Raw genomic sequence first — 55332 nt, 5'->3', positions numbered from 1 at the left:
TCCTGAAGTTCCCACAAAATAGGCCATTGTGGCCTACTTTAGCACTAAGTCCGAATACAAAGCATGGCCAATGCTGCAGCAAAGTTAACTTGGGTCCAATCTAAATTATGGGAACTCAATATTTAACTTCATCATGCCCCCACACTATGGTGTGACAACATTGGTGCTGCTTATTTTACTATTAATCTTGTTTTTCATGCTCGTACAAATCATGTCGAGATCAACTTTTTACTTTATTGGTGATAAGGTTGTACGTAAGTATCTAGATGTCAAATTTTTATCAAGTAATTAAGGATCAGGTGGTTTATAAATTCACAAAGGTTCTTCCTCACCAGCATTTTATAGTCTTACTCAACAACCTCAAGGTGTTAAGGACTAGTCTTCAAAAAAATATTAGCAAGTATTGCTTGTGCAAAGCCCTAAACCTAATGGACTCTCATCGCATTGAGTGTTGGCATAGGATAGGAGTTCAAACTCCGATCAATCGCATGTGATAACAATTTATCAACCAGAAGGATTCCTCTCACATACGATAATAGCTTAAGATGAATCTTACCTGAACTAAAACTTTTGTACATTTCAAAATAATTTGATTTCAAATATTTGTAAACCTTATCAGAGGTCGTGTAATTAACTCAAGTTTCCAAAAATTCTAAAACACATAGGGTTCCTTCTATAAGAAGTGGTGTAGTACATTGTTTTAAAACAAAGTAGAAACCCTAAGCTATAGTGGGCGTAGGTTGTTTACAACTTGAACTGCTCTAAACTCTCTCTCTCTCTCTTGGCAATGTATTTAAACCCACCCCATCTCTACCCTCTTTTTTTGATCTAACAACTTCATTAGGCCTCCATGAAATACTTGCCTACGGTGCTTACCTCACTTGGTTTAATAAGCAAAAACCTCCACACCTCGCCAAAGAAAGGATTGACCATCTTTTCGGGTGCCCGTTGTGGTTAGCTACACGAATGCTACCCTGAAAACTCCCCCTACTTTCGGATCTGATCATAACCCTATTCTTCTTACCACTAATCCCTCAGTGATAACTGGAATAAAGTTATTCCACTTCCAAAATGCATGGTATCAACATTTGGATTTTAGTGATGTTGTTCAAAAAGCATGGGACGAAATGGGACCAATCCCTATGGAAATCATTCTTGCCAACCTTTCCCATATTGTTACAGCATTGGAACAAAATTACTTTTGGTAGTATCGACAACCTTTTTGGCAACCTCTAAACTGAAATTGAATCTGGAATCCTATCCTATCCTAATGGAGACCTAATTGCATCTAAATTCATTTCCTAAAATGGGCTTTGAAGGTTGACAAATTGTTTTGGATCCAGAAATCTAGGCAAAAGTATATTTCGGACAAAGATGGAAACACAAGAACCACCTTGCTTCAAGAATTTATTGTTAGAAGAGCAAAATTGATGCCTTAGAACACAACAGGTCTGTAATCCATAACCCTAGAGAGATTGCCAATGTCTTTGCAATGTTTATGAAGGATCTCTACACCTCTAGGGAACCCTTATATCCACTTTTTGTTGAGGAAATCTTTCCATCCCTTAGCCCAAATTGTTTTCCCATGGGAATGTCTGCTCCCCTGTCTTTGGATGAGATTAGGACATCTCTTTTCTTCATGGGACCACATAAAGCTTCTAGTATAGATGGCTTTAATGTTTTCTTCTATCAGAAATACTAGAATTTGGTCAATGGTGAGTTGTATGATTTTGTGAACAACTTTTTCACCAGCCTTTCACTACCTTTTGGAGTCAACCATACCCTACTTTGCTTTATTCTTAAAAAGAACCAACCCAAAATTGTGTCTGACTTCTAACCAATTAGCCTTTGTAATGTCGGTGACAAGATTCTAGCTAAAATTTTGGCCAATCGTCTCAAACCACTTCTTTCAAGTGTAATGTCCCCTTGTCAAGGAGCCTTTGTGTCTAATAGGCAAATTAGCGACAATGTCATGATGGCTTAAGAAAATTTTCACTTTATGAACAAGACAAAGGAAAAGGTTGGCTATGTAGCCCTAAAGCTCGACATGTTGGCATAAGATATGTGGTTGAATGGGGGCATCATCACCAAGCTGTCTAAGCTATGGGGCTTTTTTGCACATTTGTGCAACATGATCCATAAAATAATATCTTTTGCCTCTTTCTCAATAAAGTTAAATGGAAGTCCTCATTTGTGCTTTATTGGAAGTAAATGGCTAAGGTAGGAGTGTCCCCTAAGTCCCTACCTTTTTCTTATTGTAATGGAGGTTCTCTCTAGACTTCTAACGGAATATAGGAGGTTGGATCTGTTTCATGGTATTAAAATTGCTAGAAAAGCCCAAGAAATCATTCATCTATTATTTGCAGATGATACATTTTTTTTTTGTCATGCTGAAAAAGAAAATGTGCTGACAATAAAAGTTGTTGTTGAGCTTTTCTCGGATATCACAGGACAACAAATCATTTTTGAGAAGAGTGAAGCTTTTTTCTAAAAATGTTGAACAAGGAAATAGAAATGTTGTCTTGTCAATTCTGGGTATGGTAAAAATGAATAAAAGTGCAATCTATCTTGGTATAAATTTATTCCATTAAAGAAACAAACAAACAAACAATTTGTAGTTTCTTCTCACCAAGATGAATAACAGATTGTCTACTTGGAAGACTATAACTTTATCATATGCAGGAAGAACAGTACTGATGAAAGTTGTGTTTCAACCACAATCCCTATACCACATGCAATGTTTTCGATTCCCTAAAATCTTCTGCATAAAACTGGACTCACTTTGCCAACGGTTTTAGCTAAGCAAGCCCTCAAAGTCAAACCCATTAACCCTCATCTCTTGGAATAAATGTTGCAAACTGAAAGAATATGGAGGATTGGATTTCAAAAGAATTGAAAGATATAAATTGTGCTCAACTGCTTAAACAGGGATGGAGGATGATTAATAATTCAGAGTCTGTATGGGTGCAACTCTTGAAAGCTAGATACTTTCCTAACACTTCACCCTTTGATCCTAAACCTAAAAAAAAAAGGAAAAAAGAAAGGGTCATGGACTAGGATAGTATATGAAGCATTTTACCAGTGCTCTAGACTATGATCCTACAAAAAATTGGAAATGACAAAACTACATCTTTCTGGTTTGATCGTTGGGTAAAAACAATTGTTGATCATAGAGTAGGTCAACCAAATATTCAGATTTGGCCTACTAAAGCAACATTGGAAGAAGTAATTAATTCCGAAAGGCAACAAAACATGGAGTATCTTCTCAATTCTAATTTCTCTAATCTTGATAATCAGTCTACCATTTTCAATTCTTTCACAACTACAGTTCAATTATTCCAAGCCTAAGATGAATAGCAATCTTTAATCTCGACAAATGACAAATTCTCTGTAAAAAAAAGCAAGGAAAGCTTTGGCGAAATTAAAGAACCAGAACCCACATTATAATTTACTTAAGATGGTGGAATGTTTTTTAGAAATTGTCACTTCATCCTAAGATTAAAAGTTTTTTTTTGGTGTCTCATGAATGCAAGGCTTCTTGTTAAGACAATCATTTCCAAATGGATGGCAATCAATCCAATCTGCGAGTCATGTGGCACTTCTGATGAATCAGCTTGGCATATCTTCCTTTCTTGTGAATGGACAAGAGGATTTGGGCGGTGGGACCATTAGGACTTTGAACGGAGTTCATTTCCAATTACTCTTTCCTTCAATTATGCAACTCTTTCTTTCTAAACTCAAACTTGGAAACCCAATTCAAGAAATGGGTTTTTTTTTTTTTTTTCTTTTCATAATAACCTATTACTCCATATGGAATGAAAGGAACTCTAAGGTATATAATAATAAAGAACACAACCCCATCAAAGTGATGAACAATGTAGACAAATGGATAATTGATTTATATCTACACCATGAGGTTATCATACAATGTACGAATCTTGATGACAACCACATACAAAGCACACAACCATGCATTTGTGACTATTTAAAAATTTCAATTTTTTTTACTTGCCTACTTTATTTGCAAGGGTACATAATGAATTTCTAAACAAGATAAATTGGAATGTGGGACTCTTTTGGGATGACAAAATCCATTTTGTAAGCACAGGCTAGTCATGCTCAAAGACAATGACAACAACACATGGCCTCTAAATTTGATACCCATTCTGGTAGAAGTTACTAGTATTACTTAGAAATCTTAAGCTGTGTGAACTCCTACCCCACACCCTGAAAAAATGGTTATTAGACTTAAGTCCACCTAGTTCTATCGAAAGTGATAATATAGGACTCTCTACTTTAAATTGTAAATGTATGCACTATTTCAACTGAATGAATTTGTTTTCTTGTGAAACAAGAAATTTTCCACAATGAGAAAAGGGTAGATGGGAAATTGGGAATATCCAAGCATTTTCTTTTTTGGCTTGGTAAACGACAAATGTAAACGTGTTATCTCATTTAACTACAGAAAGGAGGATAAGACCAACCATGTGATTTTTCAACCCTCAATAAATTAGTCCGAATTGAAGCCTGAAGTCAAGACATCAAAATAATTCCTCAACGATAACTTTATTGAGAAATCCGACGGGTACAAGAGGCTTTAAGCACTAAGAAAAATCTTTTCTATGTAGAGAAATTCGATGATACGTGTTGGACTCGGAAGCCGGAACCTTACGAACTGTCAACTGAAGAATAAAATTATTGAACCTCAATTGTCAAACAAGTGGGCATTGCTGCATCTGCATTCCCATCACACTTCCAGTATGTGGGGTGTCTGAAGTTTTACCAATCTGCTACACGAGAAGTAAGAGACCCGTATGGAATTTTCTTCACAAACGATCAATGATGGGTTAGGACCACCATCAATTATTGACTGTGGGTTTTGTTGCTATCTGTTTACTTGGAATTCTTTTTTGGGTTTTCTGGTAAGGATTTACATAGTTAATCTGGTAAGCTTATCAGTAACACCAAGAACACACGCACAGGTATGCGAATTGTTTGATTTGGTGGGAGACAAGGGGTAGAGGCCAAAGGTTCCTAACATAAGAGATACTATAAACTAATAAATAAAAGCTCATCGCCATCGAAAGTCCATGGTCGACCCATCTCTGCAAGCGAAGTAACTCTGGGGAAAACCTTGAGCTCCAAAACCACAAAGTCGCTGTTGGAAAATTCAAAACAGAAGAATAGTTTTTTTTTTTTCTTTTTCTACTTCTTTGTGTTGGATTTAACGATAGCCGACAGAATAACGCGTTCAATTATGACAACCAGAACCATCAAAGGCATTGTGCTCTGCTCTGACCAAACCTCTCTATCCCTATCCTTCCCTCTCTCCTTCAGTCGTTTTAAGTGTCAGCGTTCAACGCCGAGCCAGCCATTTTGGTCCGTCACAGATCGAACCCACGAGGTAATATCAAGTTAACAACCACCCCATCTATTCTCTCTGTCTCATGGGTGTGCTTCTTCTTGATCACATCCAATGAGATTTCCAGTGTTTTCATGGGGCCTTCTCCTCTACCCTGTTTTAGTTGTGTTCTCCATTGATGAAATTTTGGTTGGCGGCCAATGCCCCGAGGATCAGAAATCTCTGTTGATTCAGCTAAATCAAAGCCTCTCTGTCAATTCGTTTGCTTCAAAGCTTGCGTCTTGGAACACAAGCACCCATTACTGTAGCTGGAAGGGCGTCACCTGCGACAAGGATTCAGGTCATGTTAAAGATCTCGACCTCAGCAGCCAACATATATCCGGAGGAATTGACGATTCAAACAGCAGTCTCTTCAATCTTCGATGTCTCCAGAGTTTGAATCTGGCTAACAACTCCTTCAATTCTACGATTCCATCTGGGCTTGGCAAACTCTTCAATTTGAGCAACCTCAATCTGTCCAACGCGGGCTTTACAGGCCAAGTTCCAGCTGAGATCTCCACCCTGACGAGGTTAGTCTCTCTTGATCTCTCAGCTACTTCTTTGGGACAGGCGTCGTTCAGAATCTTGAGACTCATAAAGCCGGATCTCGGAACTCTTGTTCGGAATCTATCAGGATTAAGGGTTCTCCGTCTTGATGGAGTAAATATATCAGCGAATGGCAGTCAATGGTGTCAGGCCTTGTCCTCTGCACTTCCCAAATTGCAAGTGTTGAGCTTGTCCAATTGTAATCTATCTGGGCCGCTGGATTCTTCACTGGCAAAACTAAATTTTCTCTCACAGTTTCGTCTCAGCCAGAACAATATATCTACTCAAGTGCCAAGATTCTTCGAGGATTTCAGAAACTTGACTGCCCTGCATCTCACTTCCTGTGGGTTGCAAGGGAAATTCCCGGAGAGAATTCTTCAGCGAGCTACGCTCCTAAGCCTCGATGTGTCGCAGAACCCACGCCTGCATGGTTTTCTGCCGGAATTTCCTTCCAACGGAAGTCTTCAGAACTTGATACTCTCTAAGACTAGCTTCTCAGGTTCGTTACCAGCATCTATCGGCAATCTTAGTCTTCTATCCAAATTAGAGCTTACGAGTTGCAGCTTCAATAGATCGATTCCATCCTCTATTACAGAACTTAACCAACTTGACTCTTTGGACTTGTCGTTTAACGGCTTCACCGGCCTCGTGCCTCCATTGCCTGGAAGTCTAACCCAGGTAAACCTTGCCCACAATTATCTAACTGGTCCAATTACGGACACTCGTTGGGAGAAGTTCTCGAAGCTTGAGACTCTTGATTTAAGAAACAATTCATTTAATGGAACGATACCGTCGTCCCTGTTCTCCTTGCCAGCACTGAAACAGTTGCAACTAAACCAAAACCAATTTGCAGGCCAACTCAAGGAGAAAAACGGTACGTTTTCAGCACCACTGGACACTCTTGATTTGAGTAGCAATAATCTGCGGGGACCAATACCATTATCAATATTTGAACTCCGAAATCTAAGTGTGGTTACGCTATCTTCCAACAGTTTCAATGGCACTATAAAGCTTGAGATGATTGGGAAACTGCAGAACCTCGCCAATCTTGATCTTTCCTACAATAGCTTGCAAGTCGAAAATGCTGTTCGTGATTCTAACCATGCGTTCCCCCAGCTCCGCACACTGAAATTGGCTTCCTGCAAGCTGCAAGGCTTCCCTGATTTCTTATTACAAAACCAATCATTATTGAGTACTGTAGATCTGTCCAACAATCAAATCCATGGGCAAATACCCACTTGGGTTTGGAAAATTGGTAATGGGTCTCTTAATTATTTGAACCTTTCTTTGAACTTCCTCGATAGTCTGGAACGACCTCTGTCGGATCTGAGTTATGCTCCATCTTTGTCTGTTCTTGACCTCCACTCCAACTTGCTCCAAGGACCAATGCCAGCTCTGTCATCAGACCTCATATATTTGGATTTCTCGAACAACAACTTTCAATCCATCATCCAGTCTAATATCATTGCTCACCTTGTGTACACCATCTACTTTTCTCTCTCAAGCACTAATCTGATTGGCGAGATCCCTGAATCACTGTGCAATGCTGGTTACCTTCAAGTTCTTGATCTGTCTAATAACAGCTTGAGTGGCACAATCCCCTCATGTTTGGCTAACATGAGTACTACTACACTGACGGTACTGAACCTTCGGCGTAATAAGTTTGTTGGCCATATTCCTCAAGAATTTCCGGATGGGTGTAATCTAAGGACATTGGATCTCAGTGGGAATGGCTTAGAGGGACCATTGCCTTCGGCGCTGGCTAAATGCAAAGAACTGCAGGTTCTCAATCTTGGGAATAACCAAATTAATGGTTCATTTCCATTATGGTTGGGAAGCTCCACTGAGTTAAGCGTCCTTGTTCTGCGCCACAATAGATTCAGTGGACACATTCAAGGTGAAGATTCAAATGTTACTTTCTCAAAGCTACAGATTATTGACCTCTCTTCCAACAAATTCACGGGCATTCTTCCCACTCAATTCTTCAAAAAATGGGCAGCAATGATGGTTGTTGAGGACGGAAAACAGTCGAAGATTAAGCATGGAACGTTGAAAGTCAAGTTCCTGAAGTACAGTCCTCAAATGTACTATCAGGATACAGTGACAGTCACGGTCAAAGGACAAGAGATGGAGTTGACAAAGATTCTAACTGTGTATACCTCCATTGACTTGTCAAACAATGCATTTGAAGGGAAGATTCCAGATATGATAGGAAACCTCACTGCTCTGTATTTTCTGAATTTGTCACAAAATGCTCTAACAGGTGGAATACCTTCATCCCTGGGGAGCCTGAAACAACTGGAGTCACTAGACCTCTCAAGAAACAAGTTAGGAGGGAATATCCCTCAGCAGCTCACAAAGCTAACATTCCTTTCGGTCCTGAACCTCTCGTGGAACAACCTTACAGGGATGATACCAGTGGCAAATCAGTTTTCGACATTTACACCAGCTTCCTATGAAGGTAATGAAGGCTTATGTGGTTTACCTTTACAAAGAACCTGCACAGGTATTAAAGTATCACCGCCAACATTCAGTTCTGAAAACGGAGGTTCACAATTAGATTGGAAGTTCATATTTAGTGGAGTGGGTTTTGGTGGAGGAATTGCAATGGTTGTTGCACCACTGATGTTTTGGAAGAAAGGAAGGAAATGGTATTACAAACAACTGGAAACATTTGTTTTCTTGATTATCCCCTGGACCAGGGATGGAGGGGAGACAGATGACAATACAGAAGTACATGATTCAGAGACACGAGGAGATTTCGATGATGATGATGAGGAGGAGGAGGAGGAGGAGGAAGAGGAGGCAGGAAACAAAAATGAAGAAAGATGGAGGAAATTTTGTGTCTTTTGTTCCAAATTTGACGGTACTAGGAAGAAGATTGTACATAATCCCAATTGCTCTTGCCATAGTACGTCTCCAATCATTTATTTTGAAGATTTCGAGTTCGCAAATTTTCCAAGTCTTTGATGTTCTGTATATAAACAAAGAAAAATAACCTATTAAAAGAATCATAGATTTGTCACCATATGTCTAGTTTTCTGTTATTTAATAGTTACATAAATAATATCAAGCTTGTTTTGGTCATTCATGAAACGGATTTTTTTGGTTTGCCATAGAAAATTTTCTTTGAGGAATTCCATCAAAGTCGCCTAACAATAATGTGGGAGGAATGGGAAACCAAATATGAAACTTGCATCAAATTTAAAATCTGCAGCCTTTAAACAACAGAGACTACTACCTCAGGCCAAGCACGCATTCATCAAAGTCTTAGAATCAGAAACACATTCACAAGAATTGATCTGTCGGCCAAGATAAACATATTTTAACGTTATTCAACAACAAAAAAAAAAAAGGAAACCCAGTTTCACCTTTCTCTCAAGTTTCTAAAGTGCCCAGCATTGCGCAACTACCTGGGAGTTTCTTGAATGATGCAGCCTGATTGCAATGCAAAACAGCAGCTCGCCAAGAGCTTGAAGAAAGTCATGATAGAAAAACAGCTCGGACGACATAAGGGTGTTCTAGATGATCAAAGGAAAAGCAATTAAACAAGTAAATATGAATACCAAACCTTACCACAACTCTACAGAACGACGTCAGACGCTTCATCCTCAAACGTGTAGCAATGGCTATACAACGGTTATCATTACTGTCTCCACTAATTCATTGTGCTATACGGCCTCAAACTGAGAGAGAAACGAAAAGACCGAAACAAAAGAACACAGATTTTGCTACAAAGTACCAATTGGAAACGATTTAAGAGGTATAAACAGCTTCGTAGAGGAATTGAACAGGACAAGAAAGAGAGAAAAGATTTGCGATCAATTGGGCAATAGTTTTAAGGACAGAAAGATTTACAATTTGAAAATTATTAGAACGTACAAATACCTGCACAGACGAACAGAAAGGGTTTTGTTAACGTCTCTGGTGGGCAAGGAGCCACTCAAGCGAGACGATATCCTTGATTGTTGGAAAGAGAATTCATGGGATAACTGAGTCAGAGGTGAAGTTGATTCGGAGAGAGAGTCTCGACAGAGTGGACAACTCGACTGGGTAGCGAGCCACTTGTCGACGCAATCGGGATGAAAAGCATGACGACATTGAGGCAAAACTTTAACTTTCTCTTGGTCTTCGAATGTAGTGATACATATAGAGCACTGGGTTTCGTCCGCCGGAGAAGTAGAGGAGAAGCGGTGCAAGAAGATTGGCAAGCTATTGATGGTGGCCAGGTCGAGTCCCACTGATCGACTCAGTGGTGCCGCCGGGTGGAGAGTGGAGGCGGATAAAGCAGCGGCGGTGGCGTTGGAGGTGGCAGAGCGTTCGTGATCGAGGTAGATCCATCTAGCGTAGAAGCAGAGGAGGGTGAAGAGGAGGAAGAAAGAGAAGATGATGACTGCGAAGAGGAGGGGTTGGCCGTGGATTTGGAAGTTCTTGTCTTCGAGCTCGTTGTAGTGCCAGTGAAATGACTGGCTTTGAGCTGCCATAGGATGCAGAGGTCGTAAGATCGGCAATGAGGCGCATGGTCACGGCCACAGGGCGGTGATGGTAGTGGAAAGGGTGGTTGTGGTTGAACTTGAGAGGTGCATCCTTGCCGTTGTCATGCCCCGCCCGGTGCCAATTGAGCTGCTCCCAATGCTGTGTGTCCAAGCAACCCTCTCTGCAATTTTTATCATCTCAATGTTCTCTTTCCCTCTCACCCTCCTTCTCTACAGTTTTGATCATCTCAATGTTCTCATCGAAGGGGACAAGCGTTGTTCGTTCTGTGGCACAAACACATTATATGCTACTTACTGCAAGCAACCAAGCAACCAACCTGGAAACATTGGTTGGTGTTCTTTTCCTGGATATCCGATTATAGCATAATCAACAATTCTTTCTCTCCATGTACCACCCAAAAAACAGAGGGGTCAAGATGGGCCAAGGGGGACCAGGATGGGGTGTGAGCCTGTGACTCTGTTTAACCAAAAAAAAAAGCCTGTGACTCTGTGGGGGCTAGGTACAAGGAAAGGAGAGTCTAGATTCTCTCTACCCTCTCTACCCTCTCTACCCTCTCTACCCCATGGGTTATTCATCTATTCTTTTCACATTTATAATGTGTTTCACATAAGGTTATCGATGGTACCCGGCAGACCCATATATATATAAAGTTTGGTGGAAAGAAGTCTTTTTTTTTTGGGTCAAGTTGAAAGAAGTCAAGAACATGTACAAAGGAAAGCATCTGGTGATGCTAATTGACAACCCCAACCTCACACCAAGAGCCTTCAGCAGTTTTTTTGTTTTGGCCAAAAACAAGAGAGCCTTTCAGCTGAATATTATTTGAATGCGGGGTTTCAAATGCCAACCCAGACCTACATTCGCAGCCATGAATTTAAATTGAATTGTAAATAGATTTTGAATTTAGAAAAATCAAATCGAATCACAAGTGTATTCGTTTTGGATTTGAATTATCTAAATTGAGAACGAGAGTATAAACTAAACACATTTGTACCCTTAAGTGCTATTCCCATCAGAAAGAATTGTTATCCGAAACCTCAAGGAGTTGTCTCAATCGATAAAGATTTATAATTCTTAGTATGAACATTTAATTAAATGAAAAAAATTATATAAATTGGTATTATAAAAAATATAAATTGGAAAAAAAAAATAAAAAAATAAAAGAAAAAGAGGAAGATTCCGCTTTGACCACAGGTGAACTGTTGTGCCGACTGCCGGGAGCCGAAGTAAGGAGATGGCAGAAACTGTTGAACTTCCGGTCATCGACTTGTGCTCACCGGATCGCATATCGACTGCTAACTCAATTCGCAGAGTACGACCTTGGCGCCCTACACTTTTCGTTTTGTTCTTTAACTGTTTAGTAGAGAGTTCTTTATTCCAGCACTGAAGATAGTTTTGATTATCTTGCTCCTCAGTAGATGTAATCTTTGTTTATAATTTGATTACTTTCGTAGATCATAGCACTTCAAAAGACTTTTCTTGGTCCTATTAAGGTCGACGTTACTGAAATGGGTATTTTCAGGCTTGCGTGGACTTTGGTTTCTTTTATCTTGTAAATCATGGGGTTGAAGAGGAGCTTCTTAAGAGAGTGTTTGAAGAGAGTAAAAACTTCTTCTCACTTCCCCTGGAACAGAAGATGAAGCTGGCACGGAAAGAACACAGAGGTTACACCCCCTTTTATGTTGAGAAGCTGGATACTTCGTTGAATTCCAGAGGTTTGTTCCCTTTTATCAGTATTCCATTCTTGGTACCCGTACTCCATTTCTGGGCTTTCTGATGTGTGCTAACTTGATAAGTCTTTCCTAGTTTTCTCATGGCCTGCTATATAGGTGATAGGATCAATGGCCAATCCTGGAGATAAAACATTGGATGGGGACGTAATACCCATCAGCTTAATGGTGTGAATTGGGCCCACGATTGAGTCATTCACTGGATTCAGTGTGAATGATAAAATGAAAGACATAAACTTGGGTGCCAAGGTGTCAAATGAATTCAGTGCTAGTTTAAATGGTTCTAAACTAGTCTATAATGCTGAGATATGTGTTAAGCATGTGGTCTGAATTGTGTTAATTAGGAACTGGCGGCTCACAGTTTTGGGTGGAGCATGGGGCAGATTCTATGGCCATGACTAACAAGATATACATCATCCCACTTAGGAGAGTGGGCACAAATTGCATTCATATGAAATAGTTTACAGTAGGATAAAAACTAGAGTTCACCTAGAAGCACTATTCTTCTCTCAGGCAGCTTAGCTTTGGATCAACTATAAAGCCATTCAAGGTCTCTGATAACTAGTTGGATCACAATGGAAAACTTATAAACCATCAAAAAATGGATTTCTTCCTCTGTTTCTTGTGGGTTGATGATCCTGCAAAGAAACTACACCATTTTGTGATCTCTTAGTTGGGAGAAGTGGGAGAAGTATTCTCGTTGGGTTGTTGAGGCAACCTGCCATATAGAAGCTGATTTGTGTGTTCACATTGTGGGATGGTAGGCAGCTCCTCTGATCAGCCATTGGCAAGTTTTATGGTCTATCATAACCATATATTGCTCCATGTTGAACTGTTTCCCATTGCTAGTGGACACAAATTTTCAAGAAGCTTTATTTTTATTTTTTATTTGTATAATCATTTTCAAACCCATATTTATCAAGTGAAATGTTATGTTGGACCAAAACTTGATAGAGGTAGATGGTGATGTGGACAACTCATACACAAAATTTGATTCCCAACATAATTGCCATGTCACATAAAAGAAACAATCTGTCTCCATGTCTCCGTGGCCCATGTAGAAAACCCTTTCCTTTGTTTATAACTTAAAACTATACCCTGCTGGGAATAGATCAGGCCCAACTTCTCTCAACCCAGATTTCTTCAATCTGGTGCAATGAGCAAGCAGTACTTGATCCTATACCTAAACAACTAAATCGGCCTGGCCAATAGGGCTTGTTGAATCTCTGTTATGTATCATCTGTAAGGCAGGTAAGCTCAAACCTTTTCCGGAGCAAGTGATGTAACCCAGGATCTAGGGCTAAGGGTAAGTTGGTAATTTCCCTAGATTTAAGGGTTGCCCAGTAAATCCAGCAACTAGGAAGGCTGAACTAGGAGGTTTAGGATATGCTGAGGCCCTAAAAACCCTGCTGTACTTGATAACTCAGATCTGAAAATTCAACTGAAGTCAAATTAGGATTTGTAAAGGATTCGGCTAGGGTTAGGGAAGGGAAGCAACCTTGCTGTCCTGCAGTTTTGGAACAGTAGATGTGATATTCTACAAGTGCAGAACTGGTGTCTAAATTATAAAGTACGGCCAGAAGTGTGAACAGGTCCAGATTTTAGGGTTTTAAAAATTCTGCAGAATTCCCAAGGAAGATGATGGAGTACAGATATTTTCTGGATTAAAGGGAATTAGGTTTAATTGGGAAATTAATGATAGGGCTATGTTCTAGGATTAGGTGTGATCCTAGGGGAAGGGGAAAGGGGTCTAAAGGGGCTGAGGAGGTAGACGTAGATCTAAAAGGGGATGGGGCTGCTGCTATCGCAGGAAGAAGGGGAAACGGGGAGGAGCCTATGGTTGCCAGGGGAAGGGGTAGAGCTTGGCTGTAACTGAAGGGGAAGGAAGAGGGAGTACTTGTGATGGGATGGGGGTGGTTTTCTAGGGTTGTGCAAGAGGGGAGGCAGGGGAGTCTTACAGTGGAAGGGGGAAGAGTTTCTAGGGTTGCGCAGGAGAGGGGAAGGGCTGTGGACAAGGGGAAAGGTGGGGGGTGGGGAGCGGGGAAGCTACTGTACTTGGCTGCTGTGAATGTATGCTTGAATGCTTTCTGAAAGCTTGAAGGATGTTCTTGAAGATTGAATGCAAAAAATCAGAATGCTCAACTTGACAACCGCAAGGTCCCCCTCAAAGGAACCTTGCCACACCTTGGCAATAAACACTCAATGACTCAACTTCTTTAATCAATCAAACTAATGGGCTATTTATAGCCTTCAAAAAAGACTTTAACTTGGGTTTGGATTCCCAAATGGATAAGGATCCCCACCACTTGACCAAAACACTTATTCTGGGGGGTATTTGAGCATTTCGACTCAACTCATTCTTTTAAGCTGTACTTTTGGTTTTACATTTTCTGGTGTATTGTGTAGAATGTTAGGCTAGCCTGTTTGTCCTATAAATTTGACCGGTCTTAATCAAACCATGGTAGCGGGGAAACAGAGCCCTTCCCAACGACCATTCCACTTTCTATGCTCATTTTTCATTGTTTTCTTGGATTTTATCATGATGCAGAATTGAATAGTTGATGTGGATCTCTTTTGCCCATTAAAGTTGCCTTTAGTTTCTCATCAAAAGAAAAATAACGTGGTCGATAAACTGCTCTCCCCTCCCTGCCCGCCCCCACATTCCCCCCCCCCCTTCAAAAAAAAAAAAAAGGCTAGTTGCTACCCTAGCATCCTGTAGATTCCTTGTTTCACTTACCAAGTTGAATGGCTTGTGGAAATGACACTGGACTTAATCATCCTTAATGAATGAAAACAGGTGATCTAAAGGAGACTTTCTACATTGGTCCTATAGAAGGCACTGAGACACTAACTAATTTGAACCAGTGGCCTTCAGAAGGTATTTGTGTTTTTATCTTAATTATTTTGGTGATCATTGAGGTTTTAAATTGTATATTTTTAAAAGCTACTAGTGGATTAACAAGAATAGATGTCCACTGATTTCTCCATCTCATCTGAATCCTTAACCTAATAAAATCTGTATGACTACACTTCCTTCAGTGCCTGTGAGAACATTTTTTTGTAAAACGGAAATTTTCTTGTGCAGAATTCTCATTGCTTTTTTGCCTAGGTGAGTGTAGAAGCTCTGCCATCTTGGAAACTCACAATGGATTCTTATTATCGGACAATTATGTAAGTTATGATAGCTTGCATTTTCCATCTAATGTGAAGACTTAAATATTTTGAGTGACTGATTGAGTGAGTGAGTTGAAAGCAATCTGATAAGAACCTTCAAGTTGACTATGAAATTCAATCTCAAACAGCTCTTTTTTTCCCCCCCCCCCCCCCCCCCCCCCCCCCCCCCCCCCCCCCCCCCCAACCCCCCCCCCCCCCCCCCCCCCCCCCCCTTCCTACCCCCCCCCCCCCCCCCCCCCCCCCCCCCCCCCCCCCCCCCCCCCCCCCCCCCCCCCCCCCCCCCCCCCCCCCCCCCTTTTGGCCCTTCCCCCCCCTCCTTCTTCGTGTCGTTCAAAATTCCTCAGCCCAATTGCTTCCACCGTAAAAAACTTACTCCCCTCTCTGCTCTTTCCTCCCTTTTGGGTTTCCCCCTTCTTCCTCTCGTTCTCATCTTGGTCCCTTGTTTTCTCGCCCTCTCTTTCATCACCACCCAACTCCTTCGTCCGCCGCCTCAAACCTCGAGCTTCGAACCCTCAGCACCAAAATCAGAAAGATGAGTTGCATAACTCGTGCACCAAACCCCAGCCCTAATATAATAAGGCATGAACCATACGAACCAAAACCGGTTCGGTTCAACACTAACACATACAAGATTACCAGATTACCCCAACATTCTCCCCCTTAATCTGATCCCCAAAGAACTAACTATAGTGAATTGGATGCACCGTCATCATCCACTATACCCGCACACACAGACAAAGAAAAACATAGTACAGCATAAATATGCAAAAATACCTGACACACTAACCATGCAACACTAATGACTCCATGCGATATACCATCCTCCACTGTAGAGAAAACCTACTAACTCTCTCTCTCACTCATACAACATAGACACACATGCACACACCGCATATATCCCAGCCGAGATACATAAAGTTATAAATTTGGCACATCTCCCCTAACCCACAAATGCAAAACCCGATAAACAAACAAATAACCACAGACACACCCACATCTAAACAAGTATATACAACTCAAACTTCCATATTACTAAGCACATCACCAATTCCCACAAATCAACAATGTAAATTTAAACATGCTTTCCCTCATTATCTCTTTCCTTTTCACTAGTGAACCATCATTATTTTATCCCCAGAGAGTATTTATGTCTATATGTTTGTTCTATCTTACGATTCTTACATGAGATAGCACTCTTATCACAAACAACTTTATCTTCAAATCCAGTTCACTAACAAACCATTCAACCATATACTTTCTTTAACACTTCGATCCAGCTCCTCCAGTCCACTATGCTTTGTTGCCCTTCCCCATCATTCCATACAAGAATAAAGATAATATTTCTTTATCTACTTACTAGCATATCTATCTATCCTTCAATAAATCCCTGTGGACTTGAACACTAAACCTTTATCGTACCTTTCAATACCTTAAACCACTTAGACACCAATGTTCTTTACCGTTAGACTAAACCTACTCATACACTACGATACATATCTCTGTACTATCATAGATACATAAAGACCTAAAACTATAGGATCTTTCATTTTATCTTTTTCAAAGTTATTCTTGGACAATGATCATTTAGAGTTTAAAATTAGCTAAACATTTACATGTTTACATCCATGTTAAACTTCTCAACACTTTCAATAAATATAACCTCACCAATGAACATAGTATCCTCCCCCTTATCCCTATGAATCTCATCCCTAAAATTTTCTTGGCTGTCCCAAGTTCCTTCATCTCAAATTCAGATTTCAGCTTGTTCTTAACATCTTGAATAAGACTAGAATCACCAGCAATCATATATCATCACATAAGTATAAGATATAACCCAGAATCAATAATATACTCTCTCCTTTTCTTAAACCCTACACTCACACAATGAATCACTTTATTCCTTGCCTAGAGCCTTTTGTCCTGAGATTTCTTCCAGCGCTTTATTCTCTCCCTCCAGATGCCTAAGGTAGTTCATATATATCCTTTCTTCTAAATTGCCATAAGCTTTTCCTCCATTGCTCTATTGTCATTTTGTTCACCGACACAACAACCTTATAGTCTTATACTTGCAACCAAAAATTTCATCATAATCCACCCCTTCTCTTTAACAAAACCCTTTCACAATCCTGGCCTTATATCTTTTGGAATTATCAATTCCATCATCTTTGATTTTAAATATCCACTTACACCTTTGATCCTTGGGCTTCAACTAATTCCCAAACATGGTTCTTATTTAATGAATCTAATTCATCTATTTATGCTTAACCCATAACTCTTTATCTTTGGAACCCAAAGCTTCTTCATAGGAACTAGGTTCTTCTAACCCATATCGAGACAGATATCGGTCTCATGTCAAGTTGGCTACAGACCTTCTAGGTGGCCTAATCATTCTCCTAACTCTTCCCCCGCCATTGGTAACTACTCATCGAACTTCTTCCACCTCCCTGGAAGACTCGAAGGCAATGGCCCACTCTCTCTCAACTACACCTCGCTCTTTTTCCCTATTAGGGGTCTCTTTTGGTTCTAATCGTCCACTTAAACATCCCTCCCTATCAATTTAAGTCTTCATTCTTTGATCAGTGATTCTTGGTATTTCTGAAGACGGGAACACACTCTCCCTAACATCCCTCTTAGTCTTACACCCCTCCTTCCCTCTTTTCCTTTCCCCCTCGTAACCTAATGCTCTTTTTACTCCGGTTCTATTTTCCTCTCTCATTCCCCCATCCCCGGTACTAAACTGAGTTTCCCCCCCTTTCCTCGGGTTTTCCCTGTACGGGACTCCTTTGTTGTCTTTTCCTTCACCCCCCCTTAGTACCCCCTGAGCTACATCTAGTCTTGTTTAAAATTGTCCTATTCATTCTTTCAGCAAGACCATTTTCTGGGGGTGTATTTAACATCCTATGCCTTTGAATCCCTTTATCATTACAAAATCCATTAAACATTTCATTAACAAATTCTAATCCATTTCTCCTTATGTTTTCTTTCCTTTCCTCTTTTCTCCGCCCCTACTTACTTTTCGTTTCTCCTTGGTCTTCTGATCCCCTTTCCTTGTCTCCGATAAATTTTCTCCTCCTCTCCCCACATCCTGTCATATTCTTTTCCCCATAGTAGACCCCTCCGCTTCCGTCTCTTCCTCCTACTCACACTCATTATCTACTCCTTCCCCCTTTTTCTTCTTCTTCCTTTTTCTTTTTCCTCCTCTCCCCCTTATATTTTTCACTTCCCAGTATTGGAGATATTATTAGGAATTACTACCATCCTCCCTCGATGCCCTTTACATCTTCCCTTGATATACTCCCCGATCGTTCCCCCGTCCTCTTTTCTTTCTCTTTGTCGTTGTTCTCTCTTAGTAACATTTATTGTATTTAACATTCCACCAATACCACTACATCCTATCTCTTCCCTCTCTTTGCATTATTCAACTCCCGTGTCCGGTAAGTGTGCCTTTATTCCCTTCTAATCCTCCTTCTTGCCTACTAACCTCATGGTGCACCTCCCGATGTCTTCTCATTCTTCCTTCTTGGGTCCCTATCTGTTTCTCCTTCCTTCTTTTTCTCTTTATCCTTTTTCTTAATTCCTCTTTCTCGGCATCTCTGTTTGTTCCTTGTTTTCCCTTATTATTCTTTTTTCTCTCTTTCTTCTTTTCCCTTTCCTTTTGGTCTCCCTTTTTTCCCTTCCCTTTCCTTTTCCCCCGCCCTTTCTTCCCCTTTCCTCCCTTTCTTTGCATCTCTTGTTCGGATGTTTTCTCTTTTTTTTCTTCCCGGTATCATTTGTATGATTCATGATATCAGTCCCGATTTTCCAATTTATCTTTTCCGTATTGGCTAAGTCTTAATAAGCTTCTTAAATATATCTAGGTTCTTGTCGGTAGTTGTAGGGTCCATCTTAACCCATCAACTTCTCCTTCATAAATTTTTTACCTAGTTCTTTTCTCTTATCTTCCCTTTTCCAACTTTTCTGGGGGTGTTTCTTCATCATCAAACACCCGATGACCCCATCTCGTGATGTTCCACTCCCAATTCTTCTCCATCCTTCTCCTCACTATCTCTTTCGAGCATCCGGTCTCTTATCTTCTTCTTCCTTGCTCCCTTCCTCTTCCAATCCCAGTCCCCCCTCCTTCTCTTTTTCCCCGCCCCCTGGGTTCCACTTGGTACTGGGTCCCTCCCTGTCCTACCTCTCTCCTGTTTCCTCCCCCGGGTGTTCCTCCCCCGTCTTCCCTTTCTTGGCTCCCTTTGACCCGTCCCTTCGTTTCCTTCCTGTTTCTTTTTTTCTCGTGTTTTCTTTTTTCCTTCTCTTTCGTTTCCTTTCTTTCCCTCTCTCCTTTTCTCTCTTTCCTTTTTTTCTTTTTAATTACCTATCATATCGATCATCTACCTTACTCGTTGTCCCCCGTTATAATCCTTACGGCATACCCGTTATTACAATCTCGTTTATGGACCATCTGTCTTCCTCTATCTTAGATGATCTTTCATACGTTATACTTTTTGAATGGAACTATAAAAACAAATCATCTTCTACAGATATTAGCGATATTGGTACCCGGCACCTTAACCGATGCAATCTTCAATTTGGTTTATTGTTTTCACATACCACGCGGGACCATCCGATGGCTCATCCAATCGGATCGTAAATCTTCCTCTCCCTATTGCTCGGACCGATCATCGGGTAAATTGGAATAACGGAGACAAGCACTGTACGGTTCGCGCCTACTCTCCGGACTCGTATGAATCCATCCACTATAGGTATGGGTGATTCTTGAGAGCGAGGAACATATACCGTATACACTCTCCGTTCTCAAGATCATCGGGTCGCCTTGCTCTGCGATCGGCCCTCTCTTTCATCCCAACACCCTAACCTGTCGTGACCGCGCGCCTGACCCTCGCTTCGCCCGGCGAGAGCACCAAATCGAAATGGTTGCATAACTCGTCGCCCCCCCCCTAAAGGCATGAACCATACGAACCAAAACGGGGGCGCGGGGGATTTTGGTGGGGGGTCTTTTTTGTTTTGTTTGGGTGGGTTTTTTTTTGTTGGGGGGGGTTGGGGGGGGGGTTTTTTTTGGGGGGGGGGGGGGGGGGGGGGGGGGGGGGGGGGGGGGGGGGGGGGGGGGGGGGGGGGGGGGGGGGGGGGGGGGGGGGGGGGTTTTTTGGGTGGGGGGGGGGGGGGTGGGGGGGGGGGGGGGCAGGGGGGGGGGGGGGGGGGGGCACCCCCCCCCCACCCCGGGTGAATTTATCATAGGTCAATTTCCTTCAACCCAGCTCCATCTGCCTCCTTATTGCATTTTGAATATTAATTTTCTAAAGTAACCAGTAGGGTCTGATATTTCTCTTGTAACCATGAAGCCTGGAGCTGCAGGGCCAAAGTCCCTGCTTGGGAAGAAAATAATCTCTTTCTTGGCATGCCACATGTTGTATCATAATTTATAATTGTCAAACTGGTTCTTGGTTTCAGCACAGATCATATCATTGTGTTTTTGTCAGGACCGCTGGGAAAAGTCTGATCTCTTTGATTGCTCTAGCTTTGAACTTGGAAGAGAACTTCTTTGTGAAAACAGGAGCATTGGATGCGCCAATGGGATTTGTTCGTCTGTTACACTATCCAGGTTTGATTTTGGTTATTGATTCCTGTGTTTGTTTTTATTACTTAAACGGTTGGTTGTTTGAGCTGCATGTTTTAAGTATTTGTTATAAGTTACTGTTGAGAAACACGATATTGGTAGAATGGCTTATCGATCAAATGATCTCAAGCCCTCTATTTATAATTAAGTGGAAAGTACACTATTACAAGGAATAGAATTTTACATGAATACAAACTCTAATTGAACTCCTAGTAGAATCCAACACTCCCCCTCAAGTTGAGGCATAGATATTAGTCATGCCCAACTTGCCTACAATAGGAAGGAAATCTCTTTCTTTCAAACCCTTAGTGAAAACATCTGCTACTTGGTCTTCGGATCTTACAAAAGGCATGCAGATAAGACCTTGTTCCAACTTTCCTTTGACAAAAAACCTGTCAATTTCAATGTGTTTAGTTCGATCATGTTGGACCGGATTATTAGCAATACTAATAGCAGCTTTGTTGTCAAAATATAATATTGTAGGGTTTGGAACTTGGACTCCAATATCTTGCAACAAGCCTTTCAACCATAGTAGCTCACAAACTCCACGAACCATAGCTCTATATTCAGCTTCGATACTTGATAAAGCTACCACATTCTGTTTTTTACTTCTCCAAGTAACTAGAGTAACTCCAATAAAAGTACAATAACCTAAAATTGACTTCCTGTCTGGATATCCAGCCCAGTCCGCATCAGTGTATGCTTCTACTTGTAGATTATCAGTGGGTGACAACAGTATTCATTTTCCAGGAGTTTCCTTCAAATACTGTAGTATTTTGGTAACAACCTTCATATGAGCTAAATATGGATCATGCATGAATTGGCTCACTATCCCTACAGCATAAGCGATGTCTGGCCTGGTGTGGGACAAGTAAATAAGCTTCCCTACCAGCCTTTGGTATCTTCCTTTGTCCACTAGTTCTCCCTCTTTTTCTTTAAGTTTAGCTCAAGCTTCAATAGAGGTATCAACTGTTTTACACCCCAGCATTCCCACTTCTGATAATAAATCTAGGACATACTTTCTTTAGGATAGGAATATACCCTTCTTCAAGCCACCTCAATCTCTAAGAAATACTGTAACTTCCCTAGATCTTTAATTTCAAACTCTCTGCCAAAAAAGTCCTTCAACTTTTGAATTTCTTCACCATCATTCTCTGTGATGACAATATCTTCTACATATACAATGAGAAGTGTGATGTTAGTACCTGACTTCTTGACAAATAGTGTATGATCAACATTGCTTTTTTGTACCCAATAGAAGTCATTGCCTTCAAGAGATGTCCAAATTAGCATCTAGGAGACTGTTTTAATCCATAAATTGACCTCTTCAACCGACAAACTTTCCTTGCAGTATTGTCATCGGAGAAACCATGTGGGATTTTCATATAGACTTCTTTCGCTAACTCCCCACGTAAGAAGGCATTCTTTACGCCTAGTTGGTGCAAGTTCCAGTCTTTGTTCACAACTACAGACAACAGAACTCTGACAATGTTTAGTTTCACAACAGGGGCAAAAGTCTCCTGATAATCATTCCTATAAGTCTGGGTAAACCCCTTTGCAACTAGTCTAGCTTTCAACTTGTTGACTGATCCATCCATATTTTGTTTAACCACAAATACCCATTTGCAGCCCACTGGTTTTTTTCTTGGAGGAAGTGTAACCAGCTCCCAAGTGTCATTTTTCTTTATTGCTTGCATTTCCTCTACCATAACTGCCTTCCATCTCTTATCAACATAGGCTTCCTGCCAACTTTTAGGAACAGATACAGATGACAGAGAGGATATAAAAGCACGGTAGGAGTCAGACAAAGAGTTATAAGAAACATATTTAGCTATGGGATGTTGAGTACAAGATCTGACTCTTTTTCTAATAGCAATAGGAAGATCAGAAGAAGATACCTTAAGGGAATAGTAGAATTTGATTCTGGAGCAGGAGACTAAAGTGGTAACATATCACCTTTCTCCACCTGCTTTAGCCGGTTGTAATTCTTCCTCTGATAAGTCTGCACCTCCTTATTTTGGTCAATCTGGTTTTGAAAGACCTCAACAGTTTGTCTCATAAGAGTGGTCTCCCCCTGACTAGGTTCTTCACATGGTTCAGAAAACAAAGAGGGTGGATTAGAGTCCTCAGGTATACAGGCCGAAGTCTCCCCCCGGTCAGGAAACTCTTCTGGGACTCTTAAGTTGTGTTGGTGTGTGATTGGAAGATCTAGAGTCGGAAAGAACACCTCTCCTTTAGGACTCTCCCCTTGGAGAGGTGTATAGTAAAGGCAAGACTCATTAAAACTTACATCCCTGGATACAATGGTTTTCCTGGAAGGAGGATGATAACATTTGTACCCATTATGAGTAGCAAAATACCCCAAAAATATGCAGCGTAGGCCGTGGGGAGCCAGCTTACTTTGGTGGCAGTGATTTTGGCATTAACACACACATCCAAAAATCTTTGGGAGAATAATAAAAAAGAAGGCTCCTTGTAGAATCTCATTAGGACATTTAAAACTAAATATTCTACTGGGCATCCTATTCATAAGGTAAGAAGCAGTGAGTATAGCATCACTCCAGTATTGATCAGGTACATTCATAGCGATCATAATAGAACGGGCTATCTCTAAGAGATGTCGATTCTTCATTTCGGTGACCCCCATTTTGGGCAGCCGTATCAACGCAACTGGTCTGGTGTATTATGCCAGAGTCAGAGAGATATCTCTGAAATTCACCATCAATATACTCTGTGCCATATAACAAAATTCCATCGAAACTTGCAAAATTTCCTCCTAAATTTCCCATTTTGGAAAATGCGAAACGAAATTCATGAGGACTAAAAAAAAGTCCTCAGTTTCGATCGAAACTGTCAAAACCTCGAAAGCTGTCGAAACTTGGTTCAACCCAATTGGACCAACTGGTTCATGAGGAAAAAAATTCCCAAATTGTGTGGAAACTTGGAAAATTTTGTGGAAACTTAGTACTTTTTCTTGTAAATTTTGTAGCTTTCCTAAATTTTCAATTTTTTTTGTTTATTTCATGTTTCCCCAAATACCACGACAAATACCCCCTCCATCAGGACTTCCCTATCCAAAGTGCGTATTCCCTCAGGTTGGTTATCTTAAGCATATTGATGACCAGACTTATAAAGTTATAGTTGTCGATTAACTTGACAACCATAGGCATAAAATGTCATGGGATGTCTATGTTCGTTGGTTGGAGGAGAGGATGTTACATGCATAGTACTACTCAACTCACAAGATGAATCTACTCTTGGCTCTCCTCTTAGCACTAAGTTGTATTTTCCTTTTATTGTCAACTATTTTGAAGTTAGAAATTATATATTGAATGTTATGTGCTTAAGTAGTTAAGTTTATAATGTACTTTTTGGACAACTCTACATTGATGGTATGTACATTGAATGACATATTTACATTGATTTTTTTAGCAAAATAAAACAAATGTATTCTTTATACTCTAATTAGCTTAAATATAGGATCCCACCCCAAAATACTCTCTAAAACCTGTCGAAACTTGTACGGAAAAGTCCTCGATTTCTTCGAAATTTCCCCATCTAAGTTTCCCATTTTCACCCGGTCAAAACTTGAGTTTCCCTTGAATTTTTTACCATGCTCTGTGCCATTGTCATTGCGAAGGATCTTCACAATAGCATTGAACTGAGTTTTAATCATATTATGAAAATCACGAAAACATCAGAAAACCTCATTTTTTTTGTTTTAAAAGATAAATCCATGTAGAACAAAAGTGATAATCAATAAAAGTAACAAAGTACCTATGGTCAGTAATAGACACACGTCGGTAGGGACCCCACACATCAGTATGAATTAGTATAAAAGGAATAGTTTTTCTATTATGAAGAGAAGGTAAATAAGTAGAATGAGTCTGCTTCGCAAAAATGCAGGCTTCACAAAAAAAATCATCCTCATTACAAGAAGAAACTAAATCAGGAAATATTTTCTTAAGAGTTATCTAGAGGGGGTGACTTAGCTTACGGTGCCACTGATAAATGTCTAATATGACCAAATGGACTTGATTGGAAGATGTTGTCAGAGCAGAATTAGATCCTTCAATCGGCTCGAGCAAATAAAGTCCATTGTCTAGTTTACCACGTCCAATCTCCTTCCCCGTTACCAGATCCTGGAAGACACAGTAAGATGGGAAAAATGTCTCTTTACAAGTCAAGTCATGTGTAAGATTACTGATAGAGAGCAAGTTAGTAAAGAAATATGTTAGAAAACAAGCATTAAATAATCAAAACAGCAGCTGAACTTGAACAAAGAAAAGAGAGAAGAAGAAGAAGAGAAGAGAGATGAAGAACTAGTAGAAGAGGCTTGTGATTCTTGCTTGAAGAGTCTAGAATCATAGAGCCCTTTTATTTATAGCTTCTAATGAATCTAATACAACTTGAGAGATAAGTAATTGTCCTCTAGAAAAAAGGAAACAAAAAATTACAGCTTTAGTAACTTCCTAGCTCCTAAAATAGAAAGTTATGAAAATATAAACTACCACCCAAATAGAAACTATGCTTTTTAGAAACTATCAAAACTTATGTAGAAAGACTCCTACATTAGAAATAGAAACTATGCAGTTTTTACTGTTCACGTGAATAATAACACAGTTTTTACTGTTCACGTGAACAACATGAACAGTAAAATAGTCCAGACTTGCATATACTTCAACACTCCCCCTCAAGCTGGAGTGTATACAAAGAAAACTTCAGCTTGCACAATAAGAATAAACTTGAAAGGTAGCACCAATCTTGAATCATGTAGTAATGGCAGACGTTGATTAACACTGAGAAAACTTCACTCAGGAGATAATCAACACCAACTTAAAAAAAACTTTAATTCTTCATGTCGAAAGAACCATCCAATAATGAAAACAATCGACGATGTTGAAGACGAACAAAGTCCATAAGTATAACAGGATCAAAGACACTATCCACATAACGCCGGTAGTAGGGAGAAATATCCACACTAAATCTTCAAAATTGTAATTCCAAAGTCCATATAAATGCTTTGCAAGAAGCCAAGTAGTAGGTAGGCAAAAAGCACTATTCACATAATGCCGGTAGTAGGGAGAAATATCCACGCTAAATCTTCAAAAATGCAACTCCAATGACCATATAAATGCTTCACAAGAAGGCAAGTAATAGGTAAAGTATGGGTAGGTAAAAGGCAATATTAAATACTGTGGACCAAGTAGGTAGGTAAAAAACAGTATAGGTTACTGTGGACCAAGTAGGTAAGGTAGTATGGGTTACTACGGACTAAATAGGTAGGTAAAAGACAGTATGAGTTACTATGGACCAAGTAAATAAGGTAAAAGACAATATAGGTTATTGCGGACCAAGTAGGTAAAGTAAAAGACAGTGTAGATTATTGCGGACCAAGTAGATAAGGTAGTATGGGTTACTACGGACCAAGTAGTTAGGTAAAGGACAATACAGGTAAAGATAGGTAATGATATTGTTGTAGAATGCCATAAGTTGAGGGCAAAGATCTTCACAAATAATATCCATCAGCACATCTTAAGTAGATATAGAATAAGGTACCATTCTCCCCCTCACGTGTAGCATTACACGTGGACAATTAATGATGACCAGTGACAAGCATCTTAAGTATGAACACAAAAAAAACCCAAGAAGGAAAAGTAGCAGCCACAGAGCAGTGTATCATTCACCAATAAAGTTGATCAAGCAGCAGAAAATCGTCTCACAGGACAAAGTCTTGTGCACCAAGGGGGAAGAAAAAAATTCTGGACCACCGCTAACCCTTAGGTAGGAGCAAATTAGATCAGGAAAAAATATATATTGAATCAGCTTGGAATCTCAAAATTGCAGTAGTCGTTGCAGCAATCCACTCGGAAGAAGTGCAATAACAGTTGCTGCAGTAGCAGATAATATCAGATCTCGAACCATAGCAGCAAACTTGTGCGAGATTTGAAACTCTAACAGATCTTGATATGATGGAAAAGTAGTCCTCTAGGTCTTTGTAGAAGTATTAGATAAAAAAAGGCTAAACTTGATTTTGAAATAAACAATAGAAGTGGTAGTAAAGCAAGACAGTAGCAGCAGAATTTTTCAGAACAGAGAAATTCAATGAAACAGGGGTTCTAGCATACGACTTGCAGCCGAACTTATAGCGCAAACAATGGAAGACAATACTTAGGTCTTGCAATCCGAATTATGGGCATATCTTCGCAAGAATCAAGAGGAATCCCAAGACATCAGTATAGTGCAGATTGAAATTCAGATTTGCACAAAAAAAAAACAGGGTAGTAGCAGCCTCAGTTGAATCAAATAGGTAGGTAGACATATCCCCAGAAAGCTTGGGGCCTTTTTGTAGTATTAATACATAGATACTTGGTGCTTTAAAAGTCAAAGAAGAAGGACAGCCATTCACAATTACTGTAACAAAGGTTGGGGCTGCCCTAGATAAAAAAAAAAAAAAAAATAAAATAAAATAAAATAAAAAAAAAAAAAACTGGGCAGCCAAGAGAGAGAAAACAGTTCCTAGGTTGATTAAACTTGCTCTGATGCCATGTTAGAAAACAAGCATTAAATAATCAAAACAACAGCTGAACTTGAACAAAGAAAAGAGAGAAGAAGAAGAAGAGAAGAGAGATGAAGAACTAGTAGAAGAGGCTTGTGATTCTTGCTTGAAGAGTCTAGAATCATAGAGCCCTTTAATTTATAGCTTCTAATGAATCTAATACAACTTGAGAGACAAGTAATTGTCCTCTAGAAAAAAAGGAAACAAAAAATTAGAGCTTTAGTAACTTCCTAGCTCCTAAAATAGAAAGTTATACTTTTTAGAAACTATCAAAACTTATGTAGAAAAACTCCTACATTAGAAATAAAAACTATGCAGTTTTTACTGTTCACGTGAATAATAACACAGTTTTTACTGTTCACATGAACAGTAAAATAGTCCAGACTTGCATATACTTCAACAGGGAACATATAAAACTTTAGACAAAGAAAGTGATGGAGAATGTTGAATGATCCATTTTCCAACAATGGAAGAATATGAGCTATCAACAATTCTAACTTTATCCTTTCCAAAAGTTGGAGAATATTGTAAGAAAAAAGAGGATAAACCTGTCATATGATCTGTGGCTCCTGTATTAATGATCCAAGGAGTAGAAACTGAAGAAACTTGGAAGCTTGTAAAAGTTTTACCTGAAGTAGCAAGGTAGGAGTTGGTTTGGTTAGTAGAGGAAGCAGTGGTAGAGGCTGTATCGGCAAGAAGAGACTGCAGAATACGTCGCAGAGTAGCTAACTCCTCCTGTGAAAGACCAACGTCTACAGAGGGTGTTGTGGAAACTGTCTTAAAAATATGAGCTTTCGGTTTTCCTCTTTTTTGCTCAAAATCAGCAGGCTTCCCATGGAGCTTCCAACAATTTGCCTTGGTATGATATGGTTTGTGATAGTGCTCACACTTGATAATCTCCTTAGCTAAATCAGATTTAGTGCTAACAGACTGTAAGGCTGATTTCTTCACAATAGGAGCATGAAGCATGGCTAAACGACGGCTTTCCTCACATTGAACAAGGGCATAAGATTGTTCAAGTGTAGGAAAGGGAGAACGACTTAATACTTACACTTTGATTTGATCGTACTCCACGTTTAGACCTGCCAAGAAGTCATATACTCAATCTTATCAATGTGGCATCCTATAAGTAGCCACTTCATCTGGACTAGTGGGGTGATAATTCCCATAATGATCCAACTCCTGCCAAAGAGATCGCAACTTAGCATAATAGTGGGCCACAATCAGTTCATTTTGGGTAGTCTCATTAAGCTTTTTTCGGAGCTCATAAATCTAGGCATCATTCCCCAACTGTCCATATGTTTCAGTAGTAGCCTTCCAGATTTGGGCTGCTGTATTAAGTAATAGATATCTATGGGCAATAGTTGGACTCATGGAATTAAAAAGAAATGACATAATAAGAGAGTCATTCAAGATCCATTTATCCTGTAAAACACCTATGGGAGTAGGTTTAATAGTGGTGCCCGTAATGTGTCTAACAAGTCCTCTTCCAGCAATAGTGAGGTAAGCAGATCAAGACTAGATCAAATAATTTGTTCCATCAAATCTCACTGAAAGAGGATGAAGAGTGGGGTAATGGTCGGAGCTAGTGGTAGCAAGAGTACCATTAATAGTTGTCATGTTGACAAAATTGTCTGTAGTTCTTCAATCTTCACCCTTTCGAAGTAACAGAAACGTTGCAGAATACAATAGCCGAACAACCCAAACAAGTCTAAGTAATAACAAGTCTGAGTAATGATATGAGCCAATTCTTCTTCTTTCTTTCCCCCCCTCTCTCTCTCTAACAGAATAGTAGATTAGAAGAAAGAAAGAAATAATAATAATAATAATAATATGGTTTGGCCAAATATGCAATGGTTTGGTTTGGTCTAAATTTGGTTTGGTAATTTGGAGAGAACCAAAATATGGTTCGGCCAAAGATGAATTGGTTTTAAGGGGATTTTAGGAATACTGAAACATCATTGCATCGTCGAGTTTCAGAGGGTTAGGTGACTTGGTCAATGGCGATGGTGGGTGAAGTAGACTTGGTCGATGACTGATGGCGAAGACGATGGCGGAAGACGATGGCGGCGATGGCTCAAGGCAGCGATGGCAATGGCTATGGTGAAAGACAACAACAACAACAACAATAAGCCTTGTCCCAACTAAATGGGGTCGCTACATGGATTCTGCCCTCAATCGTTCGTTAGGCCATGCTGATACAGCCTAAGCTATACATATCCTTTCTCACCACTTCTCCTAAGGTTATCTTAGGTCTACCCCTAGCTCTTTAGTTCTTTATGGATTATATCTTCTCCATCGGGCATTTATGGTTCGTTGGTGGCTGCCCTACGACTTTCTCTAGCTTATCACTTTGGAGACTCCCCGCTCTTATGTGTTTCTTATCTTATCCATCCTGTTTTGCCATCATCCATCTTGCTCCTCATTTTTGTCGTTTATCTTATGATTCTTTTTACACATTCTGACCGTCTCATCTGGTCGACGGTCCTATAAATTTTCCTTTGCTTTAATGGAATACGCGATCACTGACCCGGGACCTCTCCACTTCATCCACCTATTTTAATTCTTTGGGAAACCTCATCTTCCAAATCATCTCTTTTACTTATGATTGAACCTGGTACCTAACAATCACTCGAGAATCTCTTTATCGTCAGTATCACCACCTATCATCTGCGTCATGACTAAGTTACAAACTAAATATTCTGTCTTGATCTATTGTTTAAAGCCTTTTGATTCCAGCTAATCTCCTGATTCTAATTTGGTATTAATCCCCACTGGGTCTCATCAATCAACACAATATCATCCGCGCATACACCGGGGACCTCATCTTGAATGTCTTTGGTTAATTCATCCATTACCAGTGCAATAGATATGGGCTTAAAGTTGACCCTTGATGTAGCCCAACTGTTATCGGAATTCATTACTTTGTCCCCCACTGTTCTAACACTAGTCACCGAACCATCATACATATCCTTAACTATATCTATATATTTACTTGCAACACTTCTTTTCTCTAGTACTTGCCAAATTACGCTCTGGGACTCTTCATGCTTTTTCTAGGTCAATAAATACCATATGAAGATCTTTCCTACATTCTCTATACCTTTCCATAAGTCTCTTAATTGTAAATAGCCTCTCGTTGTAGATCTTCCCGGCATAACCCAATTGATTCTCCGTAATCGTAGTTAAGTGTCTCAACGGGTTTCAATTATTCTCTCCCATAATTTCATCGTATGGCTCATCAATTTAATGCCCCTATAGTTATTACAACTTTGAATATCTCCTTTATTTTTGTAAATTGGAACCACAACACTTCTCCTCCAATCATCCGGCATTTTCCCGTGCTCATAATCTTATTAAACAACTTAGTCAACCAAACTAGTCCATGGGTTCCTAGCTCTTCCATACTTCAATTGGGATTTCATCGGACCTTGTGTCTTGCCGAGTTTCATCCTCCTTAAGCTTCTTTTACTTCGGCCATCGAAATTCTACGTATATAAGTTCGGACCTTGGTGCCTTGGTGAAAAGTGTAATCGTCCAAAACATAAGTGCTTGAAGAATGCTCATTTAGTAAACTAGAGAAATAGGTTTCCCATCTTTTCTTAATAGCCTCCTCACAAACTAATACTTTACCATCTCCATTTTTAATACATCTAACATGGACAAGATCTCTACTCTTCCTATCCCTCATCTTAGCTATCTTATAAATAGATTTTTCCCCTTCCTTTGTGCCCAATTTATTATACAACTCTTTATATTTCCTTTCCCTTGCTTTTCCGCAATTTTCTTAGCTTCATTTCTATCCATCCTATACCTATGAAGATCCTCAACATCTTTAGTTCTTTGCCATGCCTTAAAACTAGCTTTTTTATTCCTAATGGCAACTTGAACCTCACTATCCCACCACCACGTCTCTCATAAGAATGAGTCTTTCCTTTTGATTCACCTAGAACATCTTTAGCCACCTTCTTAATACACATAGCCATCTCATTCCACATTGCATTGGTATCCCCTTTAAAATCCCATTTTCCTTGTTTGACTACTTCATTAATGAAGGATTTAGAGTACTCTCCTTTCAAATTCCACCATCTTATTCTCGGATAGTTTACCTTGGACCTTTTATGTGTTCTTGGGACTAAGCACATATCCAAGACCACAAGTCTCCTGTTGTGCAGTTAGCTTTCCCCGGTATCACCTTGCAATCCTTGCACAACAATCTATCAGTCCTTCTAGTTAGGAAGAAATCTATTTGGCTTCTATGCTGTCCACTTTTGAAAGTAATTAAATGTTCATCTCTCTTTTTGAAGTAAGTATTTAATATAGATAGATCAAAAGCAGTAGCAAAATCCAAAATTGAAATCCCCTCCTCATTCCTTTCTCCAAAACCATATCCTCCATGAACACTCTCATATCCTCTTTGATCTTTTCCAATATGTCCATTTAAATCACCTCCTATAATAATCTTTTCTCCTTGACGAATTCCTTGCATTAATCCATCCATACTTTCCCAAAATTCTAGCTTTAGACTTTCATCTAATCCTACTTGAGGTGCATATGCACAAATTATATTTATGCATTCTTTCTCCATTACCAGCTTGATAGCAATAATCCTATCACCCACTCTTTTAACATCCACCACATCATTTTTTAAATCTTTATCCACTATTATACCCACTCCATTTTTATTTGTTTTATCCCGGTATACCAAAGTTTAAAGTCATCCAACTCTTTGGCTTTTTACCCCTCCATCTAGTCTCTTGGATGCAAGCTACATTAATCCTTCTTCTCCTCATAACATCAATCAATTCTAAGCTCTTACCAGTTAAAGATCCTATGTTCCAAGATGCCAATCTAATCCTACGCTTATGGACTAGCTTCTTTACCCGCACTCGTCCACGGCGCGGGAACCCTTGCCTACTTATCCCGCATCCGGGCGCCGTGCGCGCGTCGCCGGGCGCCCTAGCTAACCCTTGCCCACTTATCACTACACCCGGGCCATAGTGTGCGCGTCGCTTCTTTTGTCGGGGAACGCCCTAGCTGCTTTATCATATAAGGTCGAATCCATGAAAAGGTTTGGCTAAATTTTTCCCGGTGCCGGCTGCCGACTGCGCCCACCCTCCTCCTTTACCCGGGCTTGGGACCGGCAGCAAAACATTGGCGGAGTTGGCTATGGTGAAAGAGAGAAGGAAAAAAACTTCTCGGCCTGAAGTTTGATCTTGTGTTTACGCTCTGATCGTCGTCCCTCTTTTACTCTCTTCAACAGTCGCTATCGGTTACCGTTGATGCAGATGAAGGCAGGAGAAGGATTGGAAGCAGATTCGGAAGACGATGGTTATGTATGGTTCGATGATGAAGAAGGGAAAAAAAAAGGCGATGGCTGCTTGGAGAGATGTCTCGGTAATGGAGGTAGGTTTTCCTCACCGAGATTTTTTTTTTTTTTTTTTTTTTTTCTTCCCTAATCAAACTTAGGCTCTGATGCCATGTTGAGAAACACGATATTGGTAGAATGGCTTATCGATCAATGATCTCAAGCCCTCTATTTATAATTAAGTGGAAAGTACACTATTACAAGGAATAGAATTTTACATGAATATAAACTCTAATTGAACTCCTAGTAGAATCCAACAGTTGCCTTTGCAAAAAAGAATTTGAATGATTAAGTCTTGATGGTCATGGCCCAAGAGATGCATTAGTAACTTCAGCAGGCTCTAGATCATATCAGAAAACGAAATGTTATGCAATCAACAGATTCAAAATACTTACTCTGAGGTCACCATCCACCCCCAAATAGAGCTTACTCAATCAAGGTTTTGGTCAGTCTCATAATTTCACATCACAAAGGCAAAATGGAGATTGGGCTAATTGGTAATTAGTCTTGAAGGAAACAGGACCAACCTAGTATTTAGTGTCACCAGTAGTAAGATAAAAATAATTTCATTGAGGCAAGGGCATCGTTGCAACCAAAGAGGAAGTACCCCTTAGCTGTTAATAAATAACTTGGTTGTCTTCAACTGCCAACCAAATGCAAATGGCCCACAGAATATAACTGCCTTGCAGGTAGTTCTGATTTCTCATAGAAGACCCAAATCACTTTATGGAATAAACAGTAATGGCATGCTTTCCAGCCCTATGATTTCAATGAATAGAAATTCTAACAAATCATATATTTTGTGAACAACTTGCTGAACTAGATTAGGGAGAAGACCCAAAAAGATGGTTCTCACAACAGGGAAGAGTTAATGGACAAGATTCCAGAAAATGGATCACTATGGAGCCGTTTGTTTAGAGGGGTTAGATGGTGGGGTGGGAATGGTATGGGATAGTTGTACAAATTTTCCCACCCCACACAGAATTTTGGGTTGTTCGTTTGAATGGGGTGGAAGAGTTAAGAAAAGACATCTACTTTCTTGTTGTCTGCCATGTGGCCCAAAGTTATCTCACCCTATCCCCTCACAAAGTCCTACCAAGTTGGTGGAACATTGAAAGGAATCCTAAGATTTTGCTTCCACATAAGCTTCTCCCTCACCTCCCCCCCCCCCCCCGCCCCAAAAAAAAAAAAAAAAAAAAAGGGAGGGGGCAAAAAGAGTGCAGTAATGTGTCCTATCCCACCAAAAATCTTTATCACTCTCCCATACTAACCAACCAAAAATCTTTATCACTCTCCCATACTAACCAAACAATCCTGTAGGGGGAAAAGTAATAGCATACTGAAGTTTACTTTCCTTGTCTCTCACCTCATTAACAGGTGGGTCTGATTGCCACCAGAATTCCATCTCACCCTCCCCTCTAATCAAATGAGCACCATAGCATTTGATCATTGTCCAGGATTCCAATTCCAGTTAAAATTGGTAGCAGTGACTTTGAACAATGGTCCCAACTCAACAAAGTTGCTTGTAGAGGAAATGCAAGAAACAACCATGTTTCCATTAGAAACAAATGGTAGAAGAAAAGATGGAGACAAGAAATCAGAGGATAAGCAAGAAAGGAATATAGGAACTTACGTAGAATAACTTTCTTTTTTATGAATAAACTAACATTAAGGAAGATCCCAAAAGAGGAGAAAAGAATACACTAGGGGAGGATTTTATTTATTTATTTATTTTTTTGGGGGTGGGGGGACACCAGCCTTTAAGGAGGAGGCTAGAGAGAAGCACTAAGACCCAGGTAACAACAATAAGCCTTTTCCTAGGGGAATCAACGACCATTGAATTACATAGATTAAATTAAGGGATAATTACTGTTGTCCCCCTGTAGTTTAATTTTATTACTGATAAAACCCTGTTCTTTACGAAATTGCTGTTGCCCCCTTCCTTATAACGGTGCTAAGTAGCCGTTAAGTTTGAATATGTAATGTCTAATTTGCCCTTCATTAAAATTAAGAAATCAAAAGACAATGCTACCCCCATTTATAAAAACCAGATTAAATGTCAATTTTACCATAAACTTCATTTATTTTGAATTAATGAAATGGGCAAAATCCAAATCCAATTCAAAATCCAAATCCGATTTGGTTTCCCGCCTTCACTAAGCTTCATTTATTTTGAATTTAAGAAATTGGCAAAACCCAAATCCGACTTGATTTCCCACCTTCACTAAACTTCATTTGTTTTGAATTCATTTGTTTTGAATTCATTTATTTTGAATTAAAGAAATGAGCAAAATCCAAATCCAATTTGGTTTCCCACCTTCACTAAACTTCATTTATTTTGAAAATATATTAGGTGATATTCAATTTCCAATCTGAGATTGAATTCGATTTTCCTTTCTCTTTGGTTTCTCTTTGAGTTTTATTCAATCATTCTTTCTTTATTTGGTGGGTTTTTTTTTTTAGAATAAAACGCATTATAGTTATTTTTTTCTCCACAGTTAATTAAGGGTACTACTGTAACTTGACAAAAGGGTAAATACGTAAAGAGATAAGTATAAGGGTATTTTGGGGTTTTTGAGAAAATATAAAGATGCCACATCATCAGTAAACTAACGGAACTTAACGGTAGGGGGGCAATAGTAATTGTAGACAAAGTTAAAGGTTGGATTAGTAGTTTTGAAAAGTACAGGGGATATAGTAGTAATAAAATCAAAGTACAGGGGGCCAATAGTAATTATCCCTTAAATTAAATAGCAAAAAGAAATAGTGGAAGGAAGATGGGACTAGATATTGATGCAGGTCCATGACCAAATTGGGCTACCTATCCTTGGGTCAACCTAGGGTGTATATGGGATTTTTATCAGCACCAATTTGGAGACGCTCTAGTTTGTTAATGTTTGTCGTTGGATGATGAACATCTGTCCTATATTAATCCTACGGTTATCCATCCCTCAACAATTAACTATAGTTTAATTTGACTCACCCTCTCTCTCTCTCTCTCTCCCTCCCTCCTCCATTTAGTTGTTTTCATTGAATATCATCCTCTGCTTTCTCCGTCTTGGTCTCCAGCATCGGTACAATTTACATTGGACCCTCAAGCAGGGGGTTAGTCCAAAAACATCATTTTTAAACTCGATTGAAAATATTTCTATAGAAACCGATGATAGTTGCTTATTTAACAGCCTTATTACCTGAAGCATTTGTGAAACTAAAATCTGCAAATCCATCCAATTATGTGATGGAAAAAAGAAGAAGAAAAGGAGTAATGAGAAATTTGCAACTCCATTTCTCTCTTTTGTTATATTCCCCCCCCCCCCCCGGTCTCTCTCTTCTTTTTCTTCCTCTGATGCTTTCAGATCAAGCAAAAACTGAAATCCAGCCATCCCCACCCCTTGTTAATTCTCTTGCAAAATTCTTCTCCAGTTCAGAGAGGCCTGAAAAAGAAATCCGGTGGCCCTCCTCCTACCCCAATCACATCATCACTGACTTTTTTTTCCATGCCCAAGCTAACTGAAGAAAAGGGTTTTGAAGAAAGAATTAAGATGGGACAGAGGGCAGCTGGATGGTTGTGCCTTCTGCCTGATCTAGGAGCATCCATTGAACTGAATCCCCCTTTGCAAATGCCACCTTAAGCCATCCATTCTCAGACTTTTCTCTCCACATTGAATCGAAAAATCCCTAAGCAGTGAAGACATTAGATAAGCCCCACTACCATTACCCTTTTGAGGGGAAACAATAAAAGACCTTTAACGAACATCATTTTCAATGCATTGAAGCTCAGGGTTTTATAAAGATGAAATGAGAAAACGATTAGTTGTATGGCTGGTTTAACTAAGGCCATAGAAACTTGGTTTATTAATGTTTCCTGTCGAACAAGTTCATTGCAGATGTTAAACCTGAAAACAAGAAAAGCTCTTTGCAGATCTGAGAGAGACTATAAGTTGCAGTCGGGTTAGCTCCATTCTTTCAGTTGTTTATGTTTTTTTGTTTCATTGCTTGTTTTTCCTTCAGGAATTTGATCTTCTTAATGAGCTTTGTTTTGGATATCAGTGAAAACCATTCACTCTTCAGCCATGATGGAGATGAGGATAGTGATGGTGTTGGGTAGGAATAGGACTTAAGGAAGAGAGAGAGAGAGAGAGTAAACCATGGTTAAGATTTGTCAAGACCCCAGCTTTCAGAGGTTTGGTGGGGCCCACATTATGGACATTCAACTAGGGCACGTGACAATTCCTCTCTTTTTCAACCTGTTTATAACTACTAAAACAAAATGCTAAACTAAACATTCTCAAGGGCAAAACAGACAACCTGTTTAATAGTTTGACTCATAAACATATATGTACAGTCCAAAGTCCTATTATGTTTACATTTGAGTTTTCAACAGCATTTAGTTGAGTACATATTGTCTCAAGGGAAATATATACATCCACAGTCAAGCTAAGCAACCATCAATCACAACAAAAAGAAAAAGAGTTTCCATCTTCAACTTTAAAGGTACTGTCAAGTGGTAGCACCCTTGCCCTTGTCATATATCTGAGGACCTGTCAATATTTACAATGGTGAGCTTTGCAACCCAGTAAGCAATATAGACAACCATATAAGTAAGTCAGGCAATTCATCATGCATCAATTATCACATCAAAGTCATATAACATTATGTATTTCAATTTTCCTTTCGTTTATTTTCAGTTCTGTTATTTGATATTATAGGCTTGAGCCTAAGCAAATCCAGAGGATATGCGACGCGTCGCATTGGCGCCCGGATGCGGTGATAAGTAGGCAAGGGTTCCCGCGCCGTGGACGAGTGCGGGTAAAGAAGCTAGTCCATAAGCGTAGGATTAGATTGGCATCTTGGAACATAGGATCTTTAACTAGTAAGAGCTTAGAATTGATAAATGTTATGAGGAGAAGAAGGATTAATGTAGCTTGCATCCAAGAGACTAGATGGAGGGGTAAAAAAGCCAAAGAGTTTGATGACTTTAAACTTTGGTATATTGGGGATAAAACAAATAAAAATGGAGTGGGTATAATAGTGGATAAAGATTTAAAAAATGATGTGGTGGATGTTAAAAGAGTGGGTGATAGGATTATTGCTATCAAGCTTGTAATGGAGAAAGAGCTCATAAATATAATTTGTGCATATGCACCTCAAGTAGGATTAGATGAAAGTCTAAAGCTAGAATTTTGGAAAAATATGGATGGATTAATGCAAGGAATTCGGTAAGGAGAAAAGATTATCATAGGAGGTGATTTAAATGACATATTGGAAAAGATCAAAGAGGATATGAGAGTGTTCATGGAGGATATGGTTTTGGAGAAAGGAATGAGGAGGGGATTTCAATTTTGGATTTTGCTACTGCTTTTGATCTATCTATTATAAATACTTACTTCAAAAAGAGAGATGAACATTTAATTACTTTCAAAAGTGGACAGCATAGAAGCCAAATAGATTTCTTCCTAACTAAAAGGACTGATAGATTGTTGTGCAAGGATTGCAAGGTGATACCGGGGAAAGCTTAATCGCACAACAGAGACTTGTGGTCTTGGATATGTGCTTAGTCCCAAGAACACATAAAAGGTCCAAGGTAAACTATCCCAGAATAAGATGGTGGAATTTAAAAGGAGAGTACTCTAAATCCTTCGTTAATGAAGTAGTCAAACAAGGAAAATGGGATTTTAAAGGGGATACCAATGCAATATGGAATGAGATGGCTATGTGTATTAAGAAGGTGGCTAAAGATGTTCTAGGTGAATCAAAAGGAAAGATCCATTCTTATAAAGAGACGTGGTGGTGGGATAGTGAGGTTCAAGCTGCCATTAGGAATAAAAAAGCTAGTTTTAAGACATGGCAAAGAACTAAGGATGTTGAGGATCTTCAAAGGTATAGGTTGGATAGAAATGAAGCTAAGAAAATTGCAGGAAAAGCAAGGGAAAGGAAGTATGAAGAGTTATACAATAAGTTGGGCACAAAGGAAGGGGAAAAATCTATTTATAAGATAGCTAAGATGAGAGATAGGAAGAGTAGAGATCTTGACCATGTTAGATGTATTAAAAATGGAGATGGTAAAATATTAGTTTGTGAGGAGGATATTAAGAAAAGATGGGAAACCTATTTCTTTAGTTTACTAAATGAGCATTTTTTCAAGCACTTATGTTTCGGACGATTACACTTTTCACCAAGGCACCAATGTCCGAACTTATATATGTAGAATTTCGATGTCCGAAGTAAAAGAAGCTTTAAGGAGGATGAAACTCGGCAAGACACAAGGTCCTGATGAAATCCCAATTGAAGTATGGAAGAGCTTAGGAACCCATGGACTAGTTTGGTTGACTAAGTTGTTTAATAAGATTATGAGCACAGGGAAAATGCCAGATGATTGGAGGAGAAGTGTTGTGGTTCCAATTTACAAAAATAAAGGAGATATTCAAAGTTGTAATAACTATAGGGGCATTAAATTGATGAGCCATACGATGAAATTATGGGAGAGAATAATTGAAACCCGTTTGAGACACTTAACTACAGTTACGGAGAACCAATTTGGGTTTATGCCGGGAAGATCTACAACGGAGGCTATTTACTTAATTAGGAGACTTATGGAAAGGTATAGAGAATGTAGGAAAGATCTTCATATGGTATTTATTGACCTAGAAAAAGCTTATGATAGAGTCCCTAGAGCGTTAATTTGGCAAGTACTAGAGAAAAGAAGTGTTGCAAGTAAATATATAGATATAGTTAAGGATATGTATGATGGTTCGGTACTAGTGTTAGAACAGTGGGGGGACAAAGTAATGAATTCCCGATAACAGTTGGGCTACATCAAGGGTCAACTTTAAGCCCATATCTATTTGCACCGGTAATGGATGAATTAACCAAAGACATTCAAGATGAGGTCCCCTGGTGTATGCTTTTTGCGGATGATATTGTGTTGATTGATGAGACCTAAGTGGGGATTAATACCAAATTAGAATTATGAAGATTAGCTTTGGAATCAAAAGGCTTTAAACTTAGTAGATCGAAGACAGAATATTTAATTTGTAACTTTAGTCATGATCGGGCAGATGATGAGGTGGTGATACTTGATGATAAAGAGATTCCTCAGAGTGATTGTTTTAGGTACCTAGGTTCAATCATAAGTAAAAGAGGTGATTTAGAAGATGAGGTTTCCCAAAGAATTAAAATAGGGTGGATGAAGTGGAGAGGTGCGTCTGGGGTCTTATGTGATCGGCGTATTCCATTAAAGCTTAAAGGAAAATTTTATAGGACCGTTGTTCGACCAGCTATGATGTACGGTGCAGAGTGTTGGGCTGTTAAAAAGAATCATATAGATAAACTCAGTGTAGCAGAAATGAGGATGCTAAGATGGATGAGTGGCAAAACTAGGATGGATAAGATAAGAAACGATCATATTAGAGTTGGTCTGGGAGTTGCTCCCATAAGTGATAAGCTTAAAGAAAGTCGTTTGAGGTGGCACGACCATGTTCAACGGAGACCTATAAATGCTCCTGTACGGAGAAGTGTTATAATCCATATCGAAGGAACTAGAAGAGCTAGAGGTAGACCTACGATAACCTTAGGAGAAGTGGTGAGAAAGGATATGTATAGCTTAGGCCTTGTATCTAGCATGGCCTCAAACAGAACTGATTGGAGGGCAAGAATCCATGTAGCCGACCCCATTTAGTTGGGACAAGGCTTATTGTTGTTGTTGTTGTTGTTGTTGTATACATTTCTTTTCACCACCAAAGTGGCTTCTACCTCTTCACCACCGAAGTGGTTTCTAGGCACAAGGCCTTGTACACCTCGTGGATTGGCATCAGCACAGACTCAATCTTTCCACTTTTCAGTCTTCCTTCATGCCCTCCCATTTGGGTACATTAAGTACCAGGACTTACAAAAGTCATTACATTTCTTTTCTTTTTCTTTTACTCTTTTTATATTCAATTCAGTATTGTGTTATCATGCTCTGTCTATTTCAATGTACCTTTTGCATTTCAATCATCATTTAGTCTCATTTGAATAAAACTAGACACCCACTCATACAATCCAATCATTTAAATATGAGAGCATGATAATTCTACATTTAACATTCATAAGCATCATTTCAAATTCATGATTAACAATTCAAGAATACTATCAGCATTCCAATTCAAGCAGTTCAATCAAATCATTAAGTTATCATCCAATCCCATGCATTTTTGTTGAATACACAAAGACATATATCATGCACTTAACATAAATTGCATCAACGAATAAATAAAATAGATTTTATGTTATCATGTGAATGTTACATGTCTACTAAAGGGAATCACCCACTTAACATACATAGGTTAGTCAATATCACTTACCTGATCCTGTTCCATGTGTGTGTGTCTTGACCCTAGTTCCATTAAAAATCCGCTCTTCCTCCTGTATCCCGAACAATTAATGGCTATTTTGAATACGCAGGAACCAACGGGGATTCCCTTCTTTTTTATTATTTTCTCTCTCCTCTCTCTTCTCTCTCCTCTCCTCTCTCCACTTCTTCCTTTTCTTTCTCCTCCTTAAGTATTCTGCAAGTGCACGTATTCGTCTTTCTCTTTCTTTTCTCTCTCCTCTCTACCTCTCCTCTTGCTTTCTCTAATGGCTTCTTCTCCCTCTCTTACTTCTCCACTTCTTCTCTCTCCTCCTTAATCCTCTTCTCTTTTCTCTCCTCTCTCTATTCTCTTAACTTACCTCTCTCTGTTTCCACACATGTGCTGCCTCTCCATTCCTTCATCTTATTTCTCTATCTTATCCCTTAAGTATATTGTATATATAAAAATTATAATATGATATGCAATTGCCTTACCATGTTAACACTTAGAATGCCACCTCCTCCTCTTTAAAAGACACTTCATACTACCTTACCTTATGTGAACATCCACCACGTAGGGGGGTGGGAGAGGGAGGTGTCACCCCCTCCCTCTCTCTCCTCTTACTTCCTTATGCTTAATATATATATAATAATTAAATAATATGCTTCCATATGGGTTCGTGGGCCCACTCTATCATCTTACGCAGGGCCCGCTTTGAGGTACTAATATTAGTACCTCCGGGTTCAGAAAATTATGGATCATTTTCTTGTTTTCAATTCAATCTAATTCTACCATTGTGGGACCCACAAACAATGTCTGACCTCGACCAAAATGTCAATTGAAATCTAACATCATTTAAGCTATTCTTTAACTACGCTCGAATCATTTGATTAATCCATCCAACCAACCATCAGGATCTTTTGAGTTTTAATAATCTTAAAGACTGACACATTCACACACAATAATAAAATAATAATATAAAAAGATGCGGGGCATCACAAGATTGGTGAGTGGATCATAAATATTGACCGTTGGATTTTAAAACTACATGTGCCAATCATCTCATGGAGGACAAGAGCAATCGTGAACTTGTTAGTACTGGAGCCGATAAAAACCTGGTGTCTACGTCAGTATGCATGTGCGCTTGTGTGTGTGAGTTTTTGTTTTTTTTTTTTTTTTTTTTTTTTTTTTTTTTGGGGGGGGGGGGGTTGGTGGGGGGTGGGAAGGGGGATGGTTGGAAGGGCTTTTGTTGCATGGTAACATTCACCTAGTTAATGGACCTAAGACATCGGTAAATAAGTTGACTACCAAAAATTTCCATAGTTGAGTGGTTCAAATATAATCTAAGTTAGTGGCTTAATTCAGCTTGAGGTCATATGATCACTTAAGATGGCACATGACTTAAATTGATGGTAACTAGGCAAACCTCGGCCTTCCATGATTTTCAAAGGTGGCTATGTTATACTTTTGTTATTTATGCTTTCCTATTGCAATTAGAGTTTGGTCTTAAGGCTTTAAGCCCCCTATTAACATTCAATCATGAAAGAATAAAATTAGATAAGTTTAATCAATTTTTGCCGAAGCAAGTTATTGGTTGTTGACTTCTTCTCTGTAGAGATCCTTGATCTAGTATTTCAACTCTAGGCTGTGCTATTGCTTGGTTTTTAAAGCATAATTATGGAAGCAATAATTAGGGTCCAGGTTCTTTGGTCAGCATAGGCACCTTGGATGCCTTTCTCGTCTAGCCAGGGTCAACTTGGATTTTAACCCTCTCCAACGCCGTGGTTCTTTTCAAGTTGCTGTGATAATTGTGATTTAAAAGTCCAAGTTGCAGGCTCCATTGTTGGTCGGTATTCAGAGTACAAGCTCCCATTTTTACTGTGGAATTTAGTTGAGTTGTGAAGACTCATCATCTTCACCATACAAGCTGGTGCCAGTGAGGACTGCAACAACAGGGAGATTCTGCAAACTCTAGCACTCCCCCCCCCCCCTTCCTCTCCAAAAGGAGCTCCATTTATCCACCATTAACGGTAAACCTTTAACTCCTTAAAACCAGCAATCTGTCCATTAATTTCCATTTGGATTAAGCCCATAGATTTCCTGACAGTTCCCATATTCAATCCCCATCAAGCTCTTTTCTTCAGGGAAAGATCAGTTAATACCCCACTCTTCTTGATATCAATACTCCCAAGAACTCATAACTTGCATCTTTGATCCACTTCAATCCCACCATCAAAGCTGTCTGTTAATTTTCGTTAGGATTAAGTCCTCAGATTTTCCTCAGTCCCTGTGTCTCTTTTTCTCCTTAAGGAAAATCAGTCAAAACCATCTTTTTCTTGAGGTCAATATTGCCAACAACCCATAATATCCATCTTAGATCTAATTCGATCCCACCAGGGGTGGGCCTTGGCGCAATGGTTGGTAGGCCACAGTTGTAGCCTGAGGTCAGGCATCGGAACAACCTCTCAGCATATATTGCTTGTGCAGAAGCCTTGGGCACCAGGTTTGCCCCTTTATCTAATTCAAACCACCATTGAATCTGTTCAAGATTTGGAACATCATCATCATCATACCTCATACCCTATACTCTATCCAAATTTCAAGCAAATCCAACCATTGGAACTTTGGTTCTTGATAATCCTAAAAACATACCTGAAAAGCCCAAGACCTATATTTTTCAGGAAACCAACTTCTTACTGGACCTATTGGTTTCAAACTTCAAAAATCATTGTCTTGTCCATGTTAGACACCCCCTATAAATCATGGGCTTGATTGAACCATCCAAAACCCTAAAAGAGAGCCCAATTCAATGCCCAGCCCCATCTCAAACCTGTAGGAATCTTTGAACTTGATACAATCAATCCACGCACTCAGAGGCAAACAATCCATCAACCCTACATTTACATACCAACCCAAAGTATCCCATGACAGCCCTAACTCCATTGAGATCAAAACCTACATATCCTGCTCAATGCGGGCTTACATATCCATAAATTAGCTCAATTTGTTCTGGTTCTGTACAGAGAACTGGTAATTGGCCCTCAGTCCTACTGAGGCTACATCCTGCAAGAGGAGGTTCTGAAACAAAGAGAAGAGAGAGAGGGGGAGGGTGCACAAACAAATACCTCACAGGCACATTTTTATACTCAATATGTATCCTATCGGCTACTAAATGTGATGCTTTCATGATTGCATCCATATAACTAAGAACGACTTTGACAGTAAATTTAAACTTACTCAATGTAAGTTCAATAAAATAGGAAACAAACAACTGCATACAATCTCCCCCAAAGTGTAAACAGTTCAATATCATTCCCAGATAAGCTTAGATATTTTGCTGGATCCAGAACCCAACTTGGACCCCGTTCTGTGTCAGGGCCTCTAATTGTCAATGTCAAACAAAGCCACACAAGCATTACTGCATTAGAAGAATGACTAGCTTAGATTTTATCCTTTTTATTTTTTTTCCTCTTTTTAATATGTAGGCTGAAGAAGAGTTAACTCGTGACCTCTTTATTGTGAATTGTTGGTCCCTGCCAGCTGTCCTCCTGAGGTTTTAAAAAGGGTGCAGTATGAGGATTTCCTAGGTAGGATAAATTATGGGTCTATTATTATCACTTGTTTCTATTTCTCTACTAGACTCTCAAAATAAAATATGAGGTTGGGGGTTAAGCTCTCTTCTGAATATTGGATTTGCTTCAGCATTGGCACATTATATTTTTAACCTTTTTGTTCTTGTTTGTTTCTCTTTGATGGTTTTATTCTTGTGTTTTACTTTTTATAAAGAAGGGTGAACCTGGTGTTGAAGGCTTCCACACAAGTAGAGTTCCACCTTGGGGGGGGGGGGGGAGGCAGTTTTCCTATGCAGCCTTACCCCAATTATTGTTGAGATGCTGTTGTCATGCCTTGACCTCAGGCTATAACTGGTGATCCATCAACCATTGTGCCAAGGCCTGCCTCATTGGGTTTTACTTTTCCTGAAAAACTAAATATGTAGTTAAGAAATGTCAGGCTTTCTAGGAAACTGCTTATTTGAGAATGATTGTGTTGCATACTTGCATCTGAATCTTGATTTCAGGTGAACTAGCTGTTTCTAGTGAGGAAATCTATGGTGCTTCTGCTCATTCAGATTATGGAATGATTACTCTTCTCGCAACCGATGGAGTCCGTGGACTTCAGGCAAGTCTTATAAGAATAATTTGTGACCTAACGAGTGAAGTCAGTTATCTAACAATAATAATATAGCAAATATTTAATCGTTGCTACTTGGTACTTGATTTTATCCCATTCTTGTCTAACAGATATGTAGAGAGAAATATAGGCAGCCACAAGTCTGGGAGGATGTGAAGCATGTCAACGGGTGAGCCCCTGAGATTTCTAGTTCCTAAAAGCTTCTTGCTGCTGTAATCTCAAGAAGGAGACAATATTAACTTTTCTCTAGATTAAATGCTGCAATTAATGAACTTAGTATTTCATGTGAGTGATCATGCAACTTAAAACAATTCAGAAATTGGAAACGGCGACGACTAATTGATTACTTTTTAAACATAGAATGTTCCATAGACTTAGGCAATCATCATGTTGCATGTCTCAAGGATAAGGATCAAACCAGATTGGTTTTATAGGCCAATCTGGATTCTGATACAGGGCTGATACCAGCCAATACATGTGGAAATTGATCTTGTGTTTGAGCTGAACTGGACAATCTTGATCAGGATTGGTGGTCACCGCTTTAGTTTTTATTCCATCTTTTTAACCTTTTGCTCACTTTTGGTGCTTGATATGTCCTTCGATTTATAGTAGAATTTGTCATAGTATGCCCTCTTCTCCTAGTGATCCACATAAAGACCATTCTGTATGTGTTTTGAAGTTGCATTAAAGGTAGCATTTGACAATGCAACTATACAGGCAGTACAAAGTGGGTCATCTATCTACCTGCCCCTCAAAACCTCTTCGCCAGCCATACCGATATGTGATTTGGAGATATGTAAATTACTTAAGAGTTTGGTTGTCCCCTTCTCCATCACTCGATCCCCTGCTGCTCTGATCCCCTTAATGTTGCCAGTTGAGCGCACCTTACTCCTTCACACACATTCCCCCCCCCCCCCAAAAAAAAAAAAATTGTTATTGAGGATCAAGTGGCTGCTCTAGATTCTCCTTTGGAGGCTGTCAGTGATGCACGCACAAAGAAAATGTCTCTAATTCTCATTTTTCCCCCTCTATGGAAGTGCTCTTCATAGGGCCCATGGAGGTCCCCGCTTGCGTCATTGGGTGAAACTTCTCTTATCTTGGATGGTGGGAACCTTGTTGCTTTTGAAGGTAACTCCTCCGAGGATCTTTCTCCGTTGCATGACACATCTTTGAGGTGCTCCTAAGACCAAAATCTGAACTCCTTCATGTGTATCTGATCATGATGGCTGTGGGAAAAGCAACCATATTATCAAGGGGCGTTAGCAGGTTGATGAAGATTTCCTTGTTGAATTCAGTCTCCTAGAAAGAAGAAGAAAGAGAATAGAGAGGGAAACTAGGAATTGCCGGTCTAGCCTAGCCTATTGGCCTTCTTCTGTATTCTATTATTTTAACCCAATGTCTTTGAGCTTTCTTTCTTTTTTTTTTCACTGTCCTACATTTTACCTTTTCTGTAAGCCTTGGTGCTGTTTGCTGAGTTAGTTTTCTTCTTCGTTGCTTTTGGCTTGGCTTTGCACTTTGGTTCGCTATTGTATTTTCTTTCCTTCCTCCCTCTCCCTTTCTTTCCTTTGGTTAATGAATTTATTTATTCATCCAAAAAGAAATTAAAAAAGAAAAAATTTCTGTACATTTTTCGCTATTGGATCATTTTGTTGATATATGCATTTACATACTATGTGGATTCTACATGGACAACCTTTTCAATAGTATGCCCTTCATTTCACTTTCTGTTGCAAAGCAGCCAGACTTTTCTAAGCCACTGTATGTTCTATTGATAACTCGGCCACTTAACACTTTTTTGAGTCACACTTTGGTCTTGTACCCAGTTCTCTAATTTGAAATTCTTAATTTTCTTTGGTATCAATTATGAGAATATTTATGGCTCTAACATACTGCCTCAGTTAATGAAGAATTTAGAACTTGATGTAGTTGCATTATGCTGGTTAGACCCGCACAGCCAAATCTGGTATCCCAAGTCAAGAGACTCGAGACAGAACCAGCTAAACCTGACTTGTCAGACTAAAAAGGGTTGTTAGGGGGTTATGCAGATCCAGCACCAAAGTGGGTTTTTTTCCTTGAATAGGCCTAGGGTTGTTGCATTTAGATATTAGGCCTTCATTCAATGGGCATCCCTTTTAACTGGCCAACTTTATAGACCTAAAATATGGTACGTGAATTCAGTATGAAAATTGGCCTATACTTTGGGCTTTTTATATGTTCTTCCAGTTGGACCGACCTGCTGCTGCTTACAGAGAGACAACCGAATAACAGAAAGACCAAAATACTCCTAGAACCTCCCACAGATTCTAATCCCAAATTTTCAATTTAGATTGAGCCCTTATCATGTGAGTTCAATGGATCGCACAAGGAGAGTTACTGCTGATTTGAGGTGCTCCTGTGGATGAAAGGTTGAAGATGGTGGTAATATTTTTAGGGTTACCCTACATCCCTCTTCCCATCACAACGCTTCCCGATTATGTCAATTCAATTTATATCCTTCAATTACTTTAGTTCCGTTCATCTTCTTTCAATTCTAAATCCTTTTCTATCTCTTCCTCCATTAAGTCTGTTGCCTTTCTTTAATTATAATTCTCTTTATATCCTTTCCTCCATTCAAGTTCCAAGTTGCCTAAACATTATAATTATTGACTCTACCACTCCCTTCATCTGGTACACATAAGATTATTCATATGATTGGCATTACCATTACATATTGAACCTTTGAGCATTCCTGAGGACCTATAGTGACCTGGTACTAGGGTTTTGGTACTGTGAACAGATCAAATTGCTTTGATAAAAGTCCTCACTTCTAGAAACTAAATTTGCTCAATATCTGTTCAATTGGAGGTTCATTCACAAAATTAATGTTTGCAGGGCTTTCATTGTTAACATTGGCGATATGATGGAGCGGTGGACTAACTGTTTGTTCCGGTAGTCACTAAATTCCGTTACACGAAGGCATTTGCTTTCCCCTTTTTGGGATTTCAGTTCATCTATTTTGTAGGGGGTGGTTTACTGTTTGTCTGATGACATTGTCACCAATAAATTGAATGTTCTACTTGTAAGGATATTATTTTGATATTTCTTTTCCCCATCTCCTCTCATTTGCAGTTCAACCTTGCACAGAGTCATGCCGGCTGGACAAGAGCGCTATTCGGTATCCACTGCATCCCTAATTTTCCTTTGTTACTTTCTCTTGCATGACTTCAAATTTCTAGTCCAAGGCTTAGAGAACATGATCTGTGATTCTTTAGTACTAAAGTTTATTTTTGTGCACAGGAAAATTATTTAACTCAGAAAAATTACTAGATTGAGTCTGATTGGCTTTTCATGTAGGGCAACTTAGAGGGAATCTTAAGTCAACCCCCTAATGAGTTAAATGTGCATGGTCTTCAACAGTGTATTACTATCTTCCATTCATTTGAGTGCTTTTTTGAATGCATTCTTTTGGTGAGGAGTCATATCTGTCTCAGTGTTGAATTTTCGGAAGTATGGATTCATGAACTGGATACATATAAATGGAAAATTTATATACAACAATTTTGTCAAAATTTCAAGGACATAAGGAATTTAATTGTCTAGATTCGTTAATTACTGGTGTCAAAGAATTATAATATTTTAGGAGCAAAATATATATTTACTGAACATACGACATGACATTAAATTCCCTTAATGTAATGGCTCACAGAAATCTATGATTGATAAATGAGCCCCAGTTGTACATTTATTTGAATAATGTGTGTGTAATATTCCTCAAAACTTTCTGAGGGGGACACAGGTGAGATGGGGAAGATTTTGAGGATCCATCAATATCCCACACCCATGCTACCTTATGTCTCGTACAAGCACATCGCGCAGGGGCTTCAGTTAATTGAAGCTCTCTTACAGTTTGGTGAACTGACACAATTAGTTGATCCAGTTTGGATCCATGAGTCATAATCTTATCACATCATCAGGTACTTCTGAAATGTCAATTCTCTGTTAATGGTGGTAGTTTTGGCTGTCTACATTGTTACAAATTTTCTTTGAATTGACTTGCAGTTGAATGAATGATTTCTCATAAGCTTCACCATCCATGTGATAGTTTTCTTTCAACAAAGAAAGAGATTTGACATAACCTTTTGGAGTGCAATATTTCAGGTGGCCTTTTTCTTAGATCCGAACAGTGATTGCATAGTGGAATGCTTGGAAAGTTGTTGCAGTGAGGAATTCCCACCTAGGTATAACTAACCATACATGACCTCGCCATGTCATATATGTGTTTGCACGTGTATCAGAGATGAGGTCTGCCATTTTATCATTTTCGTTTGGTTGTTTCTTTGAGGTGGTTGGATGGTCTACAATAATATCCAGTATGACATTGTTTTTAGATAGCATATGCTGAATCGATCTGTACCATCCATATTTTTTGAAGCTTAGAATCCGCTTATTTAGTTGATAAACTTGATGTTGGATTTCTTCCAGTAGTACAATGTGCATGTCAGTAATTGGAAACCATTCATATTCTAGATACCAAATTCATATCCAACAGAGATGATATTGATCACCCTCACATATATGTTCCTCGGTAATCATATTTCTGGAAGATTGTGCCTCTTCTGATCTGAGTAAAAGGTGTTTGTTCTTCTCTTTGTAAGCATAGTGTTTCTTTTTAAAACTGAGTTTCCATTGTATTGCAGGTTTCCTCCCATACGTAGTGGGGACTACCTTCAAGAGCGCTTAAGGGTCACATACTCTTCACTGTAAGGATGGCTTAAAACATGAAAAGCCTAAGAATATCCTACCCCATTTAGTCTAGCATGGTTCTGAGCATTTTACATAAAGCTGGATGGAAGGCATGAAATCATTTGAAACATCTAATGTTTCTGAATATAATGTAATTTGGACCTGATGTGAAAGCATTTACTTGCCTGTTGTAGGTCATGCTTTTCCGTAGTTTGATACCATACCATGTATACACTGTTATTTAAAAAAAGGTTCAGTTAGCATCACCATTTATTAGTTGTATACCCAATGAATAAATGTCTGCAAGACTTAAAACAGGGAGGGAGAGAGAGAGAGAGAGAGAGAGTGGGAGTTCAGTGTTGCCATGGATTGATTTAGGCTGGTCTGTTGCTAGACTACCTGTTGATTATTTTCTTTTAACTGGAAAAGTGCACTGGAAATTCATTTCTTAGTCTTAAGCCTGACACTGCATCCCTGTCTCCAGACTGGGATCTGAATAGTGTGGAGAGAGCAGGTTGAACGACAGAACTGCTGCATAGCCAGAATACTGTTACCTAAACACACATCGAGAATTATTTTCGTTCATAAATTCTATGAATTTGTTGTACCTTATGTAGCAGTCAATACTTTTCTGAAGAAGGGGAGGAAAAAAGAAGAAGAGAAAGAAAGAAGAAGAACGTATGTATTTTTTTTGTCCATCAAATCCATATAAATATGGTCTGTAATTTTTCCTTCCTCACTAGGTTGTGAACGAGTGGAATTTTCCTTCCTTGAGTTAATCAATAGATTGAAGAAAAAAGATGTATTAGAAGTGAATTTGTTGACATGACAACAGGTTGGGTTAGTGCCTGCACCATGCAGCAGGGGCCAGGGGCTTTGTTGGTAATGCCTTAAGCCGGGCGCCTTCGCCTTATTTCCTCTGCTGTTGGACAAAACAAACGACAAGTGGTCCCGGCGGGGCTCGAACCCGCGACCTTCGGCTCATAAGACCAACGCTCTAACCAACTGAGCTACGGGACCAATACGTTAAGTAAACTAATTAAATAAAAATAGATAACACATTAGTACAAAGTGTAAACTGCTAATCAAAATCTCTTTTTTCCCTTCCTGGGCTATGCATGCTTCCAACAAGAGAGAGAAGATCAAAGTAACAAGAAAGAGCTACAGGCATGTACTACTACAATTGAACATTTAAAGGCTCTAAGTGAACATGGTTTCATGGTCTTCCTGAGCTTGACAGAAATAGTAAGCCAGAGATGGAGTTATGACTACTTGCTCTGGCTCCATCGATATGGGTGCCGTCGAGCTCACTGACTGATGAGAGGGAAGAGAAGAAGAAGGGAGCCAGTAAGGACAGGGAGTAGGAGGGCGGAGATTATAATCATCATGCATGGTGCTCATCATCATTGCTTGGTGAAGCGAAATCTGGGTCTTCAGGAACTTAACGTAGTGGATGGCCTCCTCCAACATAGACACAATGTCCATCTTTGTTCCACCAGGAACCAAGCTCTGCAAGATCTTGAAACGATGACTGATACGATGTCTCCTCTCCCTGGCTGCAACGCTCTGCGGATCCGTCGACAGTTTCACCCCCTGTTTGTTCCTCATCTTCTCGTTCCCATTCTTCTTTTTACCATTACTGTAACTAGTGTTGGCCATAGCTGCAGCTGAGGTTGGTTCACTGGGAAAACTCGACATTGAGAAGCAAATTAAGTCTACCCTTCTTAGATCAGCTCCTCCAATTTTAGAAGAAGTGGTCATGACAAGTGAAGGGTTAGGGTTTTCAGCCAATGTTATATATAGAACTTTCAAGAAGGGTGGGGGACTACTGATGGATGATGGTGGATGGAATGTGTGAGAGTCAGAGAAAGAAGCAAATTTAGGTGAGTTGAGTCAGCGAATCCACGCAGCAGGATTTTGAGTGTCTCACGCCCTGTGTACGCAAGCCCATGATATAGGGCTCTACTACTATCCATCTATACATGTAGGAGTGCAACTGTGCAACTCTCTATCTCTCTCTCTCTCTCTCTGACGCACACGCACGCACATATCTGACTGGTCATGGTCCGGTAGTCTGTATCTATCTGTCTAACCTAGTTGAATATTTGTCTCGTTTGAATCTTGAATCATTTTTGTTTGCATGGGTCCCATGATAACGGGGGGCTCCACTCACCACAACTGCTGTCCAGCTGCCTGGTGCAAGTGTGCAACCCCTACTCATCATGAAGTCATAGCTCATCAATGAGCTGAGCCTCGTGTTAATTTGATTGTCTTCTTGGCAACAAGGTTTGAGGAGTCAATCAGATAGATAGATTACTTGATTTGGATAAAGCTGCGGACTCCTTGTTTTGGATTGGAATCGGATTTGAAATGGCGAAGTATGATTAACATTGGAGTGAGAATTTGGATTTTCGTTTTTTGAAGAAAGCTTTTTATATATGAGGATGTAGCATATGGAGTTGTCTGAATGAATGCGATCAATTACACACAATCAAATAGAAAACAAGGGAAAAAGAAATATGAATTTTATCTTGGTTGACATTGGACGTCCAATATTAAGTTTTTTTACGAGAGAATATATATGAGCGCTTAGAAAGCTTAAGCCACAGCTATTCATAAGCCCAAGCACAAACTATAAAGAAACTCCAAGACCCACAAAAACATTGACCCTCTACAGGCTGTAGGGGTGCTACCCCCTTGGGCGGCTTCCCCGGACTCCACCCGCTCACCGGGGAGTAGGACCCCATGTCCATTAACAACACAGTATAAAGCATGATTCATGCTCAGCACACGTTCATAAAAGTCAACCCACAACCTCTCCATTAAATATGGATCTAACTACTCTACTAACCTTGCAATGGCAATGTGAATTTATTTTTCAATATAGAACCGATCAAGAGAAAATCTTGGCCGGCTGTAACTTTCATAGGTTTCCATAGTCCGTTTGTGTGGATTGTGAAAATGTTAATGTTAGCTCAAAACTCAAAAATCTTATCATTTGTAAGTATAATTGAACCTATAATCTCTTCATTAAGAGGTGGGTCTTATCCATCTAACAACCCATAGAAAAATAATGTTACAATGAATGAATTCAATTAATGCTTTTACGTATAACATCCATCCACGAACCTAATATTCTGATCAAACTGTGAAATAACAAATTACCATTGAGGGAAGAGAAGTGGGGGACGGATGGATGAAATGCTCATCTGGGTTTGCTCTGATCGATGACCCGGATTTCGCGTTCTAAGGGAAGATAGAACGAAGGTTTGGTGAAGCATTTGATACTCTGAGATATCAATCGATTCATCCTTTCTCTCCACTGAAAGAGAAATACTTTAATAAGTAACACCTCCTGCTACGCCTGCACTGCTTCAGTTCACCTGTCCACCTTCAAATCACTCACAGGAACCCTACATTAACTGTAACACTCATCCACGCGACTCTCTCTCTCTCTCTCTCTCTCTCTCTCTCTCTCTCTCTCTCAACCGTGTGAAAACTGTTAATACCATCAAAGAAACACACAGAGCTAGTAAAACTCTAGAAGAAACTTCTGGGGTCACTGAGTTCCACATCTGGGTTTGGCATCATGTCTGGTTTTTTACCGTCTCTGTAAAGAAAACATGTTTACAGCGTACAAGCTGGTTAATTTTTCAACTTGTTGCTTTCTTTACCGAGTCAAAAAGCTTCTTTTTTTTTCTTTTCTCTAAACCGTTTTCTGGGAAGGACATGGATGCAAGAACCGAATCCAACGACGGCTTTTAGAATCATAAATGCCAGCTTACCTGAAAAGTCGAAACCCATCAGAACTGCCATACGTATATGAGCAGTTGCAGTAGAGTGAAGTCGATGCTACAGGTACTGCTACAACTTGGTCTGCTCTTCCTTACATGTGACCGCTTCTATTACAGCAGTCTCACGTGGATTACCTTTGAAAACCATATTATATATACCAAATGTACATTTTTTTTCCTTCAAAATTATTTGATAATTTTTCATGTAATATCATACAAACTTTACTGTTCAGTTTTTTATAACTCGTGATTTTATATATTGGGATGGAGATATTCCATGGATGGCAGAGCTAGCCTCAGTTCAAAAGGATTTGAACTCTATGCTCCTACTTGGAGCAGTTGGATTTTTACCAACGGAGTCAAGTGAGTCAACCTTTATGGTTGAAAAAATTAATTATTTAGGAATTGGGATCCTTTCTGTCCAAACTTCTCGTCCTTCTCATCCATTAGAGCCATTTAACTATTGGATGGGTGATGTACATATTGAGGTACTTGAGTCATACCCAACTTATGTTGAGATATTCAAGTTATAACCAATTTATGTTCTATAATAAACCATCAGATTAGTTATAATTTAAGGGTGTAATGGGCCTTTGTGGGAGAGCCCAATTATCAAAATGACCCAATGTGGTTCTATAAATGCTAGCTAGAAGCAACGTCTGAGTATTCTAATCTAGATATTCAATGTATAATGCTTTAAGCAACCTTATGCTTAAACCCTAACCCTCTAACAACATGAACAGAGAAGATGGCAATAATTGAATGAAAAGACTGGAGCAGAATTAGTCTGTTTAAAAGAAAAATTCAGCACCTCTTATTGAAGAGGTTACGAGTTTAACTCTCCCTATGGCATTTATAATGGTCCCCATCCCCAATTATAGAAAGCTACCAATTCTGACAAAAGAAGAATCACACAATTGCCATCCTCTCTTTCCACACATTGTTCTAGGGGTGTCAAAACCTAACCCGAACCATTAAAATCCGGACCAAACCAGCCCGCTATAGCTCGAACCGAAGCTTAATGGGCTGTGTTTGGGCTGAACAATCTCAGCCTGCAATGGTTCGGGCTGGGCCGGGCCAACCTGTGTGTGGCCCGCTAACCCGAACTGTTTGGCCCGAAACCTGCCCAAACCCGAACCAGCCCGTTAAACCCGCTATAAAGAAATAAAATAACTTAAATTTAAATGTAAAAGACAAGAAAACCCCAAATATCCATTTGTTTTCCTTAATTATTTTGCTTTGGAATATGCAAACAACAAGCTTGTTAAAGCTTTCGCCATTTGGAAGATGGGCTTAGTAAATATTTAGCAAGTGAATTATCATTTGAAAATCTTTTTATGTTTTATTTTGATCCATTTTTACAAGTGTCAAGAAGGGGGAGGAAAATAAGCAGAGACAACCCATTAAAA

The 55332-nt window shown here is 39.4% G+C and overlaps 3 protein-coding genes and 1 non-coding gene across 4 annotated transcripts; 2 read left to right on the top strand and 2 right to left on the bottom strand.

Annotated features, from left to right (window-relative positions):
• The first annotated feature begins 5102 nt into the window (after positions 1-5102).
• Positions 5103-8992, top strand: LOC149028134 (receptor-like protein 7). The gene has a single exon (XM_089168718.1). The coding sequence runs from the start codon at positions 5477-5479 to the stop codon at positions 8915-8917; it is 3441 nt and encodes a 1146-aa protein (XP_089024844.1). The 5' UTR covers positions 5103-5476; the 3' UTR covers positions 8918-8992.
• On the bottom strand, positions 8735-10853 carry LOC149028133 (RING-H2 finger protein ATL66-like). Its single transcript, XM_089168731.1, has 2 exons — positions 9319-10853; positions 8735-8921 (listed from the first exon to the last, which is right to left on the bottom strand). Exon 1 carries the CDS (start codon positions 10429-10431, stop codon positions 9802-9804), a length of 630 nt encoding a protein of 209 aa, XP_089024857.1. The 5' UTR covers positions 10432-10853; the 3' UTR covers positions 8735-8921; positions 9319-9801.
• A 787-nt stretch (positions 10854-11640) lies between these two features.
• LOC149028132 (azadirone synthase LFS-like) lies at positions 11641-50782 on the top strand. Its single transcript, XM_089168744.1, has 11 exons — positions 11641-11753; positions 11964-12156; positions 14969-15049; positions 15291-15342; positions 20823-20944; positions 45295-45395; positions 45518-45576; positions 48279-48335; positions 48516-48561; positions 49545-49624; positions 50084-50782. The coding sequence occupies exons 1-11, from the start codon at positions 11676-11678 to the stop codon at positions 50148-50150; spliced, it is 936 nt and encodes a 311-aa protein (XP_089024870.1). The 5' UTR covers positions 11641-11675; the 3' UTR covers positions 50151-50782.
• Positions 50783-51075: 293 nt separating this feature from the next.
• Positions 51076-51149, bottom strand: TRNAI-UAU (transfer RNA isoleucine (anticodon UAU)). Its single transcript has one exon. It is a non-coding gene; the product is annotated as a tRNA-Ile (tRNA).
• Between the last annotated feature and the right edge of the window lie 4183 nt (positions 51150-55332).

This window comes from Hakea prostrata, chromosome 1 (genome assembly GCF_041222555.1).
Source record: "Hakea prostrata isolate BN-2017 chromosome 1, UWA_Hpros_2, whole genome shotgun sequence".
Classification (NCBI taxonomy): Eukaryota; Viridiplantae; Streptophyta; class Magnoliopsida; order Proteales; family Proteaceae; genus Hakea; species Hakea prostrata.
The sequence above is the reverse complement of the archived record's forward strand: the minus strand, read 5'-3'. Positions and strand labels throughout refer to the sequence as shown.

What these genes read in the sequence shown, in the direction of transcription:
- LOC149028133 (XM_089168731.1), bottom strand. Translation starts at nt 10,431, where the DNA reads ATGGCAGCTCAAAGCCAGTCATTTCACTGGCACTACAACGAGCTCGAA.
- LOC149028132 (XM_089168744.1), top strand. Translation starts at nt 11,676, where the DNA reads ATGGCAGAAACTGTTGAACTTCCGGTCATCGACTTGTGCTCACCGGAT. An exon ending in TCTTATTATCGGACAATTAT is followed by an intron (nt 15,343 to 20,822) that starts GTAAGTTATGAT and finishes TGTTTTTGTCAG; the next exon opens with GACCGCTGGGAAAAGTCTGA. An exon ending in CTGGACAAGAGCGCTATTCG is followed by an intron (nt 48,562 to 49,544) that starts GTATCCACTGCA and finishes GCAATATTTCAG; the next exon opens with GTGGCCTTTTTCTTAGATCC.
- LOC149028134 (XM_089168718.1), top strand. Translation starts at nt 5,477, where the DNA reads ATGAGATTTCCAGTGTTTTCATGGGGCCTTCTCCTCTACCCTGTTTTA.